Source organism: Helianthus annuus, chromosome 11 (assembly GCF_002127325.2).
Source record: "Helianthus annuus cultivar XRQ/B chromosome 11, HanXRQr2.0-SUNRISE, whole genome shotgun sequence".
NCBI classification, from domain to species: Eukaryota; Viridiplantae; Streptophyta; class Magnoliopsida; order Asterales; family Asteraceae; genus Helianthus; species Helianthus annuus.
Window position 1 is genome coordinate 39,210,775 of NC_035443.2, and position 72,089 is coordinate 39,282,863.

The 72,089-nt window shown below is 38.3% G+C and overlaps 1 protein-coding gene across 1 annotated transcript; it reads right to left on the minus strand.

Annotated features, from left to right (window-relative positions):
• Nucleotides 1-23,399: 23,399 nt before the first annotated feature.
• LOC110888091 (aspartic proteinase-like protein 2) lies at nt 23,400-58,621 on the minus strand. The gene is given in 15 exon segments (XM_035979858.1): nt 23,400-23,503; nt 23,600-23,667; nt 47,564-47,659; nt 48,191-48,264; nt 48,445-48,483; nt 48,486-48,577; nt 48,580-48,623; nt 48,770-48,997; nt 49,099-49,343; nt 49,424-49,550; nt 50,231-50,281; nt 56,958-56,962; nt 57,054-57,128; nt 58,166-58,399; nt 58,487-58,621. Coding segments are annotated over 15 exon segments (1,617 nt in total).
• Between the last annotated feature and the right edge of the window lie 13,468 nt (nt 58,622-72,089).

Sequence of the window (72,089 nt, forward strand, 5' to 3'; positions counted from 1 at the left end):
AAACCGGTTGGGGTCATAAAGGCTGTATCCTCTTGGTCAGATGGTTCCATCTGGATTTGTTGGAATCCGGATGATGCATCCATAAAAGTTAACAGTTCATGCCCCGCTGTTGCATCCACCATGGAGTCAATGTGGGGTAATGGGAAAGGATCCTTGGGACATGCCTTATTCAAATCAGTGAAATCGACACATACCCTCCACTTTCCGTTTTTCTTTTGGACAACAACCACATTGGCTAGCCATTTAGGATACTTTACCTCTCTGATCATACCTGCTCGAAGTAGTCTCTCTACTTCTTCTTGGATAATGGCATTCCTTTCTGGTGCAAACTTCCTCCTTTTTTGATGGATTGGCTTGATAGACCTGTCAATGCCAAGTTTGTGAGTAATAATATCCTTAGATATACCTGTCATATCTTCATGTTTCCAAGCAAAGGTGGGTTTTCTTCTTTTGAGGAAGGATATCATGTCTTCTTTCATTTTGCCAAGGATCCCTGATCCGATATAGATTTTTGATTCAGGATCACTAGGATCCAAGAGGATTTCATCTACATCTTGTTCCCTTGCCTCCAAGACGTTCCTCGGAGGATACTGTAATTGCTATTGCTCCCTTGGTTTCGAGGTTGGCTTCATGGATGAGGTATAGCAATCCTTAGCTTCTTGCTGGTCACTGTCGATCTTGATTATCCCCCATGGGCTAGGGAGCTTCACACATTGATGGTAGGTAGATGGAACTGCTTTCATGTCATGTATCCAAGGCCTGCCAAGGATAACGTTGCAACAAGATAAACAGTCAATAACACAAAATTTTTGATAATTATGTAATCCTTCCACGTAGATTGGGAGTTTGATGTCCCCCAGAGTTTTCTTCGTTTCTCCACTGAATCCTACAAGCACGGAGGATCTTGGTGTGATGTCTGATTCTGGGATTCCCATCTTCTTCAAGACATCAAGCTGGATTATGTTCACTGAGCTCCCCCCATCGATAAGGATCCTGCGGACAAAATGGTTAGAAATAAAGAGAGTAATAACTAAACTATCATGATGAGGATCCTGGATGTTGATGCGATCATCCTCATCAAAGGTTATCGTTTTCCCTTCTGAAACACTTGATGTTCTAATAGGCCTTTCTCCATTATCCATTTTTGATTCTTTTGCATGTCTTTTGGCCGCTGAGAAGGATGTTCCACAAATGTCTGATCCTCCGGATATGAAGTTAATCACTTGTGCGTTTGCCGGAGGTGCTGGAGCCTTTTCAGGGATCCTTTCAGGATCCTGGGTTCTTTGCTTTTTTCTTCCCAACAATTCTTTTAGATGCCCCTTGCTTAGCAGGTATCCAATTTCTTTTCTTAAGGCTATGCAATCTTCAGTCAGATGGCCGAAATCCTCATGGTATGCACACCATTTGGACTTGTCTTTAGTCCCGGATGGTTTATCATTCTTCCTGGGCCACCTAGCCTTTTCACCTAGATTCTGCATTGCAAGGATTAGTTCATGATTATCAACGGAAAAACAATATTCCGAGATTGGAGGATATTCTTCATCATCCTCTTCTTGGTCGACAGCATGCACGTTCTTGTTCTCGTTTCTATGGTAGGATTTGAACTTGTTGTTTTTGAAGGAGGATCCTTGCTTATCTTGTTTTGAGGATCCTACTTGTCTCTCCTGGATCCTTTTGTCATCCTCTAGCCGGATAAACCTGAGTGCTCGAGTTCTTACTTCATCTAAATTCCTGCAAGGTGTCATAACAAGATCATCATAGAATAATGAATCCTTAAGAAGTCCCATTTTGAAGGCTTCAACAGCCGTAGCCATATCCAAGTTGGGAATATCCAAGGATTCTTTACTAAATTTAGTTATATAATCCCTTAATGATTCATTATTATTTTGAGTTATCCTGTACAAATCACTGGTTAATTTTTCAAATTTTCTACTACAAGAGAATTGGTTATTGAATAAATTAACTAAATTAGCAAATGAAGTAATAGAGTAAGGGGGAAGACTTAGCAGCCATTTAAGGGCTGATCCAGTAAGAGTAGATCCAAATCCTTTACATAGGCATGCTTCCTTCAATTTTTCTGGGATAGGATTGATCTCCATCCTTTCCCTATATTGTGCTATATGCTCCTCTGGATCCGTTGTGCCGTCATACAACTTCATGGTAGGGATATGGAACCTTTTGGGTACCTCTGCATCACAGATTGGTGGTGCAAAGCGAGATACCTTGTGGCTCCCATCTGCAATCTCTGGGATAGGCTTGACTACCCCTGGAACACTTGAGATCATGTCCTTTAGTTTCTGTAGTTCCCTGGCCATAACATGATTGGTACCTGTATCCTGCATGAATCCAAGGTTAGTAGTAGGATAATTATTTAAAGTGTTACCTCCCATTGGGTTCAAGTTAGGGAATCCATATTGCTGGGATTCTGGAACAACGGAGGGACCAGTGGAAGCAATGGTCTGCATTGGAATGAAGTCCCCTTGATGGACATCTAGACTCCCTGTTTGCAAACTTTTTAGGGATCCTGGCATCTGTAAGGATCCTGATATCTGGGATGATCCTGGAACGAAGGAGGATCCTTGAACCTGGGATGATCCTGGGTTAAAGTAGGATCCTTGAAACTGCTGTGCCCCCGGATAGGCTCCCGGATTCATGAAGGATCCCATATACTGAGGATAGGATCCTGCTGGCTGAAAATACGAGCCCGATGTCTGAGTCATTGCTGCTGACTTGAGATGTAATCCTCTCGTCTCCCCTGTGATCTGTACGTCTGGGATCCCTGATGGCTGAGAGGTGGCCATTGGAGTCTCAAAACTCAAGGATTTTGGCATCAGTGGGGAATGATCCTCTGCCGCTTTCTTTTGTCTTTTGAGATCTCCAATCTCCCTGAGGATCCTGTCATTAGTTTCATCCTGCCGCTGCATACGATCCTTCATCTGCAAAATTAAAGCAAACACATCACTAGTACTGGGAGTAGAAGAATTCATAACAGAAGAAGATGGAGGTTTAGAGAAAGAAGGGGTTGGTCTCTTCTCAGCATTTCTCTGGGATCCTGCCGGTGGAGGAGGTAGAGTGGCTTGTGCTGAGGTGACTGCAGACATCGCCGTGGAGGTGTTCTTCAATGATGAAGCCATGTAACTCTTCGAAATGATTTCGAACAAAAGATTTTCTTTATGAATGAAGCACCAATTGCCCCACGGTGGGCGCCAAACTGTTTTGGTCAAAAATCACACAAGGATAATGTAACCAAACTTTATGCAAATGGGGTATGATGCTTGGTTAGCTATGAAAGTAAAGGATCACTTCTGTGATAAAGATGCAATGACACAACGATTTATACGAGGAAAAAGCCCTTGATCAATGTATGATCTCCGGCATAAAAAACCTCGGGTGATGGCAACTACCGATCACCAACTTCAATATAATAAAAATGTAGTTACAACTTCGGATGATAATGAGCTGAGTACAAGGATCACTGAGTGTCTAAGTGTTGAGAGTTGTGTCGTATGTTGTGTGTGTTCTTCCGAATGAGGAAGATGGGTATTTATACATGCGTAGGTAACTTATTTTAGGTAGATAGACCACTAATCAGCTCATTACCCCTTTAGAAATAAAGATAATCTAGCCTAAATTGCTGCCCTTAGATCAAGCCATGTTTCCATATCCGGCACAACGTTCATCTTCAATTCAGCTCTTGCCATATTTGTAAAAGCGCGTCCCTGGATCATGATATGTAGGGCATATCCTACTAGATATTCCTGCAAAATAATATTGTAGTAATCGAAAATGACCGTTAGTATAAGGATCACCTCAATGTCTCGTGATCCTGATCCTGAGGTCCGGCTGAGGATCACTGCCTGCCAAAGAAATAAGGATCACTGGTTAGGATCACGTATAAGGATCGTTCATAGTAAAAATCCAGCCCTAACACTAACTGAAGAATGCATAGCATTAAGAAAAGAAATTGGATATCTGCTAAGCAAGGGACATTTGAAAGAATTGTTGGGAAGAAAAAAGCAAAGGACTCAGGATCCTGAAAGGATCCCTGAAAAGGCTCCAGCCCCTCCGGCGAATGCACAAGTGATCAACTTTATTTCCGGAGGATCAGATATTTGTGGTACATCCTTCTCGGCAGCCAAAAGGCATGCAAAGGAAGCAAAAATGGATAATGGAGAAAGACCTATTCGAACATCAAGTGTCTCGGAAGGAAAGACGATAACGTTTGATGAGGATGATCGCATTAACATCCAGGATCCTCATCATGATAGTTTAGTTATTACTCTCTTTATTTCTAACCATTTTGTCCGCAGGATCCTTATCGACGGAGGAAGCTCAGTAAACATTATCCAGCTTGATGTTCTAAAGAAAATGGGTATCCCAGAATCAGACATCACACCAAGATCCTCCGTGCTTGTGGGATTCAGTGGAGAAACAAAGAAAACTCTGGGGGACATTAAACTCCCAATCTACGTGGAAGGATTACATAATTATCAAAAATTTTGTGTCATTGACTGTTTATCTTGTTGTAATGTTATCCTTGGCAGGCCCTGGATACACGATATGAAAGCAGTCCCATCTACCTACCATCAATGTGTGAAACTCCCTAGCCCATGGGGGATAATCAAGATCGACAGTGACCAGCAAGAGACTAAGGATTGCTATACCTCATCCATGAAACCAACCTCGAAGCCAAGGGAGCAATAGCAATTACAGTATCCTCCAAGGAGTGTCTTGGAGGCAAGGGAACAGGATGTGGACGAAATCCTTTTGGATCCTAGTGATCCTGAATCAAAAATCTATATCGGATCAGGGATCCTTGGCGAGTTGAAAGAAGACATAATATCCTTCCTCAAAAGAAGAAAATCTACCTTTGCATGGAAACATGAAGATATGACAGGTATATCTAAGGATATTATCACTCATAAACTTGGCATTGACAGGTCGATCAAACCAATCCATCAAAAAAGGAGGAAGTTTGCACCAGAAAGGAATGCCATTATCCAGGAAGAAGTAGAAAGACTACTTCGAGCAGGTATGATCAGAGAGGTAAAATATCCAAAATGGCTAGCCAATGTGGTTGTTGTTCAAAAGAAAAACGGAAAGTGGAGGGTATGTGTCAATTTCACCGATTTAAATAAGGCATGTCCCAAGGATCCTTTCCCATTACCTCACATTGACTCCATGGTGGATGCAACGGCGGGTCATGAACTGTTAACCCTTATGGATGCATCATCTGGATTCCAACAAATTCAGATGGAACCATCTGACCAAGAGGATACGGCCTTTATGACCCCAACCGGTTTATATTGTTATATTGCTATGCCTTTCGGATTAAGAAATGCAGGTGCAACATATCAAAGGCTGGTGAATATGATGTTCAAAGATCAAATTGGACAAACTATGGAAGTATACATAGACGATATGGTGGTGAAATCCAAAAAAGCTGAGGATCACCTAAGGGACTTGGAGGAAGCATTTGATATCCTTGATAATTATAACATGAAGCTTAATCCTTCAAAATGTCACTTTGGTGTTAAAGCAGGTAAATTCTTAGGATATATGGTAACCCAGAGGGGCATCGAAGCAAGCCCGGAGCAAATTAAAGCATTAGTGAATATCAAGTCCCCTGCCAATGCTAAGGATGTGCAAAGGCTAACAGGCAGGATAGCAGCTCTAAACAGGTTCATATCAAAATCCTCAGAAAGATGTAAAGAATTTTACGATATCTTAAGGAAAAACAAGAAGTTTGAATGGACTGAAAAACACGAGAATGCTTTACAAGCCCTTAAAGAATATATGTCCTCAGCACCAGCATTAATGAAACCCGGAAAAGGAGATGTGTTATCCTTATACCTGGCGGTATCCTTAACCGCTGTAAGTGCTGTCCTTGTTAAGGATCACGAAGGTACACAACATCCTATTTACTATGTAAGTAAGAGTTTACTTGATGCAGAATCCAGGTACTCACACCTTGAGAAACTTATTCTCGCATTAATTATGGCATCAACTAAGTTAAGACATTATTTTGAAACCCACACTATTGTTGTTAGAACTAATTTTCCAATCAAGAATGTCCTCAGGAAACCAGAAATGTCCGGAAGAATGGCTAAGTGGGCAGTAAAGCTTAGTGCCCATGATATAAGATATGAACCCAGAACAGCCATTAAATCCCAAGCACTAGCTGACTTTGTGGCTGATTTCAGTAGTGATCTACAAAAGGAAGCAGAATTGGAAGTCCAGCAGCTGGATGAGACCAAGGATCCTTGGATATTACACACTGATGGATCCTCAAATGTCAAGGGCACAGGGCTCGGGATACTACTAAAATCGCCACAGGGGGACATAATACCCCACTCCATAGCCTGTGAGTTCCAAGCAACTAACAATGAGGCTGAATATGAAGCCTTAATTGCTGGCTTGCAAATTGCTAAGGATATGGGGGTGAAATATCTTAAAGTATATGTAGACTCATTATTGATCACCAATCACTTTAATGGATCCTATGCTGTTAAAGGTGAAAAACTAACCAAATATTTAGAGATAGTCAAAGAATTGGCACTCTCTTTTGTCTCTTTCAGCTTAACACAGGTACCAAGGGAGGAAAACACAGAAGCTGATGCATTGGCCAACCTAGGATCATCCTTGAAGATTCCAGAAGATATAAGTATCCCCATCATCCATATCCTGCCTCCTGCTATTGAAAATCAGGTGGCCATGGAAATAGAAGAGGATACTGCAGTGATCCCTAGTGAAGAAGCTCAAGCTTATTCAGGATCATGGATCTCACCAATCATGAGATACTTGCAACACGGGGAGATTCCTATGGGAGAAAATCCTAAAGCTTTCAGGATTAAGGTATCTCAATTCACAATCTTAAATAATATGCTATATAAACGATCTCTTGCAGGACCATATTTAAGATGTATCGAGGATCCTGAAATTGAAGAAGTGTTGAGAGACTTCCATGAAGGAGATTGTGGAAACCATACTGGGGGCAGGGCATTGTTCTCAAGGATCCTTAGAACAGGATACTACTGGCCGACTATGAAAAGGGATGCTGTAGAATATGCTAAGAAATGTGATCCTTGTCAAAGACACAGCAATATCCTTCATCAGCCAGCCGAATTTTTGCATCCAATACCATCCTCTTGGCCATTCATGAGATGGGGGATGGATATAGTTGGCAAGCTCCCTAAAGCACCTGGTGGAAAAGTATTTATGCTCGCCATGACCGACTACTTATCTAAGTGGATAGAAGCTGAAGCTTTTGCCCAAGTCAGAGAAAAGGAAGTTATATCCTTTATTAAAAGAAACATTATAACTAGATTTGGCATTCCCTCTGAAATTGTATGTGATAATGGTTCCCAATTCATTGGGAGCAGAACCACTAACTTTTGTGACAGTTGGGGAATTAAGATGATAACATCAACACCAGTCCATCCACAAGCCAATGGTCAAGCAGAATCATCCAACAAGATCATCATCAACAATCTGAAGAAGAAGCTAGGATCCAAGAAGGGGAAATGGGCAGAGGAATTGCCTTATGTGCTATGGGCTGATAGAACAACTCCCAAGAATGCCACTGGTCAAACACCCTTCTCTTTAGTATTTGGGGCAGAAGCAGTGATCCCAACAGAAATGGTGGTTCCAACTGCTAGAACAAGTACTCGTGATCCTGAAGAGAATGCTGCAATCTTAGCTCAAGACTTGGATACTATTGAGGAAATCAGGGATTTGGCTAGGATAAGGATGGCAAGCTGTTGGATCGTCGTTGACCCTGAATGAGTCGATCAGAAGAGTCGTTTTCCAATTCAAAGGCGGAATCAGTGAATTAGATGCTCAAACTAAATATAATGTTTCACTTTATTGATTCTGATAATGTTTACAACCTGGAAGCAATTCGGCAGCACTTCGTTACAAGTTCCGAGCCGTTACAAATGAAACAACCATGCACCTATTTATAGAATTCTGGAACCACTTATACGTACATGTCACAAAAGCGGTCCAGGTGAGATAGTGTGGATCGCTTTTATGGACAATGTCCATATAAGCGGCCAACATGCTATTTAACCACTTCTCGTTTCTCGAACCTCGTGCACTGGTTATTCTAACCTATCCTATCCTATTACATGATACAAGACGAAGTCAATAGACGTAATGCACCAACAGACTCCCCCTCGGATATTGACGAAGTCTTCAGTGAACATTCTCTGTTATGCCACCTCTTCAGTCTTGATCATTTTTGCCAACTTATTCAGATTGCAACCATATAAGAATCCTTCAATCTTTCTCTTTGATCATCTTTACAACTTCATCATCAGTAGGCTCCCCCTCTCGTCAAGCTTCCGTGCTTTTAGAGATCATCACCTTGCTTTTCCAGCTACAAGCTCTTCTTCACTTACATCTTATCTTCAGACTCCCCCTTAAACTCAGCTCTTCGGGATCGAAATCTGAATCTTTCCTGTAATTCTCAAACATTCATAAGTAACAATATTTTCAAATTCATTAAACATGTTCTCTAATACACTCCCCCTGTCAACAAACTTAACAGATATGGCAATATAAAGAATCCAATTCCCTCACAAATTATCATTCAAGTTCAAGTTAATGACCTTGAAGATACCACAAATGTTTTTGAAGATTTTCCAAGAAATTTCAAGTTTCAAATTAATGAACTCGTTTTGTTTTCAGAAACACAATCAGCATACTTAGATTTTGAAACTCAGCAACTCAGACATCGGTTTATCGAAAATAACGCAGAAATCAAAATCTTTTTGTGTTTTCTAAAAATATAAAGCTGTAAAGAAATATATACAAACAATATTTACAAACAATATTTTTGTTTGAGTATGCGTCAGAGGATCATATCAGTTTATGACAAGTCAGAAGTACCGTTAAGCTTTAAATCATACTTAGAATTAAACAATTCACTTAGATTGTCGATATACTGATCCTTTTAAATTTTCATACAAATTTCAACTGTTTCAGGATACGATTTAGATATTTTAAGACTTAAACTCATTCATGTGTCCCACCTCTTGAATATACTCCCGTATCCAGAATCCCAATATTCAGTCTTACAGGTAAGAATACTACAATGATGTCTGTACATAAATTAGGGTATGCGAGAACTGAGGGATCTCAGGTCAGAACTTCCGTTCAGCAGAGAGATATCAGCTTCGTCTTTGCAGTGTGTTCCCTTTAGAGAATCTTTTCAGCTACAACAACTGATTATCAATTTTATTGTCTAATCAGCTGAGGGCTTTATGCTATGTTTCAAGCATTTTGGTGAAAGTATTAGCCAGGGACTAGGTCAGAACCACCGTTCAGCAGAAGTCCCGGAATAATACCCCAGACATCATAGAGTATAAACACCTAGTATATCAGAATACGAGACCTTTCAAACGAAATTTCAGGGGTTACCTATATATCCAAGTAGTGTTCCCCACAAAATAAGCAAGTTTGAATTTAGGTTTATATCCCGAAAAAGCTTACTAAATGTATAAAAATCTATCGACATATCATCAGTGAGACTGCTTAATGCTGTTTAATCATTACATATCTTTAGCATACTGTAACTGTCTACTGATGTACTATCATTTCCTCTTTTTACACAACACTCAAATTTTTGATTTTATCATGTTTTTGTATTTTTCAAATTTTCTAATGTTTTTGTATTTTCTAACAATTTTTCTCCCCCTAAAATGCAAAACCATTAAAGAAATTTGACAAACCGATACTGATAGCTTTGTCTCGCCATCCATTTTCTGCATCTCATGCTCTGTTTCGCAGAAAATATAACGTACCCCCATGATTTACAACCCATTGATTTTGACCGTAAGAAAACCATTCTTCAACTTGTGAGTAATCATGTTTGTTCCGCCGTGAGGGTTTCGGCATAGTCCATCACAACTTATTCTAAGTAAACTAACATCAAACATCCCAAACATCAATCCAAACCAACAAACAACAAACATACACCAATCATCAAACACAACACAAATTCATATAAAATAACCAACAAACTCCCTGTCTGACCAAAACCAGGGATTTCAACCTCTTCCCGTGCAACACTCTCACAATCTTTATCTGCATCTAGTACCTGCACATTCAAACTTTATCAAATACACAAACAATTTGTCATAAAAATTTTCAATCAATAAAAATAGATGCTGATTCATGCTTCGAGATCCAGGAAGCTCCGGCAATTCCAACCACTTAATCAAACATGGTGTCCACCCAGGCTTCAGGAGCCTTAGGTGTAACCTTGATTCTGGCAACCTGAATTTTAAAATTTTCAGCCTTAAGCGGAGGAAAATTTGCATCATAAGCAACCACATCTGAATTCTCAGATGTTTTCACCGCAGAAGTTAAACCTTTCGTTTCAACTTTTGGTTTCCAAATTTGTGTTTGTTTTTCAGATTTCTTTTCAGCATTCTCAGTTTTTATCTCATCGACACGTTTCTTAACCGACCATTTTTGACCTTCTGGAGCACCTCTTTTATAAAAATTTGTTTCTTTCTGCACCTGTTGCTTTTGAACAACATCTTTAGGTTTCCAGATTTTTCGAGGTTCTGTCACAACAACTATCGGTCTCCAAATCTGTGTTGTAGTCGATCTGGATGTGTGAGAATTCCAGGTCTGTCTTGAATTGCACCTGTCCGATTTTGGTTTCCAAATTTGATTTGATGCAAACTTGTTTGTAGTGTACCTCCAAGTTTGTCTCGAATCAAATCTGGTTGACCTTGGTTTCTCATTACCAGATTTCTGTTTTTGAACATCAACAGACTTTGGAATTTGACATTTCCGTGCAACGTGTCCAACTTGATCACACTTAAAACAAACTTTCTTTGACACATCTTTTGGTTGTTGTCGTTTCTTTTTCATGGCCTCAAACTCTGCATTAGATTGTGTTCCAAGTTTGAGTTTTTCTTCTTCTTCAGTGAAGCTTTTTCCTTGAACAAAAGTCATTTTTGTTTGAAAATTAGACCTTTCAGTTCTGTTTTCATTATGTTTCTTCTTATACCCCAAACCAGACTTCATGTTTTTCTTCTTAGAACCAGGTTTGTTATACGACCCTTTGAAACCTTTACCAGCAAACTTCGACATTTCAGACTTCTCAATTTCAACCATCTTGAAAACTTTGTCAATTTTCTCTGAAATCACATTCTGAATCGGGAAAACCACATCCAAGAATAGTTTGTCCGATCCAATCATGGTATAAACCAATCCTTTTGAATCATCATTCAAACGCTTCTCAGATTTCGTGTCTTTCAGATATCCATCATAAAGATTTCCTTCATCTTCATCCTGTGATTCAGACTTTCCTTTCAAAACACTATCAACCACCTTACTCACCACCTCTGAATCATCAGCATCATCAGATTTGGTGTAAGTAACATCAATACTGTCAGGTAATTGGTCAGCTATGTTCAAACCCTTTGCCACCTTTTCCTCATCATAAAAAGTATAATTGTCTCTCAATGGTGGTGGTACCTAATGATATTCTGAACCAATACCCTTTTTACAAACATTAGTATCTTTGTTATCAGGTGTGATATTGAAAATACGTTCAAGAATGTACGAAGAGTCATGATAACTTTGAAGTTTTGTAACAATCTTTTCTTTTTCAGCCAAGACTTGTTTAAGATTCGCAATTTCATCAACATGTTTGTTTAATTCAATTTGCTTTTCTTTAAACTGGCGTTCATATAAATCTTTAGTAACTAAAGTTTCAGACAAACGTTGATCAAAACTCTTGACTTGGCTCTTCAAAGTATCATAAGCTTCTTGCACTCTCTGACTTGATTGTTTTAAAGAATCATATTGCTTTTGTAATTCTAAAAATCTAGATTCTTTTTCAATGCAATCAACACATTTTGTAGAACATTTTTCTTTCAAAACCATATTTTCTTTTTCAAGATTTTCACATTTTTGTGTTAATTTCTCAACTCTTGATTTCAAATTTTGTTCCGATTCAATTCTTTCTTTACATTGTTCTTTTAAAGCATTTTCAAGTTTATGCATTTCAGCATCTTTTGTTTTTATTACCTCAGTGATCGACGACACATCGGCTGCCTCTGTCTTCTGTATCTTCTCAATCTTCTCTTCAGCATCAATCTTTACCACAGCCTTGACTTCTTCAATCATTTTCATCAAATCTTCTTCTTTTCTCCTCTTCAACTCTACCACCTTCGGTAGGCTTGCCTCAAAAATCTCTTTCAATTCTTTCATGAATTCTATCAAATAATTTTTGTCAGAGAGCCTTTTTGTGTTGTAAACGCCTTCACTTGGAAACGCATTAGTTACCGCATCAAAATCAACTTTCGCTGGATCAACCACCGGATTACCATACGGATCCAAATAGCATTCCAACTCTTCACTCCACCTCTCAGCTCTCTGTGCTTCTTGAAACGGAGCATACAACTTGCCAATCTCCCATCTTGCTCTGTCTCTTCTCCACCATCTATCATGCTCTTCTTTTGCCATGTTCTGATATTCGTGAATTACCTGAAATTCAATTACTTGTAGCAAACAAACAAACCGAATCAGTTAAAACAATATCAAGTAATTTTGAAATACACAAACACTCGATGTCGTGTAATAATCTTGACACTTGAACGAACATAGATTGATCGAACGAGCAAAATCAGATTTGTCAGAAAAGCGGACCACGTTGACAAATAAGCGAACCAGGAATGATCACATAAGCGAACTGAACTTTTTGACTAATAAGCGATCCAGAACTTTTGACAAATGAGCGATCCAGAATATGTCAGATAAGCGGTTCACAACTGTCTATAAAAGCGGTCCAAAGATGTACTACGAGCGGTTCATAAACGCGGACCAGGTGTTGTTCGTTCGAGCGGTTCAAGTATTGTTCGTTCGAGTGGTCCAAGAATGTACACTCGAGCGGTTCCAGACAGTTTTTGGAGCGGTCCAGATGCAAAATTGTACGAATAAGCGGTCCTAATTTGTTCAGATAAGCGGTCCTAAACCAATTTTGGAGCGGTCCAAACAACTTCTTTCGAGCGGTCCTGAATGTTCGAAAAAGCGATCCTACATTCGAAGGCTGTTTTGTCCATTTTTAGTTTGAGTTTTAGTCTGAAATTTTCAAGGGTTTGTTATTGTCCAAAAATACACGTCCTGTGAAAAATTCGTCCAATTTTAACCGTGGAAACTTGTCTAAATCGAAAAAGAAGGTGTAGAAGACAGAAATGGATCAAATTTGAGCTGAACTCTTCTTCCTGAGCTCTGATACCACTTGTTGGATCGTCGTTGACCCTGAATGAGTCGATCAGAAGAGTCGTTTTCCAATTCAAAGGCGGAATCAGTGAATTAGATGCTCAAACTAAATATAATGCTTCACTTTATTGATTCTGATAATGTTTACAACCTGGAAGCAATTCGGCAGCACTTCGTTACAAGTTCCGAGCCGTTACAAATGAAACAACCATGCACCTATTTATAGAATTCTGGAACCACTTATACGTACATGTCACAAAAGCGGTCCAGGTGAGATAGTGTGGATCGCTTTTATGGACAATGTCCATATAAGCGGTCCAACATGCTATTTAACCACTTCTCGTTTCTCGAACCTCGTGCACTGGTTATTCTAACCTATCCTATCCTATTACATGATACAAGACGAAGTCAATAGACGTAATGCACCAACACAAGCTACCAACAAAGAATGGCTGGTGCTTACAATAAAAATGTCAGGATAAGGAAGTTCCAAGTTGGGGATATGGTGTTGAGAAAAGCATTCCAAAACACTATCAATCCTGCTGACGGGAAGTTAGCACCAAAGTGGGAAGGCCCTTACTTGATCGAAGCCGAAGCAGGAAAGGGGGCATACAGATTGCTAACCGTGGAAGGAAATTTGTTACCAAGAGCCTGGAATGCTGTTCACTTAAAAAAATATTTCATGTGAACAGGATCCTCCAAGCATATGATCCTTACATTGGAAGCATCCTCGAAGGATCCCGGCGATATCAGTGATCCTTACTCTGGTAAAATCCTTATCTCAGAACTTTCCCGTTTTCTTATTTTTACCTAAGGATAAGGATCATGCATCCTTCATCCTCTTCTCTCACGAGAATTTGAGTTATGATAGTCCAGGTATCCTCAGCATATCGTTAAAGATCTTCAAAGGCACCACAGATCCTTGGGTTCAACCCCAGTTATCCTTGGGCTTGTCCCCAGTTTTCGCCAGTAGCGCACGATGATCCTGGTATAGTTCACGTCTTTGGGACCAGTACCCACTTTCGGGGCTGACAACCTCATCGTACTGGCTATACCTAGGATCCTACGTATAATGGTAGACGTACCATACATCCGTTCCTAAGGTTTCTAACGTTTTCACGTTAGCTAAGGTTTTGACATTTTCATGTCACCAAGCTTGGATAGTCGCCAGTAAGGGCCATACTCCAGTTTACATACGATCCTTGGGCTTGTCCCCAGTTATCCTTCGGGCTTGTCCCCAGTTATCCTTTGGGCTTGTCCCCAGTGATCCTTTGGGATCATCCCCAGTTATCCTTTGGGCTTGTCCCCAGTTACTAACTTATCTTTTATATTGGCTTAGTCCCAAGTTATGTCCTACTTTTCAGGTTTACGAAGACTAAACTTTTAAGGATCCTTAATCCTTGTTATCCTATTTCACTTACGATTACCTTGATCAAAGGATAGGATCCTAACTTGGATTCCCAGGTATGATCCTTGACTATACTCATTATTCTGAACAACCCTTACACTTTGACAACTAAGTCTATGATCCTTGAAATAGACTACCTTGAAAAATTTCGATCACAGGATATTTGATCTAGGATCATATCCTAAATTTCTTAAACATGATTTGCTCAACTTTTGTTACTCTAACAAACATGTTTCTAAAACAATTGGAAAATAAGAGGATAAATAAAGGATAACAAAACAAGATAAGCCAGAAAGATTAGAGTTATTTTATTAACAAAACCCTTTCAAAAAAGTTGTCAAAATTGCCAACCCACGTTTCTACCAGCAAAACGTGGCCCGTCCACATGGGTTGGCAAAGGGTGTCCATTGTCTATGCGGTCATAGCAGGTGCAGGAAATTAAAAGCGGCAGGATCACAAAGGCTTCATCCCCCAAACAGAGGATCCCTCCACCATTTGCGATCCTACCTATTGTTCAAAGGATCCATGATCCTTAACCCTAAAAACTATTGTTTAAGTTACAGACCATAAATTGTTTCAAAACATCAACAACCACAAAAACCACTACCAAACTTAAAAAATTGGGCTCCGGCCTAGTCTCGAAATATCCATCATCGCCCAATCCTGCAGCTCAAACCTTCGCTGCACCATCACCACCAGCTCCACTTGCTTCCCCCTGATCCTTGCCAGCATCACCACCTTCAAGCATAGGGATCTCCTCGGCCTCATCATCATCCTCCAACTCTGCCAGCCTTGCCTTCCAGCCTTCCACGTCCCATGTGCCTTTGTCGAAGGAAGGATCCTGAGCCTCCGCAGCCATCTGCAGCTGGATCTTATACATGGTTATCGCAGCAGAGACCTTGGCATCCTGGGTAATGTCATGCTTCTCATAATCAAAATTGATCAGCATCCTGGCAGCTTTATCCTTGGTGGCCCGGAGCTCCTTCTCAAGATCAGCAATCTTGAGATCCTTCAACACGCCCATTTGTTGGAGGTCGGTGATTTGGCGATCCTGATCCTCGACGTGGCCAAGGTAGGTTTCTATTTCAGCAAGTTTCTGCAGAAAGGGAAAAAGGTAAGTTCAGGACCAGGTGATCCTCAAAGAAGCAGGATATACAGGCAGGATATTAAAGCAGGATATTCAAGTAGGATAACCAACAGGGGCAATGATCCTTACTTCATTAACATAATCAAGAAACTGATGGCGGAGCAAGGGAAATCCTTGAAGATCCTCAGAAGCCTTTCTCTTCTTTCCCTTACCCCTAATAGGAGCTTTAGGGGCTGAAGCAGAGGGACTAGCAGCAAGGGTCTTCTTCCTTGTAGACTTGACATTGGCAAGCTCGTCAATACCAAACTTGGAGGCAGACTTGACAGATTTTCCAGCACCTACACAATCAAAATAAGATAAGTACTGTAACTAATTTAAAAATCCTACATAGAACTACTTTTTAATGAGGATACTTACTTGACATTGTGGCAGATGCGGAGGATACTTCCTGTGAATCTTGAATGGCAACTTGAAAACTTCTGGTCTCAGGATCAAGCTTTTTGAAGGCTAGAACTCTCTCTCTTGCAGCAGGGGTCAACTTGAGATGAGCAACGGATATAGCTGCACAAAAGACAAAGAAGACATTAGTGATCCTCATCATAAGGAACAAGTCTGATGGTGATCCTTCCAGGATCCTCTATCCTACCATGAGTAGCCCACTCCTTGGGCAGATCCTTCCCATTAGGGATAGTATCCCTCCTAACAAAGAAGAATCGTCGCTTCCAGTTCGTATCATTTTTGGTAACCTTAAGAACAGGGTGATCCTCCCCAGCTTTCCGTTTCAACAAATATCGACAGGATCCAAACATTGTGAGATCATACATCTCAGCCAGCTCCGCCATTTCTAAATCAATCCCTTCTTGCTCAATGATCCTTTCCAGGGTATATAAAACCCTCCAGATCATCGGCATGGCTTGAATATAAGACATGCCGGTCAGGGAAAAGAAAGATTGGGTGAAAGCTGGAAAGGGATACGAATATCCTATGGTGAACAGAATTGCAGGAAAAGCTACCCCTGTGTCAGAAACAAAATCGCTTAAAGCAGTGGGAGTGAAAGACTTGAAGATAGCATCCGCCGGAAAACAGTGACGGATCCTATCAATGTGAGCATCGGTGAAGCAGCACCTCTCGGTGGGAGAGTCTTTAATGATCCCTTGACCTTTCAAAGGGCTATTCTTCTTGTGATCCTTGTGAGGAGAATTCCGGAGCAACATATTCGCGGTGGAATGAAAAGAGAAAGAAAAACAGAGAAAGAGAAGGAAAGAAGAGAGGAAGAATACCTGATCGATCTTTCGGACGAGATTATAAAGGGAGTAGCTCTTGAATTTAAATGCAAATTAATCCTAACTCTATCTCCTATTTATAATGATGATCTGCAGGATTGTCACGTCTATGACGTAAGGGTTGCAACGGCTAGTCCGAGTTTAACGGCTAGTTATCCGAGTCGTTCGTTGCAGATAAGATCAAAGCAAAATATAACTCATTTATTTACAAAATCACTCCTTATATTTTGGGGGCAATTGTTAGGGCTGGATTTTTATAATACATGGTCCTTACATGTGATCCTAACCAGTGATCCTTGTTTCTTTGGCAGATAGTGATCCTCAGCAGAGTTCCAGGATCAGGATCACGGACTATCATAGGATCCTCATGATAACAGTTGCTTTCATTGAACTTAATGTCATTTTGCAGGAATGTCTAGCAGGATCCGCTCTTAGCATCACAATCAAGGGACACGTCTTTACAACTTTGGCATATGCTTAATCAGAGATGAACGTTGTGAAGGATATGGAAACTTGGCATGATTTAAGGGCGATAATTTAGGCTAGATTTACTTTTATTTCTAAAGGGGTAATGAGCTGATTATTAGTTTGTTTACCTAAAATAGGCCACTCACACTTGTATATATAACACTCTTCCCCATTCGGAAGACACACAACACAATTCTCACACGCTTAGACACTCGAAACTATAGTGATCCTTGTACTCAGCTCATTATCATCCGAAGTTGTAACCATTTTTCTTATATTAAAGTTTGGTGATCGGTAGTTGCCATCACCCGAGGTTTTTTATGCCGGAGATCATACATTGATCAAGGGCTTTTTCCTTGTATAAATCCTTGTGTCACTTGCATATTTCTTACTAAAGTGATCCTTTACTTTTTAAACAAACCAAGCATCATTCCCCGTTTACTTAGAGTTTGGTTGCATTATCCTTGTGAGATTTTTGACCAAAACACTTAGCATTCATGAGTATGCCAACTTTACCAAGATGTCGTCCGGTAGGGTTTAACATATGTACCCCAATGCGGTATACATGTTTCTTTCATCTACAACTACGTCGACTGTAGGTTCAACGTCCCAAAAGTTATAGTCTTTCAGAAATCCCTCCATCTTGGTCGACTATACTTTGTAGTTCGATTTCATCAATACTGGTAGTCCTCCAATCACCATCGTGTCTTTTCTATCTTTCGTTTCTTTTCTCGTTTGTTATTTTCAGTTAGAATTGATTCCCGATCCCGAAACCAATCTCTAATAAATAACCAAACACAAACTTTCTTTCACGTCATGGATTCAAACCGAACCCGAACTTGCTTGTCTTCCTGTTCTTTTTGCAGCACAACAAACAACAAACAAAGCCACCATCTCGCTTTTTATTTTGTCTCCACCAACAATAACACCCGCTTATTTCTTTATGCGACTGTTGTTGAGCCTTTTTAACTTTTTTATTAACTTTCTCTAACTAATTCAAAGCAATTAATTTAAAGCAAAATCCTTTTCTTGGATGTTGTACTTTGAAAATGTGAGTGGGGCTATGCTAATTTTATATTGGTAAATCCTTACGACGTCAGAGAGGTGCGAGGATTCTTGCTTGAAATTAATGGACATACCTGCTTGTGTGCTTATATCTTCAAAGAAAATCGTTCCGATTATTTTCGTATATGCTTCATCAACTTGTGTGCTTTCAATCCTTTTGGCTCTTTGATCCTCCAACAGATAAACACCTCTATGAATTTTTTCGTAAAAACCGTGTGTTCAATGAGCCTCAGCTCTGATACCAATTGTTGGCCCAGACGGTTCAAACAATCGTATCAACAAACACGAACACGAGATATTGGGTAGACAAACCCACGACTTCTTCTATTCAATCAAACAAACATATGAACTTACAAAGAAAATGGACAACTAAAAACAATAACCTGGATCTCTATTTATAGTACTACTAAACTTGCTCCCCAAGACAATGTTTATCTCTTTTGATCTTTGGTGTTTTCATTATGTGATCTATTTTGTGTGTGTATATATATATATATATATGTGTGTGTGTGTGTGTGAGAGAGAGAGAGAGAGAGAGAAATTGTTGAATTTTATGGGTTTTGGCATATAATCATAACTAGTTTAAGATCCCACGAGTTTCGCGGGTGGCTTATGTGACATATGTGCTTGTGTAATCATTGTATAACTCTGAACAGTTCAATTATCAATAAAACAATGTGATTTGATCCCAGTATTTGTTTGTTTATGTATGACATTTTACATGTTTTGATTTGGTTCGATTTTAAACTCTGAATCGCTTTCTAGAAAGTTATACGCAAACTGATGTTTAAATGTAATCAGATTAACGCGACAAATACTTCGAAACAGTGACATAATCTTAACATACCTAAAATAACCTTTACATAACTTAGAAATAAGTTTTGAAGGGTTTGGTATGGCAAAAACAAGTTTATTCGATCACAGGGACTATTTGCGACAAACTGCGAAAGTCTGCCGATTCGTATAGTAACGTACATTCCGGAACATGATCATAAGTTAAACATACCATAAATATCCTTTACATAGCTTAGAAATAAGCTTTGAGGGGTTCGGTGTGAGAAAATAAACTTATTTGATCAACAGGGACTAAAAGCGTTAAAAAGTGCATAAGTTTGCATTTACGTGCATATCTTACGTTCTGAACATATCCGAACATCCAAAAATTTTTGTAATCATTAAAATATTTTATCTTAGTGATAGGAATGCAAAAATACCATTCGTCGCGCATTTTGGATCGTTTTTCGCATCCGTTCGAGTTTCGTCGTAATTAACCGAATAACGTGACCGTACGACCAAACGAACCAACATCCGAGATATTTGCAAGCATATTTTAAGTCCCCTATACTTTGACATCATTTTAGAGCTTTGAAAATGGGTTAACGGGGCTTAAACGTGTCGAAAGCCAAGTTTATGCATGCAGGGGCTGTTTCTGCCAAACTTTTAAAGTTTCTGGACATTAGGTCGCGGGCCGCGAAAGCTGTACATGAATCTTATGCGGGGTATGACAGCCCTTAGCTGGGCAGAAACTAGCTTTGTTCAAATCAGCTGTTGTTCTGGGTTTTTAACCTTGGTTTTTCAATACCTTAGGCTTGTTTAAGTGCTCTCCAAGTCCTCCAATCAGTATAAGTATATAACATGTGTGTGGCTTAGATTATGTCTTGATCCACTCAAAAACACATGTCATTGATCCAATGACACTAGATTTTCTATAAATAGCAAGCAATTTTCATTCAATCCTTGCTCATTCATTTCTTTCTTCTCCACCTGCTCTCTTGAAGCTATCCTACTTGGTTGAAGGCTTCAAACTTTAGTTTTCTTTGATCTTTTTCCAAGCTTGGACCTCTTGTAAGTTTCTTTCATGCTTGGTTATGTATTTCAAGCAAGAAAGTCAAACAGTGTTTGACTTTTTGCTTTGACCATGAATTGGTCAAGACAAAGTTCGTTTGAACTTTGCAACGTGAGCGTAATCACGATGGTTATAGTCCCTTGTGACTATACCTACTGATTACCACGTTGATTAGTCGAAGTGACGAGTCAAAGTTTCGGTCAAAATGCACGATTATGCGCATTTTGCGACGAAACTATTTCCGGGTATCAAAACACTTTGTTTTGATATCAAACCTGTTTTCTAACTTAGTTAAACATGTTTTAACATGTTTAACTCGTCACTTTTAGTCTAGTGCTTATATAGGGTCGTAAGTCAAGCGGTCTAAACAACCGCTTAGACTTTTGAACCCGACCCGTTTGGTCGATCATTAGGATCTGACCAAACATATTTTGTGACCATAGTTGTATAGGGAATAACCTTCCGAGGTTATACCTTATGGTCACTTAGTTTAATTAGTTGTATGATAGGTAGTTTATATGCCTTAGGAAAATGACCAAAATGCCCTTTTTGCGCATAATTTCATTTTAAGCATATGTCACTTAATTTTTGACACTTAAACTGATTATGCAATTTTATTAAGCATGTTAAGACATATAATACTTGTCATAGGGCTAGTTAGACCGCCCGAATGCGCTTTTGCGCGAACGACACGTTAAAGTAGCATAAACTACCTTAATGAGTCGTAACGGGTCATAAGCAGTTAGGATAGGTTCCAACTTAGAATGTATGCTTTGTTAAACCATATCATATGAGTTCCAATACTCATTTGGTTTACGAGACCTCATTTTATCCGATCTTCCGATTTAGGTCAGGTTTATTAACGTAGTTACCTATATTAGGTGCCGTTTGATTCGTGATCCTTTGAGCATTACTTGGTTGTTATTCCAAGACTATTAAGCAATATCAAGTGAGTACATAGTCCCCTCTTTTACCGCTTTCAAATATTTTGGGGTGATACACATGTGCCTACTTGTTACTTTAGTGCTTTTCATGCTTTTCATGACATATACTTGCTATGTTCATCTAGTATACATATAGTACATGATTTCAATTATGCTTTGCTATGTGTGTTCACTGAGCATGCTAGCACATTGATTTCATAAACACTTTTGCTGCATATGTTTACTCAGCATATGGGCACATTGATTTACATTACATTTCTGTTGCATATGTTTACTCAGCATATGGGCACATTGATTTACATGACATTTCTGCTTCGTATGTTTTCTTAGCATACTTAGTACATTGTTTTCACATAACATGCTTACATTTGGTATGTTTAACGGGACAAAAATACGTTCATTAACATTGATCACGCCGCTCGGTAGTATGTAAGGGATGGCAGAATCCGATATACATAATTGATAAACCTTTAACTTGTTAAGGGTTTGTCCGACAGTCGCAAGGCTTGAATGTATGCGATAAACATTACTGCATAAATGTTTGTATCCATAAAGCATTGATTTTGCAAAACATAACTTTTGATTTAAGCTACGGTTCATTCAAAGAGATTGTTTTGCACATGACATTTGATTTCACATGACATTTGATTATACATTGACATATACATGTAGTTTGAGTAAATACTTTTTATTCACCATACAAGACATTGTTGTTACTTGACATTTGCTATACAAGACATGATTTACACATGACATTGATACATTAAACATTGTTATACATGAACATTTGACATTTGGTTAACAAGACATATTTGGTGGTTATTGATAAGTGATTTGAATAAAGAGGCGTGTGTAATATGATAAAAGCATGATAGATACGCCTCTGGTACTTCCTATATATAAGTGCCTCTATGATATTACATATCTTAGCATTATTTAAACCACTTCGACAAAGACATGATACATTTTATACAAAGACAAGACATTGGTTTTACAAATAACATATTTTATACAAATTCATTATTACTTGGTTATTTATTTAACCATACATCATTCTTTTATTATCATCTGATTTTCATATCAAATTTCATAAGATTTTATAAAAGAAAACACTTTTTAAAGATTCATGACTACTTTTTGTTAAACATTCTTCTAACTTACAAGTCATGAATCCTGCATTAACAAAACCTATGTATCTCACAGGCATTTTTATGCTAACAATCTTATTTTCACATGTGTTTCAGGAGCTAATGCATGATGATGATCGTGACACACTTAGGCGGACTCGGGCCTTAGTGACTTAAAAGATGCAAGAATAGTTTAACTTATGTTATGTTTTCTTTGTTTTCAAGACAATGTAATCACTTTAATTTAAATAAAACCAAACTTTAAATTGCCATGGTTGTGAAACAATAATTCTATCGCTCCACTCCCCGACGTTTCCGCCACAGTTTGTTGTTTTACGCGGTCGGGGTGTGACAGCTTAACACAAACATATAATATCTACTGGCATTGAAGCCCATGTATGAACTATACCCGCTTGCAGGAACCCCCAATATTTCTGTTTCAGTATTAGCAGCCTGATAAATTCATATATATCTAATTAGTGTCAATCAAAGGATATAATACAAATACAAACTTAGATTACAAACCACTACTGAAAGGGAAAAACAAACCCATCACTTCATTATTATTTGTAAACCAAGTAAAATGGGCAGGTTTGGTCGGGGTTGTATATAAGCAAGAATAAAGATGGGAATCAGTTAATAGCGAGTTATCTGCAATGAAGTGTTGCCCCCAACCTGACCAGCGTTTACCACTTCACTTCGGCCGCCACTTTTGGCTAAAGACACGTGTCATTTGAGAGGATTAACAAATGCAACAAAACTGATTATGAAAGGACAGGGTAAAGTTACATAATTGCCCTTTCTTTTAGACTCATCTCACGTTACACGTCAATATTCAAGAGTGTCATTTTATGTGTTTGTTTATAAAATAGTTGGAATTCATTATAAAATGCGCATCTAAACGCCCCATAAAATGACGAACGAAATTAGAAAAAATCAAACGGTGAAGAGAACTTACAGTCATAATCCGCCCATCCAATCCGTTGACCACCCAAATCATAAACAATAATCTTGTCTTTAAGAATAAGGCCTACATCACCAAGTAAAACCAAAGATCAAAAAAGATGAAAAATTGTCAGAAATTCAAAGAGATTATAAATTTCAATGACTAATTAATTAATGATACCTCCTAAAATAGTAATTCCTTGATTTGGAATTGACTGAAAGCTGATGCACAACACCTCAGCCCCACCCCCACAAACACATTTTTTTGGTACAAATAAGTGAGTAAAGTGTTGTTAAACTACGACCTACTAGCAATGTATATAGAGAAGAATGAGAGAATAGAAGATGGATTTCTTATTGATGTGTAAGTATGAAATACAAAGCCTCTTTTTATAGGCTTGTACATTAACATAAGATTAAATACAAAAGATGAGTTAAGGATGTGGATAGTCACTCTTAATGATGTATTCATAACACTCCCCTTAACTATCCACATGATAAAAGAAAACAATGTATTATATGCTTGGTGGTGCTGCCTCGTTAAAAACCTTGCTAGGAAAACCTAGTGGGACAAAACCTCAGCTAAGGGAAAAAGAGTGCAACGCGCATTTTCTCCCCTGATACTTTTGGATCAGATATGTTGCCTCATTAAAAACCTTACTAAGAAAACCCAATGGGACAAAACTTAGTCAAAGGAAAAAGAGTGCAACTTGAATAAGTCTCCCCCTTATTTTAACATGTATCCTTTAAGTGACGTGTGTCCATCTTCCTTGAAAGTCGAATAAAGCCTTTGTAGCGAATGATTTGTCGCTTGATCCCTTAATGTGCAATCCTTTATGTTGAGCAATGTTGTATAATCTTCTAACGAGACTTTAGGTGCCTCTTTCCAAAAATTATCATATGTCCACGACTGTGTTTCGTTACATTCCTGCATCTACAAGACTAACCAAACTTGTTTTGATGGGTTAGTAACATATAATCAAATATCGTTTATACCTGAAATGTTTCTTTGAGCTCATTTCAATGTCTCTTCGCTTGACAAAGGTTATATCATGACAATAAGCTCAAGTGAAAGATATTATAACCATACATAGCTAGTAAAACATATTAATGCACTTATGCATTTAACGATGGTACTTCTAGAATGAGAATCTCTACTGTCACACCCCCAAAATCCACCTGCGGATAACGCCCGCTCCGAGGGCGTGACTGACCAGGATCCAGCCACCAATCATACTGAACAAGCATATAAGTAGTTATAAAAGTTTAACCATCACAATTGGTGTTTCAAAACAAACAAGTTAAGTTGCAAGCGGAAGCATAAGTTCAAAGTTATAACATAAGTTCCAAAAGTTTTCAAGTTTTAACATAACATGTAACAATCCCTGTCCCACAACGATCCTCCTCCATGCAAGCTCCAGCTCAGTACCTATGGTCCTGCAAAGCATGTAGTAACGAGTCAACAACTAGTTGAGTGAGTTCACGGGTGGGCGTTCGTTTTAGTTGTTTTCGAAAACAGTTTACTTTATCTGGCATCCTGCCGTGGGGGTTACCCCATAGTTTTAAAAACGTGACCAGTTCATTCCCAGTTACTCCGGCACTCCGGCCGTGGGGGCTACCCCATGTACATCATCTGGCTCTCCAGCCGTGGGGGCTACCCCATGTGTATACTAGACTCGTTACCGTATCGATTGCTGACTGTAGTCATGTTTATGTGCCCTGAAAACATCAATGTCTATCATCATTGACGTGCCCCAGATCCATTAGTTCACGCCCGTCCTCTGCGGCACGGTGTGAGGCTTGTCAGACCTAAATAGCGCTATCTAACTAATGACCCGCTCGCCATTGGCCCGGCGATTAGTCGATACAAAAAGGAGGGACTTCGTGATAGAGTTTTAGTCTAGTACGTTTATCCGTCCATCCGGACGAGGAATCACATTCCTGAACCACTGACGTCCTACCCGAGGTAGACGAGGAACCCACGTTCCTTAACCCCGTTCCCAACCCAGGGAATCCCATGCTTTGTAAAGGGTGTGAACTCACCTCGGTTTGCTCGGCAGTTAATCACAGAAAGTCAATCAAGTCGCAAGTATTCAATAACGTCCTATCACGGTTATCACGTATAATCAGAGTCGAACCAAGTAGTGCACAAATGTTCAGTACGTTTGGCAATCACGTATAATCAGTAACAGTTCACAGTTAACATTCAAACACAATCCACAGTCTAAGTGTAAGGCCCAAACAGTTGGGCTTGTGATAACAGGCCCAAGTAACACATCAACAGTAGCACATAAATTCGGCCCACTAACTTAGGCCCAAAAGTGAGTCGCAACCGGACTCGCAAGCATGGTCTCGAGTCATGCTGTGTGTTGATCATGGATGGTTGCGAGTCGCAACCGGTGTCGCAACCGTAGTCTCGGTTCATCATGCTAAGGTCTCGAGTCGCAACGGGACTCGTAACCTGTGGTTTCGGCTTGTCCTGTTATGGTTGCGAGTCGCAACCGCGTAGTCTCGAGTTGTAACGCTGTGGTTGCGAGTCGCAACGGGTGATTGCGAGTCGGTAAGCTGTCGTTGTCAAGTTCACGTGTTGATGCAGATATGGTCAGATTAATGGTACATTATAATCAGGCCCAAATCAGGAAACTACCAATAGCATTCCACTAACAGTTTTCCTAATCAGGTTACTAGTCAAAGATGGATCAAAATCACAAGGGTTTTCACATTCTTAACTATCATTCAAAGTGTTCTTCACATATTCAAACACATATTCAACAAGTTCATAACATATTAACCACTTATTCACCCAAAATCATGAACAACTATCAAGATACAATTTTACTAGCATGCATCCTACTTGACAAACATATTCATTAGCCGATTTTCTTAGTATAAACACCCAAACTTTTCGGATCTAATCCAAGTGCAACCAATATCATCATTCACCCTTTTTAACATACAATGAACCCATTTTCATCATCAAATATTTATGTATAGTTCAACTAATAACAAGAAACATTCATGAACCGATTTCTTTTCAAAACATTATGTATAACTCATCTTAACATATTGTCACATAATCTCATCTTACAAACATAACATGAACACACTAACATTCAACAAAGCATTAAGAACACTAACCGGTTATGGGTTTCGAGGGTGTGTGAAAAGCTTCCAACCGGGTGTGTGTGTGAGCCGATCCAAGTCCAAAGATCCAAGAATGATGGAGTGTGTTTGTGTTCTAGAGTTTAGGTGAGAGAGAGAAGTAGGAGAGTGTGTGTTGTAATGTTCAACAAAATGGTAACACTAACTAAGGTAGTGTATTTATAGTCAAAGTTCCAAGTGTGTGCACCCTATGGGTTTCGGCTAAGGGTTTTCGGCCCAATGGCCCAACCGGCCAAAGGCCCAAACCGGCCTAATGGTTATGGTTCACTCGAGACCACATGGTCTCGAGTCGGGTCCTTGTTGTTTCGTGTCGGGTTCTCGGTTCACAATAACACACATACATATATACATACAATGCACACAAAACAAAGCACATAAAAGTTCACGTTATCATTAAGTTTAATCATTCAACTAATCACATAACGTACAAGTATATCGCATCAAGACACAACGAAGGTTCTAGGTTTCGGGTTGTCACATCATCCCCAAGTTGAAAGAAATTTCGTCCCGAAATTTGACGGCACTCACTGAGGAAGCTAGTTAGGTTGCAAGGTTTTCCCGGTTATCCTGGGGTGTCACATCCACCCCCCGTTGATCTGGAATTTCGTCCCGAAATTCCGTAGCTTCAGCCTCAGTAGCGTTTGTACTGTTCTCAAACAGTTGGGGATACTTTTGTTTCATCCGATCTTCGCGCTCCCAGGTAAACTCTGGGCCGCGACGTGAGTTCCAACGAACTCGAACAAGAGGTATTCTAGTGTTCTTGAGGACCTTAACATCCCGGTCCGTGATCTCGACAGGTTCTTCGACGAATTTCAACTGTTCGTCGATCGTAAGTTCCTTCAGAGGAACTACGTGCGTCTCATCTGACAGACACTTCTTCAGATTCGACACATGGAAAACGTTGTGAACTGCACCGAGTTCTGTTGGTAATTTCAGTCGGTAGGCCACCTTGCCTATTTTCTCAAGAATCTCAAAAGGTCCAACGTACCGTGGGTTGAGTTTTCCTCGTTTACCAAAACGAACCACACCCTTCCAGGGTGAAACTTTGAGTAATACCCGCTCCCCAACCTGGAGCTCAAGTGGTTTCCTGCCCTTATCGGCGTATGCCTTCTGACGGTCACGAGCGGCCGCCATGCGTTGTCGTATTTGAGCAATCCGCTCAGTAGTGTCTACCACATGTTCTGGACCAGTGATCTGACTATCCCCCACCTCTGCCCAACAGAGGGGTGACCGGCATTTACGTCCGTACAATGCCTCAAACGGAGCAGCTTTAATGCTGGTGTGGTAGCTGTTATTATACGAGAATTCCACGAGTGGCAGATGCCTTTCCCAGCTGTTGCCAAAGTCGATTACACATGCACGAAGCATGTCTTCTAAGGTCTGAATAGTTCGCTCGGACTGCCCGTCCGTCTGTGGGTGATACGCTGTGCTCATATCTAGACGTGAGCCAAAAGACTTGTGCATTGCCTGCCACAGTTCCGAAGTAAAACGTGCATCTCGATCAGAGATAATAGAAGTGGGCACCCCGTGCCTCGAAACAACTTCCTTGAGGTATATTTCCGCCAGAGTGGAGAACTTATCCGTCTCCTTGATTGCCAAGAAATGTGCGGATTTCGTGAGTCGATCCACGATCACCCAGATAGTATCGTTTCCGCGCTGGGATCTAGGTAGGCCAGTAACGAAATCCATGGAAATTTGCTCCCATTTCCATTGTGGTATCTCTGGTTGCTGAAGTAGGCCTGAAGGTTTCTGATATTCTGTCTTGACTCGCGCACAAGTCAAACACTTGCTGACGTAAGTTGCTATGTGGGCCTTCATGCTAGGCCACCAATACGTAGTTTTAATATCGTGGTACATCTTGTCCGAACCAGGGTGTACCGAGTAGCGAGATTTGTGCGCTTCATCCATCACAAGTTCCCGTAAATCGCCATAGTGCGGGACCCAAATGCGTCCTGTTACATAATAAGCACCGTCTTCCTTCTGTTCTAAGCGTTGCCTTGACCCGCGTAGAGCTTCTGCTCTAACGTTCTCTGGTTTCAGTGCTTCTATCTGAGCAGCTCGTATTTGCGAAGGTAGATTAGAATGGATCGTGAGTTGTAAAGCTCTTACACGCTTAGGCGTAGTGTCCTTTCGACTCAGGGCGTCCGCCACTACATTGGCCTTGCCCGGGTGATACCTGATAGAGCACTCGTAATCATTCAGCAGCTCGACCCATCGTCGCTGCCGCATATTCAGTTCCTTCTGTTTGAATATGTGTTCTAAACTTCTGTGGTCGGTGTAGATGGCGCACTTGGTTCCGTAAAGGTAATGCCGCCATAACTTAAGTGCGAAAACAACCGCTCCCAGCTCTAAATCATGTGTCGTGTAGTTCTTCTCGTGAACTTTAAGTTGTCGTGAGGCGTAAGCTATGACTTTATCTCGTTGCATCAATACACAACCAAGACCTTGAATTGATGCATCACAGTAAACCACAAAATCGTCTGTGCCTTCTGGCAGTGAAAGGATAGGTGCACTGCAAAGTCTATCCTTTAGATGCTGAAAAGCTAACTCTTGTGCATTTCCCCAATGATAAACAACGCCTTTCTGCGTTAGTAAGGTGAGAGGCTGCGCGATCTTAGAAAAATCCTTAATGAATCTCCTGTAATATCCTGCCAATCCCAAAAATTGGCGAATTTCCTTTGGTGTGCGAGGCGCAGGCCAGTTCTTAATAGATTCCACTTTGGATGGATCAACGTGAATCCCATCCTTGTTCACCACATGCCCTAGGAAATGGACTTCACGAAGCCAGAAGTCGCATTTCGAGAATTTTGCGTAAAGCTGTTCCTTCCGAAGGAGTTCCAAAATAAGTCGTAGATGCTGTTCGTGCTCTTCTTTACTCTTAGAATAGATCAGGATGTCGTCGATGAAGACTATAACAAACTTGTCCAGGTACGGTTTGCACACTCGATTCATCAAATCCATAAAAACTGCCGGTGCGTTCGTCAGCCCAAACGGCATGACCAGAAACTCATAGTGCCCATATCGAGTCCTAAAAGCCGTCTTAGAGACATCCTCTTCCCGAACTCTCAGCTGGTGATATCCCGATCTCAAATCGATCTTCGAATAGTAGCTCGACCCCTGCAACTGGTCGAACAAGTCGTCAATACGCGGTAGAGGATAACGATTCTTCACAGTCACCTTGTTGAGTTCGCGATAGTCGATACACATTCTGAAGGTACCATCCTTCTTTTTCACAAATAACACTGGAGCTCCCCAAGGCGATGAGCTAGGACGAATAAAACCCTTATCCAAGAGTTCTTGTAGTTGCGTGGAGAGTTCTTCCAACTCTGATGGCGCTAAACGATAAGGTGCACGGGCTACAGGCGCGGCTCCAGGAGCTAAATCAATCTGAAACTCGACTTGGCGATGGGGCGGAAGACCAGGTAATTCCTCAGGGAATACCTCAGGATAGTCGCGTACAACGGGAAAATCTTCTAACTTCTTCTCCTTTTCTGTGGTATCAGTAACTAAAGCCAAAATCGCAGTGTGGCCCTTTCGTAAGCATTTCTGAGCCTTAAGAAGAGAGATGATGTTCTCAACAGCACTTCTCTTGTCGCCACGAATCATGAGAGGTTCACTACCTAAACCAGGAATACGAACGATCTTCTCGTTGCAAAGAATCTCTGCTCGGTGTTGGGATAACCAATCCATCCCAATGACAACGTCGAAACTACCCAAGACAATAGGAATAAGATCGATAGCGAAGGTCTGGTTAGCGAGAATAAGCTGACAACCCTTGACTACGTGTGAGGCTTCCAAACTCTTACCATTAGCTAGCTCTACGGTGTGCTTGTCGCTCAGGGGTGTAGGAATACGCTTAAGCATCTTACTAACTTCTAGTGACACATAGCTAGTATCGGCACCCGAATCAAATAAGACTGTAACATAAAAGTCGTCGAGAAGGAACTTACCCGTCACCACGTTGGGATCATTCCTTGCTTCACCTTGACCAATCACGAACACACGTCCCCTAGCACCATTGTTGTTGTTGTTCCCATTGTTACCATTCCCCTGATTGTTGTTGTTCTGGTTCAGTTGGGGACAATCCTTCTTGAAATGACCTTCAGCTCCACACTGAAAGCACCCTTTGTTGTTACCCTGCTGCTGTCGCTGGTTCTGCTGAGGTTGCTGACGATTCTGATTGATGGGATATGCGCTCCTGCAATCCTTTGCAACATGACCAGGCTTGTTGCATCGATGACAGTTGCCCCTGGTGCATGGCCCACTGTGGTGTAGGTTGCAGCGATTGCACTTGGGGTGATTCCCCTTGTATCCACCATGACTTTGACCACCAGACGACTGCTGACTGGGGCTCTTGTGATCGTCCGTCTTTCTCTGCTGAGACTGAGTTTGCACTGAAGTTGAACCCCTGCTTGAAGTTCCATCCCATTTCCGTTTATCCCCACTAGAAGTACCAGAAGTAGTTGCAGCACCTATACGCTTCGGTAACTTGTTCTGCTCCACCGCTTGGTCAGTGAGACGGTGAGCCAACTGTACAACCTGCTGGATAGTAGTCAACCTCGCTGAAGTCACATGGCTTTGGATCTCTGGCACCAAGCCCTTGAGATAGAGTTCAATTCGCTTGTAGGGAGGATCCACCATAGTAGGACACAACAAAGCAAGCTCATGCGATCTCTTAGTGTATGCCTCAATTTCTGACCCCGACATCTTAAGATTGTAGAACTCATCTTCCAGTTTGTGAATGTCGTCACGACTGCAGTATTCCTCCCTGATCATTTCCTTGAAAGTTTCCCATGGGGTGGCGTTGGCAGCAACCAACCCTAACATCTGCACCTGAGCATTCCACCACGTGAGGGCCAAACCCTCGAGAGTACCAGTAGCATACTTCACCCTGCGCGCTTCAGGGCATTCGCACATTTCGAACACAGACTCCAGTTTCTCAAACCAGTGTAGGAGACCTACTGCTCCTTCAGTGCCGCTAAAAGTCGTGGGTCGACAGTCCATAAAGGTCTTAAAAGTGCACACCGGTGCCTGACCTAAGGTAGGTGAAAGAAAAGACAGAGTTTAACACAAAGGTTGGTTCACGAGAGTAGGATCCAAATGATCCTAGAACAATTTCGGACTGCAGGATATACCTCCTGCGTGTGCAGCTGCGAGCGCTGCGGCAACTCGCTCGTTGATCAAAGCCGTCAACTGGGCTTGTGTCATGTTAACGCGTCCAGACATGTTTCTTCATAATAAAAGCAATACGTGTGAGAGAGGTTCGCGAAAGCACGATAGTAGGACAGAGTAAGCACGCACGTGTTCAAACAACAGTAGCTATACTAATCAAGCATACCATGAGCAGTGTACTACGCAACTAACAAGTAGGCAATATACATACATCATATTACCTAGAACGTCGAGCCTTGCATGAGGATCGAAGTGTCGTTGTGGACCGTCGAGCGCTATACCGGTTATAGTCTGGTTTTAACAAAAACGTTTCTCCTTTATTAAAACCAAGTTCACTATAACCAATGGCTCTGATACCAATCTGTCACACCCCCAAAATCCACCTGCGGATAACGCCCGCTCCGAGGGCGTGACTGACCAGGATCCAGCCACCAATCATACTGAACAAGCATATAAGTAGTTATAAAAGTTTAACCATCACAATTGGTGTTTCAAAACAAACAAGTTAAGTTGCAAGCGGAAGCATAAGTTCAAAGTTATAACATAAGTTCCAAAAGTTTTCAAGTTTTAACATAACATGTAACAATCCCTGTCCCACAACGATCCTCCTCCATGCAAGCTCCAGCTCAGTACCTATGGTCCTGCAAAGCATGTAGTAACGAGTCAACAACTAGTTGAGTGAGTTCACGGGTGGGCGTTCGTTTTAGTTGTTTTCGAAAACAGTTTACTTTATCTGGCATCCTGCCGTGGGGGTTACCCCATAGTTTTAAAAACGTGACCAGTTCATTCCCAGTTACTCCGGCACTCCGGCCGTGGGGGCTACCCCATGTACATCATCTGGCTCTCCAGCCGTGGGGGCTACCCCATGTGTATACTAGACTCGTTACCGTATCGATTGCTGACTGTAGTCATGTTTATGTGCCCTGAAAACATCAATGTCTATCATCATTGACGTGCCCCAGATCCATTAGTTCACGCCCGTCCTCTGCGGCACGGTGTGAGGCTTGTCAGACCTAAATAGCGCTATCTAACTAATGACCCGCTCGCCATTGGCCCGGCGATTAGTCGATACAAAAAGGAGGGACTTCGTGATAGAGTTTTAGTCTAGTACGTTTATCCGTCCATCCGGACGAGGAATCACATTCCTGAACCACTGACGTCCTACCCGAGGTAGACGAGGAACCCACGTTCCTTAACCCCGTTCCCAACCCAGGGAATCCCATGCTTTGTAAAGGGTGTGAACTCACCTCGGTTTGCTCGGCAGTTAATCACAGAAAGTCAATCAAGTCGCAAGTATTCAATAACGTCCTATCACGGTTATCACGTATAATCAGAGTCGAACCAAGTAGTGCACAAATGTTCAGTACGTTTGGCAATCACGTATAATCAGTAACAGTTCACAGTTAACATTCAAACACAATCCACAGTCTAAGTGTAAGGCCCAAACAGTTGGGCTTGTGATAACAGGCCCAAGTAACACATCAACAGTAGCACATAAATTCGGCCCACTAACTTAGGCCCAAAAGTGAGTCGCAACCGGACTCGCAAGCATGGTCTCGAGTCATGCTGTGTGTTGATCATGGATGGTTGCGAGTCGCAACCGGTGTCGCAACCGTAGTCTCGGTTCATCATGCTAAGGTCTCGAGTCGCAACGGGACTCGTAACCTGTGGTTTCGGCTTGTCCTGTTATGGTTGCGAGTCGCAACCGCGTAGTCTCGAGTTGTAACGCTGTGGTTGCGAGTCGCAACGGGTGATTGCGAGTCGGTAAGCTGTCGTTGTCAAGTTCACGTGTTGATGCAGATATGGTCAGATTAATGGTACATTATAATCAGGCCCAAATCAGGAAACTACCAATAGCATTCCACTAACAGTTTTCCTAATCAGGTTACTAGTCAAAGATGGATCAAAATCACAAGGGTTTTCACATTCTTAACTATCATTCAAAGTGTTCTTCACATATTCAAACACATATTCAACAAGTTCATAACATATTAACCACTTATTCACCCAAAATCATGAACAACTATCAAGATACAATTTTACTAGCATGCATCCTACTTGACAAACATATTCATTAGCCGATTTTCTTAGTATAAACACCCAAACTTTTCGGATCTAATCCAAGTGCAACCAATATCATCATTCACCCTTTTTAACATACAATGAACCCATTTTCATCATCAAATATTTATGTATAGTTCAACTAATAACAAGAAACATTCATGAACCGATTTCTTTTCAAAACATTATGTATAACTCATCTTAACATATTGTCACATAATCTCATCTTACAAACATAACATGAACACACTAACATTCAACAAAGCATTAAGAACACTAACCGGTTATGGGTTTCGAGGGTGTGTGAAAAGCTTCCAACCGGGTGTGTGTGTGAGCCGATCCAAGTCCAAAGATCCAAGAATGATGGAGTGTGTTTGTGTTCTAGAGTTTAGGTGAGAGAGAGAAGTAGGAGAGTGTGTGTTGTAATGTTCAACAAAATGGTAACACTAACTACGGTAGTGTATTTATAGTCAAAGTTCCAAGTGTGTGCACCCTATGGGTTTCGGCTAAGGGTTTTCGGCCCAATGGCCCAACCGGCCAAAGGCCCAAACCGGCCTAATGGTTATGGTTCACTCGAGACCACATGGTCTCGAGTCGGGTCCTTGTTGTTTCGTGTCGGGTTCTCGGTTCACAATAACACACATACATATATACATACAATGCACACAAAACAAAGCACATAAAAGTTCACGTTATCATTAAGTTTAATCATTCAACTAATCACATAACGTACAAGTATATCGCATCAAGACACAACGAAGGTTCTAGGTTTCGGGTTGTCACATCTACTTTGATAGGAGATGATAATAGGCATTTCTTATAACAAATGACTTAACAACCTTTAACATACATTAAGGTTTAACTATGCTTATACTAAAATATCCAAACATCATCTTCTAGATGTACTTGGGGGATTGGTAAAATATAATTACATATATACTCGAACTGTAGTTCGAGTAATAATTAGACCGTGCCAAGGTCATTCAAAAATTCTCCTTCTAAAAGCTCGACAATTTCTCTCGATGATGCCTGGACATCATCACTTAAACTGCGATTATAGTGAACTTTTAAAAGTAGAACGTCGATAAAACATGGCTAATTTAATGAAACTTATATCCCTCTTTATGCAAATATCTCGAGTTGTATAACACTCGATCTAACTATTTTAGTCCATACATATTCTATGAACTTGATATAGTACGTTCTTGAGGTATTAACATCATTAATACTTCTAGCATTATCAATCCATGAGGGAATTCTTTCTATCTTATCCAAATATGCATGTGCTTTCACTCTTTAGAAGTTTTGCTACATAAATTTGCCCATTTAACACATTGATATCTATATCATATGTAGAAATGCCATGAACACTTGCTTTTATCTCCAAAACTCATATTGTACCATGCGTGTACACTATTTATTGAGATATCACAATCACTGGGTACAAGTTTTCTATGTATGTTTCTTGGTGCACAAGTATTACATCGTTAAGATGTTTCAACTAACCTTTTAAGCACTCACTTGCTTTAGAAAGTCATCAGGAGTTCCAGTTATATCCAACATGTAAAATAATCATAACCTATTCAAATACGAATATGCATAAATGATCACATTGTTCTCAAGAACTTACTTTACATGACCTACATAACTGAATCCTCCGGGACTTTCATGTAAACTTTCAGTATCAAGTGATACATAACGTTCATAAGATGAATATCAATTCTCTCTTTATATTACCAGACTAATAAAGTATTGGAAAGTCAATGCATCCACCACTAGAGAAAACGTCTCCTTATAATCAATCATAGGTCTTTGCGAAAATTATTGTGCCACCAATTTTTCCTTATATCACTCAATTTGATTTTCACATAATTCGCATAAAAGACCCGTTTATGTCCAACATATTTTACAACTTCAGTTGTATGTACTGTTGGTCCAGATACTTTCCATGTCATTAGAAAATTCAGCTTTGTCTTATTTGTGTCTTTCCATTTTGGGCAATCATTTCTTAATATTCATTCACAGGTAGATCTTAAATCTTGATCCTCATCATTTAATCATTTTAAGCGCTACATTATATTTAAAAGTATAACGACGTCGATTTTTATTTAGATTCCATACATATCTTAGACATGATACAACTTATCGAGATCTCTTTATTTCAGGTACCTGAGGTTCTTCTTGAACCATCATGTCTATTATCTCTTCAGGAGATCTTATTACTATAACCTCGACTTGACCATCTTAATTAGTTGCTCCAATTTTCGAGGGATTTTATTATTGGAATCAACTAGTCTACCACGCTTTAGCGTGCAATAGACTCATTACAAAAATATGTGGTTGTCCTCTTGGGACACAAATATAACTAGAGCATAAGCAGTTGATTATGTGACTTACTTAGTCACTCTATTTAGGTCAGTGAACTTGTCTTGTAATTTGTTCTTTAATATTGGTAAATGAATTATACATTTATACTTTAAACTTGTAGTTCATAGTTTATAGTCTGAGGATCAAGATGACATGATAATTCATGTCACTTTTCACTTTCCAACTGCTTGTTATCTCCCCCTAATGTTGGGAACATTCATTCACTAAAGTGAAAACCAATGAGCCACAAACGAATTTCTCACTAATGGCTTTAAGTATTTAATCATAGACGATTATTTATACCCAACATATTCTCAAACTTTTTAGAAGTCCTATCTTTGTGCGGGGTGGTGGATGAGTTTCAATATATGTCGCACAACCAAAATCTTTGATGGGACATCTTTGGTTCCTAACCAAAAACCAACTGTATGGGGAGAACTATAATTTATTGGCTAGATGTGAATTGATGGTACTATATATAAAATTACATGTACCTAAATGAACTTTTGTTTCTCTCATGATTATTGGCTTTGTAACCAATAGTAGACGTTAAGTGATCACAGTAACACTTATTCCAATGATCATTAATAACTTAGGAATCAAATTCACTATTATCAAATAAATATACTAATCTGGATTAATATGCTTGCTATCACATTAGCTAAGCCACAATCACATATGCTTCAGGTTGTGGATTTGATAACCATTTAGACGATGCATCGATTTTAAAACATTAAATGGTATCATGTTTGTATATTTATTTCCGTTATCATTTCCAGAATATTTAGGGATTCACAACCTACTTTTGTTGATCAATACTTAACTTCACTTGAGAGCAAACATGACATGTATAATTATCAAGACGATTCTTCTATTTCTTCAATACTTTTCACATCATCATTAATGACTCAGTGTGGTCTAACCGGTCATGCCAACTAACTAAATAATTATGATCCATAAACTTTTGGATTATGATCGCATATGTATTACTTGTATGTAATACAAAATATAAGGTATGAGAGAATGCATTATAACTTCAAAGTTTAAACCATCATGTTATATGGTCATTCCTTAGTTTGCCACTTTTGGTGGTCGATCTCAATATTAAAATGGTTGTCAACATGAGGATTATTACAATTTCCTCAGTTACCATGATCATGACCTTTATAACGATCATTGTATAGTCATTGCACTATTAACATGGTTGATCTTATCACATGATCATCATAACAATTTCCTCAATTACCACCATCACGAACTTTACACCAAATATTATATCATCACATTTTATTCAAGGAATAGATTATGTTGGTGCATGCATCTGTCGACTTCGTCTTGTATCGAGTCTAGAGTAGAATAGGTTAGATCAGGGCACGAGAATCAAGAAATTGTATATAGGTGTGATTCCGCTCCAAATGACATCTTGTCATTTGGAGCGAAACCTCATTAGCCTGATTCCGCCCGAAACCCCTATGATCTGATTTCGCCCGAAAGTGTAACACTTAATTTTGCTCCAGATGTGATTTCGCTCATACATGTTGGAGCGAAATCAGCTCAACTATAAATAGCATGTCATTAGGAGCGAAATCTAGTTGTTGTCTGAGTCATTGTCTTCCGGTGAGCCACGAAGTGCTGTCGAAGTGTTGTCAGGACTGTAAACGTCATCAGAATCAATAGAATCAACATTTAAAGTGAATACTTGCTGAATTGAACCTGATTTGTCTGTTTCCGCCGTTCAAATCAGGAAAAGTTCTTCTGACAGACTCAATTGGGTCCAAAACACGATCCTACATGTGGTATCAGAGCTAAGGAGGAAGAGCTCTTGCTAATTCAGCCGAAATTTCTGTTTTTCTACACCTTCTACACTGTCTTTTACAATTTGACCGGGAAAAAGTTGTCGAATTGATCTGATTTTTGGACATGTTGCTCGGAATCAGTATCTAACAAAGCCTTGAAAGTTTCATCAACAAATTCGAATTAAAACTTGAAATATTTGTGATTTCGCTTGAAACGTGTTCGAGAAAGGATGACGTCATATATGATTTCGCTCGAAATTATAGTTTGATTTCGCTCTAAAATGTAATTCCACTCCAAAGTTATTCTGATTTCGCTCTAGGATAATTTCTGATTTCGCTCCTATTGAACTGGTTAATTCCGCTCCTGATCGATTAGTGATTTCGCTCAAATCACTTGTTGTTTTCGCTCCAATCAGTGATCATACTTATATTGCTGATTTCGCTCGAACCAAGACTGTTTGTGTGAAATTCTGAAATCTGAAGAATGGACGAAGAATTCTACAACGCATTCGCTACTCCGGTTACCCCGATCACTATTGCACAGAACACAATGCTAGAAAACGAAAGGGGAACTATGCAAAAACCACCCAAGCTCATGAACATTGAAGAATATAAGGGTTGGGAAGGTCGTTTCGAAAACTGGGTACAAGCTAATTACCTAGACGCTTGGGAGTGTGTTGAGACAAAGTATGTGAGACCGACAAATGATGATGAGGAAATTATTCCTCTTAAAGATCTGAGTGCTGAAAACAGAAAGAAATACAAAGACGAGAAGATGATGTTGAATCTGCTACAAGCTGTAAAGGAGGACATTATGATCTTGTTGCAACACAACGGAAGTTCTTATTCAATTTGGAAAGCGTTGCGATCAAAGTTTGTTGGTAGTCAGGAGATGGTCAAGAATAATAAATCACTTCTGAAGAAAGAGTTTGATTTGTTTCGTTGGTTGAAAAATGAAAGCACAAAGCAAATTATTGAAAGATATTGCAATCTTTTAGCCAACATGAGAAGATTAAGCATCGAAAAAGATAATGAAGAGTTAATTGAAAAACTTGCAGATGCGTTACCACACGAGACTTGGGGAACATATCTGATGATGCTTAGAAACAAGAAAGGATTCAACACGCTCACATTGAGTAAATTCATTGAGAAGCTGGAAGCTCAAGAGATGGAGCAACGAAAGATTATTCGAATGAAAGATTTCGATGGTGAACAGGATATTAGATTGTACTACAAAGCAGGGGTGAATGAGAAATCCAAAAATTTATCTCCAAAAGTGGAAACTGCTTACAATGCAAAAAATTCAACCGGAAGTTCATCAAAAGGATCAAGCAGCAACACAAGTTTCTCATCATTTCCATCATTTGATCCAAACATTTCAGCAACAAAGAAAGGAAGAAAACTTCAGTTCAATATTGTTTTAAATCTTGAGAATGATCAAGATTATTCAGATGAAGTTGCTAAAAATCAAATGTCTTTATTGGGAATGGTTTTAGAATCTTACAGTTGTTTTGTTGCAGGTCGTATCGGGAATCCAATGCTAACAAAGGAGGATTACGACCAGATAGATGTTGAAGAGATGGAGCTGATGGACATAAAATGGTGTTTGGCCAGCGTGTTAAGAAAAGCTGAGAAATTCAAACAGATCACGGGGAGAGATGATCTTCGTGAAGCAAATGTTTCTACTTTAGGTTTTGACAAATCTAAAGTCACTTGTTTTCGTTGCAGGGAGAAAGGTCACTTCAAGAGGGAGTGCACTAACCGCGAAGCAAGTGGAGCTCAGAATCCTTTCAACAACAACAATGATTACTACCGAAAAGCCATCTACCATCAAGTTGCTCAACAACCATCTCAACAACATCAACATCAAGCTCAAACTGCACATGGAAGAAATGTGATTGAAGATTCTGGAAAGAGAGCTTGTGTGCTTAATCAAGATGAAAAGAAGCCATTCAACTGGGATAAATATGTCTCAGCAGATGGAAAAGCTTGTTTGATCGATCAAGATGATGAAAAGCTACCCGAGGGTTTTAGCTGGGAGAATTTCACTTGGGATGATTATATTCCAGATCAAGCCACAGCCCATACAGCTCACAAAGCTTTTGTTGCAAGAATTGAAGAAGATAGTGATGATGATGGAACTGAGTATTATGCACGAAGAATGGCAGAACATCTGAAGATGATGGCTGAAAGCGATAGTGAAGATGAGAAAGCAAAGAAGAAAAAGAAAAAGGTAAAGACACCGGTGAGCAGTGATGATGAAGCTCCGGTGGTCTGACAAAAAGTGAAAGAAGTTCTAAAGTTCGAGATTAATGAAGACGCCATTGCAAAGAAGAGTCCAGTGATTTGTGAAAATTGTGAAGCTGTAAAGAAACAAAACAATTCTTTGATTCACAATATGAACAGATTAAAGGAATCATATGATATGCTCAACAAAGCGATGAACATGTACAATGATACTAGTGAAGAGCAAGCAACTGCAATGAAGACACTTCAGGGAGCGTCTATGATCAAACAAAAAGTTGTGAACAATTACATCGAGAAGTGTGCTGCTCTTGAACAGAAGCTTGAGCTTCAAAGAATCGAAACTGAAAGAGTTAAGCGTTTATTGAAAAGTTACTCATGTACTTCTTATGTCATTGACAGGATATATCCCACTGTTGAAGGTATGAAGGCATGGGAAGAAGATGAAGTAAGTGAAGAAAAAGATGCTGGAAAAGAGACTCCTAAGAAGAAGATAGAAAAGAAGAGTGACACGAAGAAGAAAAAGATGCTAGAAAAGAGACTCCTGAGAAGAAGATAGAAAAGAAGAGTGACACGAAGAAAAAGACTGACAAGAAGAATTCTGGTAAGAAATAAGGTGTCAGTTACAACAAGTGTCCACCCCCGCTGGAAAATGGATATCTGGCTAGAAAACCAAATGATGAAAGAGTCAAAAAGGCAACAAATTTACAGTGGGAGTCGGAGTCGTCAGTCAATCTACCAGATAGTATTGATGTCGTGTTTACATCGTCTGACACTGATCAACAATCTCAATTGATGAAGAAAGTAGTGGATCATGTGTTAGATAACGATGAGACAGAGGAGTCAAAGTCAGAGTCTAGTTCAGAGTCAAAGTCTGAGTCAAGCACTCTGGGTCAAACAGAAAAACAGGGCAAAATAGTTTCAAAATTGAACTGATAAAAAAGGTTTTCAAACTAACAGAAATTAATATTTCTGAAATAAAAGATTTACATCTTAATGAAAAACCTAAAAAATACACCTCAAGAGTTCAACAGAGATTACACAAGAAAAAAGGTTACAGTTCTGGTTCTGGTTTCCAAAAGAAATCAAATCATAACGGTAATTTCAAAAAGAAAGGTTTAGGTTTTTCTCCAACAGAAAAACAGAAAAATGAAAAATATATTCGTGATTTTAACTCCAAGATGAAATTTGTTCAGGAACATCATCTGAAGAAGAAGAAAAGAAAGCTTTCTGGAGGCAGTCAAACAATGAGTTCCTTGCAAAAAAGCAAGATGAAATGAAGAAGATGACTGAGCAGAAGAAAGATACGAGAACCTGTTTCCAATGCAACAAAGTTGGACATATTGCCAGGGAGTGTTCTAAGGCAATACAATCAAAACAGGGAGTATCTCGTAAACTCAAAGAGAAAGTGGTTGAGTTTGAACCACCGATTGATAGAACTAAACTGTTTAAAAATTCTATTTTTGAAATTGGTGAATGTTCGAACAAGTTTTATCAGAAGAAAGCTAAATCTGACAACCAGAAATGGGTTGTTAAGAAAGCTGTTGAAAGCTCTAGCGATGATTCTGATAGGTCAAAATCAGATGAGCCACAAGTTGTTTCAAAAAGTGAAGCTATTTTAAAAGATGAAAAATCAGTTACGATTGTGAATGATGAGGATTTTCCATCACTTCGGGCTGAAAATTATAAGAAGAAAATTGGTAAAGTTGAAATTTCTAACCAATTTTATTCTGATAAACAGGATTTTGATGCTGAGAAAGTCTTTAACCCCAAGGTAAAGCATATCTTTGGTAAGATGATTGACCGAAAAGTCAAAGGGGTTAAAGAATTTTGTGAGAAGAAGAGAGGAGGTAAGAAACCGAGTGATGGTGACTCGGTGACACCCAAGGCTGGTCAGGCTTGGGTGGATATTTTCTTTGAATATAAAAACCTGACTTGCCGGAGCTCCCAGGTTGGTAAGAGTGGAGCATGAATCGGCATCTTTCTTGAGAAATTTTATTCGGTAATGTCATCGTACAAACGGTAAAAAGGTTTGTTTGTGTTTATTTTACAAGTGGTAAGAAGATTTGATTGTGCATAATTGCATATGGTAAATCAAGGACATTAATTTGTACTTGCATTTTCCTACTAGTGGTTGAAAGACAATATGATGAACCACATCCCCGAACCTATTATTGATATACCTACAAGTGGTAAAATCAATCAAACTTATTTTCCGGAAAAACCATTTTGACTAAAACAAACTTAAGTGTTTTGAAATCTAAATGGGAAAATAGTTTGTTGATAGGGGAAGTTCTGATTGTTTTTGCCAAGTGAATGGCGAATTGATGCGATTTGATATCGGTTGTCATGTTCTTGTACAGTTTGTTTTCAAATTTCTTTATGTATTTGCATTTTAGGGGGAGTAGAAAATTTCAGAAAATCCAAAAACATTAGAAAATTTGAAAAAGCCATAAACATGATAAAATGAAAAATGAGTTTTTGTTGCATAAAAGAGGAAATGATAGTACATTAGTGGACTGTCACAACATGCTAAAGAAATGTAAAGTTAAAATGTGATAAACAATCTCACTGCGGATGTGTCAGTAGGTTTTTACACATTTAATAGATTGTGATGAGATATAAATCTGAAAATTCAAACTTGCTTATTCTGTGGGTAACAACTTCTTGGATATATAGGTAACCCCTAAAATCTTGTTTGAAAGGTCCCTTATTCTGAGATACTAGGTCTTTATGCTCAGTGATATCTGGGGTATTATCCCGGGACTTCTGCTGTATAGAAATACTGACCTAGTCCCCGGATAATACTTTCCGCAAATGCTTGAAACACAGCATCGCCCTCAGCAAGTTGATGAAACAATAGAATTGATAGTCACTGCTGTTGTAACAAAAGATCCTCTAAAGGGGACACACCAAAAGTCGAAGCCGTCATCTCTCTGCGTATACGGAAGTATCGACCTGAGCTCTCACGACCCTCGCAATTTAACCCCTTTACAGATATCATATGTGGTATATTCAAGTAGTGGGACACAAGGATAAGTTTAGGTATCTAAAACATTAATATCGTATCTCGGATCAGTTGAACTTTGTGTGAAAATTTAAGTGGATCAGTATACTGACAATCTAAGTGAATTGTTTAGAACTTAATATGAAATGAAGCTTAACGGTGTTAGTCATATGTCTTAAAAACTGATATGATCCTCTTGCATGAACTCACAAAAATATTGTTTGTAAATATTTCATTTATGCATTTATATTCTTTCAAAAAATTCAAAAAGATTTTAGTGTATTTTAGCATAAATTTTGAAAAATACGAAAAGATTTTTGACAACTGGTGTTGAAAAGCTAATTTTCAAAATTCCAAGTGCTAAACTTGATGAACTGGTCTGGGAGTGTTGAATGTGAAAGATTTAAAGTTAAAATTTTACATGTGGTTATCAAAAATTTAAATATACTTCTCCTGCAACTGGTTAATCAGAATCTAAATGATAGATCAGGTTGTGATAGGATCTACAAGTAGTGTCCGAATGCTTAAATGTTTACCATAAAACTTATGTGTTGGGTAGAGTTTTATGCAGGTTGAATTAGAGCTGGATTTATCGATCCTAAGAAAGATTCAAGAATCAACATTTGAGGGAGAGTGAATGTTGGTGCTGATGAATTTAAATATGTCAACATCTAAGAGAAAAAGTTTGTTGAAGACAAAGTTGAAGAAGCAGTGAAAGCCAGTGCTGATCATGGAACTGCATTTGCGCAATAGAGATTGAAAAGAGAAGATAGAGATTGAGGATGCTTACAGCGTCAAATATTTCAAAGAGAAACCCAGAAGACTGATCAAGACTGAAGATGCGAAGTCATGACACTGTCAAAGACTCGACACGTGCGACTCGTCAACATCTGAGGGGAGTCTGTTGGTGCATGCATCTGTCGACTTCGTCTTGTATCGAGTCTAGAGTAGAATAGGTTAGATCAGGGCACGAGAATCAAGAAATTGTATATAGGTGTGATTCCGCTCCAAATGACATCTTGTCATTTGGAGCGAAACCTCATTAGCCTGATTCCGCCCGAAACCCCTATGATCTGATTTCGCCCAAAAGTGTAACACTTGCTTTCGCTCCAGATGTGATTTCGCTCATACATGTTGGAGCGAAATCAGCTCAACTATAAATAGCATGTCATTAGGAGCGAAATCTAGTTGTTGTCTGAGTAATTGTCTTCCGGTGAGCCACGAAGTGCTGCCGAAGTGTTGTCAGGACTGTAAACGTCATCAGAATCAATAGAATCAACATTTAAAGTGAATACTTGCTGAATTGAACCTGCTTTTTCTGTTTCCACCGTTCAAATCAGGAAAAGTTCTTCCGACAGACTCAATTGGGTCCGAAACACGATCCTACAGATTATACTCATACAACATTAATGGTGGCATCATTACAATTTTCTTAGTTATGTATATGATCATAACCTTTGAATTGATCATTATATCATCACATTCACATCAGGGAATGGATTAGAACCACATAACTTTCATGCTTGTTGTTTCAAACTTTATATATATATATATATATATATTCTTTAACAATATTGGTACTTCAACAGAATATATGATATTTGACGATGGAAATTGTTTTGCTCAATGGATTATGATATATATTTTTCTCATCACATGATATAAATCGAGATATAGTTATATAACCGAGACATTTATACTCATCGGTTTAAAATTTTACAAGTTTCGATAAACTGATAATAAGCTTTGAGAAGTTAGACACTCCAGGTGTCTTTTTATATAAACCTTGACCACAATTTAATCGTTTTTATAGCTTGTCATATACCACAACCCTGGTCACTTTTATGTCCCCTTCCAAATTTATAACATTGAAACATAATATATACATTAGATTATACAATGCATGACTATATAGCATATCACCAAATTAATAGGTTATGATACAACCTTATGAAATAAGATTTTTTCATCACTTGTAAGAAATATATAATTTTTTTTATTTAATATAGCATCTAAATAAATCAAAGCATATAAAAGACACATAAAATTGCATAGTGATAAGCCTATTATTATAGGTCATGCTTTAATTTATCGACATCATGTGCGTTAGTTTTCAAATTAGTGGTGTTCCATAAAGGAAAAAGTTGATATATGATGAGAGCCACAATAAAAGCATACATCTTGAATAATAGTAAGATAACATTTATAAAGAAAGATGAGTAAATGAATATATGATTATTTACTACTAAAATATAGCTATAATTTGTCATCAAACTGATTAAAAATTATATGATAACATGTCATGTAATGTCATATAAAGCACCAAATTTCTTATTCTTATATATCAAATAAGAACACTATAAACATACGCTTATCGTATTGTATTTCTAGTTAAATTGTTACGAACAATCACATTAAAATTTATATGTCAAATACAAGTATTACACATCAGAAGTGAATATACATGAACATATTAAATACTAAACAGACTTTTTCATAGTATAATAATTTGTCAACTATTGTATACTACAAATTCATCTCCATCAAACGTTATTATGAAATACAATCAATGCATACATAACATATTATCTAAACATTATAAACTATAAAGCCAATAAGTAAGAGATATAATCTGGGTATAATTTCGTATTGCAATTTTAAAATCATCATCTCTTAAATTAAATTGTATATCACCTAATATATAAAAAATAGTATTATTGTGACTATCCATGTTCCTAACTCCATATCATTTAGTGTTATGAATATTGTGACTATCCTTGTTCATAACTCCATATCATTTAAGATTGTAACTAAATGGATATTAAAGATTATTTAATGTAATAAGAATTAATAAAATTTCTAAAGTTAATGATATTAATAAGAATGAATTAAAATAAATAAAGAATGAATTAAACTGTATGATGGGAAAAATGATATTTAATGATTTTAATTTCTAAGTATTAACCAACATGATGGGAAAAATGATATTTAATGATTTTAATTTTTTTAAGCATTAACCAACATCATATATATTAATATCGTTTAAAGTCTTCTTTAATTTCTTAAGAATACAATTGGTTTATGCATAAACGTATAACCAAATATTTAATTATATAACATCACTAAATTCATTTAAATTATAAACTATACAAAATGAAAATCTAGTACATACACCATTTATATATTACCACCAATACAAGCATATATACCTAATACAATTTCACTATTTAGTCCATAAATATTGAGTTCCATACTTTGTGATATTGAATTTAATTGTTTTTCATGAGTTCTAAAAACACATATAATATTCTCTAGATTGCAAATTAACTGCCTCAAATCAAAATAATTCAACAATTTTATTTACAACTTAACAGGGTTAATAAAGAAGCACAAATATATGATCAGGGTGGCTTAAGGAATATGCATATGAGCATCACTAGATTGTAAGAGTCCTAAACAACATATATTATAATTAAATTAACTAATTAAATGATAAGCCAACCAATTTAGAATAATAGAAAGGATCATTTGTAAAAGATAAAAAATAAAATAAATGTACATAATATCGTCGTCAACGAAAACTAAAGTTATTCGTATTAGAAAAAGATGAATTAGCCAATTGTAACGTCATAATTATGACGTAACATCTAAAACCCGATGAATACCAACATGCTAATTTATATGATAACTTCTAAAATCAATTGAAACAAAATATATAGACAGAGTTCAATTATAAGCCTATATCCTAGAATTTATAGTAATGATCAGTTTTAAGTTTATAAATTTATATTAATATTAATAAGTTCAATTATAAAAAGATTGTATCATCATCATCAAATCATCATCAAATATAGTATGAAATAATCTTACGAAACATCATACCTTTATTAGTAGATACTGCATATCCTACTTTGTCAGTAGTGGCTACGCATCTATCGTTTCCAACTTTCTATCGTATAGGAAACCCATCTTTCATCTTTTCGGATAATTATTTGGCCGCTTTCTCAACGTACGAGATTGATTTAGGTTGGAAAATAATGCACATCAAAGGCGAGGAAAAGGGACTAACGGTGGCAAAACACATAGAGCACTTTCGTGCTGATAACGTGTCGTGAAACAACGACCTACTAGCAATGTATATAGAGAAGAATGAGAGAATGGAAGATGGATTTCTTATTGATGTGTAAGTATGAAATACAAAGCCTCTATTTATAGGCTTGCACATTAACATAATATTAAATGCAAAAAAGGAGTTAAGGATGTGGAGAGTCACTCTTAATTATGTATTCATAACATAAAGATCATAGTCAATTAACATGGTTTCATATAGCATACCACAAAATTTTGCTGAATAAGGTAGTCCTGAGGTCTTAAATGCATTGAAGCATCGCCCGCAAAGTTGAAGCTTACAGGCGGGAATACATCGGAGACACTGAAAATAACATTAAAAGCTTCTTATCAAAGTACCAAAAAAGAAATATAGCATACTGCAATGCAACCCTGAATTTAAAGACTTTACATTTTAGTAGAATAGAATATGTTCATGATAATATTGTCTTTTGTCTAGACAGAGTAGTGGTGGTAAACATAAACAAAATATAGCGGCTTAACTTATTTAGTTTTAACTCTTTTTTTTTCTTTCTAAAATTACTCATTTCAATTCAAGCTAATTTTAGTCGGAACCAGTTTTTACTCAGCCAAATTAATACTTTTCCAAAAGGCTTTTTTGACCCGAACCCGCTTTGACCCATTACCTGACCTGCCCATTTTACCAGGCTTAAGAAATAGTGACATATGATAGTAATAAATTTGTATATGTTCTTGCTAGGATATCGTTATAAGATACTTCATAACATAACACATTAAAAATTGATAATATTAGTGATCTTATACAATTATAAGCTGATTTATTGGTTAAACGATCATATTATATAGCTAATATTAACAAGTATGAAAGAAAAACCTGGAGGTAATTATATAACCCTTATTTTTCTTTGAAATAAGCGGCTGTACAGACTGTGAAACCGCCTGTGTGATCTGCAGAAATAAGAGTGATACCAACATTATGGTTGACCATTAGTCAAAACCCAAAAACCGATAATGACGACAAAAAGAAGGGATTTTGTAAATGAAAACCAACAATATACAGGTCCTTTGCAACCTCTATAACAGATAAATAAGGCAATCTCACAAAATTTTGACACCTATTATACTCACAGCATCCACAAACGGGTTAAGAGCATCTTCAGCAATGTAGCAATGCATGACAGAGTTGTTCCTGAATCAACAATGGTTCCACTTCCACCTTGGTTGTCTGATATCGCAAAAGTCGATGGGTCAATGGACAACGTTGACCATTGATAGAAATACTCTGCAGATTTATATTATAGCGTGGCCTGAAAACATGCAATTTATACTATTAGAACTATTTGGAATAAATCATAACCTAAATCAACTCATCCATAAGTAAAAAAGTCAAAACTACATCCTCTAACTTAATTACAACAATAAAAAATGCCATTATAACCGAAGGAATACTTACTGTAATTGGATAAGTGGGGTATAAACCATATTCGCCTCCACTATTTGACCAATAACCAAAATACCACCACCATCCTCACTTCCAATAAGACAATGAGAGAATGCATCAGGACCAGCTCCTTGTGAAGAAAGTTGTGAAATTATCGACAACCCGTTTTGACCAAGCCCCAAGATCCCATTAATAGCTCGGTCAGATTTAGTCAAATCTCCCATTTGAGTTGTACTACAACTGTTGCATACATCAGTAAAATAGTAAACTAACAACATTTGTATTCTTCAATTAATATACAACTTTAAAAAATGACATAGACTTGCTAATAACTAACTCACCCAAACACAACATCAGCCGAAGAACTTAATTCCCTTGAACCTTCAGCAATTGTTTCGAAATGCATTAAATCAGATACATAATAACCTGAAGTCCCATTACCATCTCCATACTTGAACTTATAAGTGCATTGGTTGTTTAAACAGCTCGAATCAGACGATTCAACCGCTCGAGAACACCGTTGGTCCGCAAAACTAATTGCATGACTTTTTGATGAGCTTGATGGATCATAGAACTCCATAGGAATCTGTTTCACCAAAATAAATCATTTAACAGCCATCATTTCACAACATTCTATGTAAGCATAACAGATAATAATAATCATACTTGCAAACTGCTTGATGTAGGGCAACCATTACAGGGTGTGCAACCAACCCATAACACATCACTTCCTGTGTTAATCAGATAATAGTCCTTTGAAGGAGAACCCAACTGGACTTTTGTATAATAAAGCCTAAAACAATAGAAAAAGTAACAATTAAGAATGAAAACAATCAGATTGGGTGAAACCATAAAAAAAAAACTAAAACACAGATCATTACCATGGTTCCGCCTCATTAGGTCAACTGATTTTATTCTTTCTGATCTCTGAGCAAGCTTCCTCTAACACAAACAAAAACCAAAACATCATCATTGTCAACAACTTAGCATCTTACAACAAAGATTAAAATAAATCGAGATCACTATTCACTAACAATACCTTAATATCGAGTCTAAGAGGTTGCACCAGAGCAAAAAAAGACAACAATATACATAACTTCTAACCACTATCAACCTTCAAAAAAAAAAAAAATCACCAACGTCAACACCTACACTTGGGTTGCGGTAAAACCTGATATGGTCAGTTTAAAATGTTTACTTAGTTATACTTGCACTCTCTGCTTTGAGTTTTATTGTACCAAGCATGTCAAGCATATGATGATGTTTTGGATGTTTTATTGCTTATACAAGTTGATCCATATGATTAAACCTTCTTATATTCCAATCATTGACCACTTGATGACCTCTATAAGGTCAAACCAACTTACATTGTCAATCATTAACCAAATCTTACCACCAATAACACAACTATAACACAACAGATTTCTAACTAATCGATTATTGGTTACCTGATCAAGTTGTCGTGAAATTTACGGAGGGGCGGCTTCTTGTCCGTCATCAGCGGCAATGGCTGGCTCCTCCATACTTCAAGTAACAAAAAAAAAACGTTAATTAAGTCAACCTAATTCATAACAATCAAACCAGTGGCGGAACTAGCTCATTAAATCAGAGGTATCCCAATTTTTTTTTAACGTGCAATTATACAATATTAAAAAAGGATAGCAGCAGCATTAAATAAAGTATAATCTGGAAATCCATCTCTGGCGAACGTTCAGGCAAACTCACCGGCATAACTAATAGCGCGACATGCGTATTAACGACGACATTTTGTTCATTAGCGACCGCCGCATTACCGGCAAACATGGCGCCACTAATGATTGTTGATTTTTTTTATCAAACCAGTGTTATTGGCAGCAGCAAAACAGGAGACCAGTGCGTAAAGGATGACTAACGACGTTTGGTTTTCTTCCAGATCCTGAGCGACGATCAGAAAGAATGTCGCCATACGTATTTTGTGATTTTTTTTGGGCTAATCTGATCAGTTGGCTTATCTAAACAATTGGGTCATTGTTTCAATTGGGCTCCCTTATTTTATAAATTTGGGTTGGTTAGGGATATCCTTGTATTATATTAGGGGTATCCTTCGTATAAAACCGATCAAAAAAATACACTAAGCATACGGACTTCAGCCGTAGCCTGTGCTACGGCTCACAATATAGTGGTTCCGCCCCTGAATCAAACTATACAAAGAAAAATGTAATGAATAACCCTTTTAATAGGAGTTTAATTATGGATATTATCATGACAGAACCAGTTTCAGAATGAAAAGTGCGGAACCAAACAACTGGAGATTACTAGGCTTGTAAACGAACTGAACGTTCAGTGAACCGTTCATGAATCGTTCGGCAGGAAGTTTGTTTATGTCCGTTTATTTAATAAATGAACGAACATGAACAATACTTTTTGTTCATTTAAATAAACAAACGAACATGAACAATGTCCTGTTTGTTCATTTACGTTCATGAACGATCGTTTATGTTCGTTCATTTACGTTCGTATATATTCGTTCATTTATGTTCATTCATTCGTGTTCGTTTATATCCGTTTGTTTATTTTCATCTTTTAAATTTAGATATTACTAATTGAATTTAAAAATCTATTTAATTTTCTTTATCATCCCATAACTAGCTTTAACTTTCCGATTTCAAAACTTTCTTTTATATTGTATTAATATATTTGATTTATATTTTCCAATTTAAAAGCAGTATTTTCTATTATATGAAACGTGAATTAAAGTTTACCTATATTTAGGTTATTCTTCTCCTCTACTATTGCTATACAATTCAAAGCATTGTTCAATTATGTTCGTTATGGTTTGTTATGTTCTTTTATGTTGAATTATGTGTGTTTGTGTGTGTTTATGTTCGTGAACCGTTCATTTATACTTTTAGCGAACGAACATAAACGAACATGAACATGCTCATTTTCTAAACGAACGAACACGAACAAGAAAATCCGTTCATTTAAATGTTCGTGTCCGATCGTTTGTTTGGTTAAAGGTTAATGAACGAATATGAACATGCCTCGTTCGTGTTTGTTCAGTTCATTTACAAGCCTAGAGATTACACAAAGCAAAATCTAAAATTTTACCAGATAAAAGTAAAATCATGATAAAAACCATAATTAAAGTCACCAATTTTGAAGGAAAACCCGCATTTACAACTTAGTTAGCAAGTCAACTTTCAAACTCATAAATTAAAATTTGACATAAATTCATTACAAAGCTGCTATATACACCACCACAGTTAATGCCTGAACGTTAAACTAACTAATGCATATTGATAATTTCAATCTTATAATCATCACAAACAAACCTACGCAAAATGCCCTAATTTAACCTAGAACCCTGAAACATGGACTGCTAACAAAACTCTCAGTAAATTATAATAATAATAGTAAATTATAATAATAATGAAATAAATTACCTGAGACTTAGAATCGCTACACTCTTCGGTGCCGCCGCCGCCGTGAAAGGTTTCAACATCTTCACCGTTCCCTTCGTACCATTCTTCGTAATCCGTCACCTTCTTGTTGATTATCTAAGACATTCTGCCTGGAATCACTGTTAAACCTTAGATCGGCAGAGACAAATCCGGTGAGTTACTTGTAGATGATTCTTAACATTTAGGGTTTTTTTTTTTGTTTGAAAATGGAAATGAATTCATAATTTTGGCAAGATTGAATTGATTAGAGAGTGAGAGAGCGAGCGAAGGTAGCGTAGTGACAAAGGAGAATTGGAGAAAAGAATTAGAGGATGGTTTTAGAGTGACAGGTGGCAAATTAGGTTTATACTATGCCAAGTGGCAAATTAGGTTTAAGACTATGCCAAGTGACAATAGTTGGCTTAAGATTATGCCAAGTGGCATAAGAATGTTTTAATTTAATATACTTTATAGATTGAAATTTATATTAAAGGTGTTTTGATTATGTCCTAAATAAGGAATAAAACTTGCAGGATCATCTATTGAGCAAATTAAAAATAGATTGCAACATCCTTGCTTTGGAGGTGGAATTCGCGTAGGGGTCCGAACTCGGTCCAGGCATGGCACGAAGACTCGAATTATGGAAATTTTGGCGACTCAAATAGTAAACCATGGTGTAGACTGCTGGATTTGTAGAGGTATCGAAGGGGAAGGTTTTGAAGTCAAATGAGTTAGATCTGACATACCAAAATTTTGATTTTTCGTGGAATTCTTGGGTCCCTCCTAAGGTAAACATCAAAGTATGGAAAGCAACTATTGGTAGGATTGTTACCAAATCAGAGCTGTTGAAAAATGGCATGGCATTTTCGGATTCGTTGTGTCCCATATGTCGGGTAGGGATAGAAGATGAAAACCATGTCTTCGTGTCATGTCCCTTCGCTAAGGAGGCATGGACGTAGGTTATGGTTTGGACTCGGATCCCGTTATCGACATTTGGCAGTGGAGTAAATGACATCCTAAAGGGGGTGGCTGATGCGAGTACTACTCATAAATCAAAGAAGCTTTTGGGAACAGTTGCTTACGCTACTTTATGGCGGAAATGATATTATGTCTACATAAAAATTTCTAACAACATATCTTAATCTATGGCGGTGGTTGTTTAAGTATTCATATTTGGAAAAAAATGGAAATCGTTTATTAGAAACTAGTATTAAGCCCATGCGTTGTAGCGGTTGTTGTAAAACTGTGTCAAGTAGTACCAATGCTATAACACTGTCAGCGACCACCAACACCGGAAAAGCGCATAAAAACAAATTAAATAAAAACGAAAAAATAACGTCGAGCGAAAAGCATACGTAAAATCTTTAAATCACGAACGCTCGTTGCAGAGAAATTAAACAAAAACGTAAAACATAGAAAAAAATAACTAAGTCAATCCAGAACCCGCGCGTTGGTCGAACGTGTTAAACGGAAAAAAATATATATGCTGCGACGGGCCAGTCAAACGGGAAAAAAATCTACGAAAAAAATGTTGAACCTCACACACACGTTGCGGTGCAGTGACTCACAAAATTTAGAACGAAACGCAAAACTTGGGAAAGATGATAACTATGGTTGACTAAAATTGATAATAAAAAAGAGTTGAGATTAAATTGCAAAAGATGAAAAATTTTGGGTTAAAAGTAAAAAAAAAACAAAGGGTCTAAATTGGAAAATTGAAGTTATTTATTAATCTTAAATAAAAATAAGAATAAAAATAAATGATATCTATATATTAGTTATTAATATTAATATTAAAAGAAATTTATTAAATAATTATAAATAAATTTATGAGGTTGAAGGAGAGAATGCCATGTGGCATTATTTGGAGTCTTTTATTAAAGTTAGATTAGATAAGTCATGTCATTTTTTTTTACAATATCTATATATATATTTTTTATCATCAACACTTTAAGTAATATACGTTATTCATTAAGCATTATTTATTTTTTAAAACATATGTTGATGCATATTATGTGGACGCGACTTGGTTCGGTTCGGTTAGGTTCAGCTCAAAACCGACGTCATGACATTCCTCCGTCGTGCGCCCCAGAGTTCGACACACGAAGCACGAAGCGTCACGAGCTAATATCATCATGACATCATCATGATGATGTCATGATGATGTCACAAGTATAATTGTCATGTGCACAAAATGCAACATATAAATTACATCAATTGTGGCATAAAACTAACCTTTTTTAGTACTAATGTTGGAAAAAAGTGTGCTTTTGTCTTCCTTTTATATTTTCAGAATTAAATGAGCTCAAATAAACAAAAGAAGCAAATAAGCAGCTAAATCTAACATAAATACAAGAAAAGGAACAAATGTGGCATGCTCGGCCTCCCCGACAGCATCTCCCCAAGCAAAACAAGAGAACAGAAGGCTGAACACGCCCCGTGTTCAATGAGCACGGGGGCGTGCCCAAGTGTCAGCAGAAAAGACAAAGTTGTAGAAGCTTCTATCGCCCACCACGGGGTCGTGCTCAGCGGACACGGGGCCGTGGTCAACTCTAAGATTCGCAAGATCTAGGGAAATCTTGATAGTACAGATACGCTTCTGCACACGGGGTCGTGCCCAGCGGACACGGGGTCGTGGTCAACTAATGCAGACAAACTGCATTTAATGAAGAAAGAGAGGAGGATGGACACGGGGCCGTGCCCAATGGACACGGGGCCTTACCCGAGCTTCTGTTCAGCCTATAAATAGGAGTGCTTGGATCACTTGCAACTCATCCCTTGGCACACCACCTCTCTCACACTTCACCCACCACCCACCACCATCACAACACCATCATCCACCACCATCATCCATTGTCCATCATAGAGTGTGTGAGTCGTCTCGGGATCCAAGATAGATCGTAAGAGTTCTTGACAATCAAAGGCCGTGTTTGCCTAAGTCTCTTACATCACTTGGTAAAGACAAGTGTTTAGTGTAATACTTTTTATTTTTAATCTTTTCGCACTTTTTATTTGGTTATGTATTAATGACTTTAATAACTAGTTTCTTATGTTGAAGGTGATTCCTCCTTATCGTTTGTCCGTGGTGTCTTGGCATTATTTTACTGTCTATATAAAATAAAAGATTTTCACCATTCATATCTCCACGGTCTATATGGAGATATGTTGGCTACCTGGTCGGGGGTTAAGAGAACGGTTTGATTAGAGCCTTGCCATTGTTCAGTGTATAGATCCTGCAAAGGACCTGGGTCAAATTTAGTAGGACCTCCTTCAATACCCACCGGTATTGGATGGCGGGGGTCCAAACTCTTTGATCTCCTCATAAGTTAAACTACTATTAAAACTTTAACCCGACTACTTAGGACTGTATCCCTGCTGACTCAGACTACTTAGCCGAGGGTAACGTCACCTTCAAAAGAGGGGCCTACTACAATAACTAAGATAATCTCTTAAACAATGCAAAAGTGCGGAAATAATCAAAGGTTACACTATACACGAGTCGGATCCAAGTGATTCATCTTGTCTATCTGTTTTACTTTTATTTTATTTTTCAGCATTTTAGTTAGTTTTATTTTTCTAGTTTAAAACCTTTTTCTAACTTTTTGATTTGATTAGACGTTGAGGATAAACCGGTACTAAAAGCTCTTGTGTCCTTGGACGACCTCGGTATCTTACCAACACTATACTACGTCCACGATGGGTGCACTTGCCCATATGTGTGTTTAGTGTTAGTAAGCGTGTTTTATAAATTTAAAACTTGGCTAAAAAGTGTAAAAGGGATTAAAATATACACCTAAAACCTATAACACACGACACGCATCAAATTGAAATTCATTTTCTATGAAGTCAACAGACGAGTTCGTCGCCTGATGATTCCAACGAACCTTCAAAGGGTTCGTCCATGTCTCCATACGACGAAGTGTGTCCTCCTTTGTGATGAACCCTATGCATGGCGAACCCTCTATGCCCTGTGACGAAGGGTATCATCGACGAACCCTTAAGGGGTTCGTCCTTCTCCTTGCGACGAACACTTAGGTGGACGAAGGGTCACCCTTCGTGGGATTGTTAACAGTTCGTGGCCAAGTCAACCCTTCGTGGATGTTGCTGTTTTACTTCGCCTATATAAACAGGTTGCTGAACCCAACAGAAAGATAGACACGAGAGACACAGATAGCGTATAAACACAGTGAGTTTGAGAGCGTATCTTATGTAAGCGTTGTAAACAAACTTTCGGGTGTTAATACAGTTGATATTTCAAACGTTGAATCATTGTTTGTTGTTGTGTCTCGATCTCGGTTTGCTTACCCGGTTGGATTCCGCACAACCGGGTTTGTTCGTATCATAAGGATTAGGTTATTAGATCCTCCGCTAGTGGACCTACAACATATATACAATTATGTTTAATAAAATTTAAATGTCCGAAACCGTGAGTATATATTCACAAGTGATAACCTAGTATGTGTATGTAAATAGATCTTTAGTGTTTTCTATCTAATCTATTCAAGAAATAATTAAGTTGTTATTGTGTTCATCCGATCACAAACTTCATGAAATTCCATATACACTTCAGGCAAGCATAACAAATACCTTTTGCATTTTATTAATTGAGTTGATTGCTCGGATAGTCCCTGTGGTTTGCCATTTTTTCACATTTATTCCCCATCTTTTCAAAATAGCATGTTTGGTCCTTATCGTTTGCTCACTTGTTACTCGGGTAGTCCCTACATTGAATGGTCATTAAATTGTTTAGTTAAGTTGATGTGAAATAACCAAATTACTCTTTCTTATAAAAAAATAACAAAAACATTAATAAAATTTAAATAAATCTTTTGAAATAGAAGTAGGCCCCACCCATATATTGAAAAAAAACTTACCCCCACCCCATCACGTTCTTCTCCAGCTACTTCACCATGTTGGCGACCAAACTCCTTCACCTTGCCGGCAACCTCCTACTTATACATCAACGTCAACTCTGAAACCAACATTCGAGTGCCGTTAACTCATCACCACAACACTACTGTCACCACCATTTAAACACCACAATATTGTTGGCCCAGACGGTTCAAACAATCGTATCAACAAACACGAACACGAGATATTGGGGGAAAAAACCGCGACTCTTTCTATTCAATCAAACTAACTTACAAAGAAAAGGGACTAATAAAAACAATAACCTAGACCCCTATTTATAATTTATAATACTACTAAACTTGATCTCCAAGATATTAAACCTTTTCTAAATCAATTATAATATAATTACCTAAAATAAACCAAACTTTAGTAAAAACTAATTATATGAATCTTTCACTTTGGTCCTTCAACTTTCAACTTATACAAGATTTAGGATTAACTTTCAACATTCCCCCTTAATCCAAAAACTCCGCCCAAACTTTCTTAACTTTGTACCGCCAAGATCTTGAATCCCAAATAACACTCTCAACTCTTCAGTTTCTATCATTGATCTGTTTTTATTCTTTCTTTTCAATTGTTTGTAACAAACCTGTAACTGGTTCTTCACACTCATCATTCAAACCATCCACCTTACTCTCAGATGCAAATTCATTCATCACTTTCTTTTCTTGAAATTTTCTATCTTCAAATATTTTGTTGCATCACTTGTTCAATTGACAAGTTCTTTTTCCTCACTTTTCTTTTGTTTCTTTGCTTATCCAAACATTCTTGGTCATCTGACTTTGACCCAAAACTCGCAGTTGGGTTAGCCTTTCTTTCTTTATCAGACCATGTTGGGCTTTTCTTTCTGACTATTCGTCTAAACTTTTCATTCGGTTCTCTGATGTTTCTTCAACAGATGCCCGACTTTTGACTTTCACATACGATTCTATTTGTCAGCTGCATCCTTCCTTTCATTTATTACTAGATTCTTTCTTTCATCATCATGATCAGTAGCACGTTTCCTGCTTTGGTGCTGCTTACTGATCTCAACAGTTTCTTCATCCTCAAGGTTGTTTGAGTCAGGAAAACGTACCTGAAGGTTCACCGTCTTCTCTTCTTCTTCTTCCAAAGAAATTCTTTCTTTTTCTTTACCCAGTCGTTCCTTCTCTTCACTTACCAAAACAGCTTGCAAAACTTCTTCGTTCTCTATAGCTTCTTGAGCTTCTTTCTTACGTGCTTGTTCTTCTTGAACAATCGCGTCCAATCTTTCTTTCTCAGCGATCTCATCCAGTCTTTCTTTCTCAGCAACTTTTTGAGCTGCTTTTTCCTGTTATTCCTTTCTTACATAATCAAATTCAAGAAATCGAATCTTCAAAGCATGCCATACTTCCTTAGCATTCATAAGTATGCCTACCTGTACCAAGATGTCGTCCGGTAGGGTTTGACATATGTACCCCAATGCAGTGTATATCTTCCTTTCATCTACAACTACGTCGACTGTAGGTTCAATAACGTCCCAAAAGTTATATTCTTTCAGAAATCCCTCCATCTTGGTCGACCATACTTTGTAGTTCGATTTCGTCAATACTAGAAGCCCCCAATCACCATTGTGTCTTTCTTATCTTTACTTTCCTTTATGGTGCTCTTTTCAGTTGGAATTAGTCCCCGATCCCGAAACCAATCTCCAAACACCACAAACTTTTCTCCTCTTTCTTTCTTTAAGAAACGTTCTTGGTTACTTTCTACTTGCTTTCTTCAATTCATCAATACCGATATTAATCATCTACTCGACCTAGAAACCTGGCTATCTTCAAGACCTTCGAACGGAATAAAGCAAACGACGAATCCTTTTTCATGCAACGAACATTGTTCAACGAGTCTAAGCTCTGATACCAATTGTTGGCCCAGACGGTTCAAACAATCGTATCAAGAAACACGAACACGAGATATTGAGGGGACAAACCCGTGACTCTTTCTATTCAATCAAACTAACTTACGAACTTACAAAGAAAAGGGGCTAATAAAAACAATAACCTAGATCTCTATTTATAATACTACTGAACTTGATCTCCAAGATATTAAACCTTTCCTAAACCAATTACAATATAATTATCTAAAATAAACCAAACTTTAATAAAAACTAATTATATCAATCTTTCACTTTGGTCCTTCAACTTTCAAGTTATACAAGACTTAGAATTAACTTTCAATAAACACTACCCGTCACCACAACACCTCCGACAGTCGTCAACCTGTCACCACAACACCACCGCAAACCAACCCCCACTTTCCCCTCGGGTCACTACATTTATAGATTTGTAAATGTCTAAAGCAGTGAGAGATTAAATGTACCTGGTTTGGATAAATTGGGATTGAATATACCTGGTTTCGGGATACGACCAACGGATATTATGACGGTGTGACAGAGCAATTGGAACAGTCGGTATGTTTGTGTGCCTTCCGATACCAACACCACATGCACCACCTTCCGTTACCTTCACCTCTGCAATCAAAAACCTCAATCCACTCATCCTTTTTCACCTCCGATACACCTCACCACCCACCTCCGACGCACAAACCACTTCCGACAACCACAAACCTCCACCTTTTTAACACCTTCCACTACCACCACACACCTTCGTCTCTTTTTGCTGAAACGCCCACTCCAATACACCTCCGCCCACCTCCGTCACACCTAATTGCCACCACCATAATTAGTTGCGGCCCACCCCAACCACCAAATCGCTTACTCCTACGTTTTTTCCGGAGATGAAAGGAAGGGAGGGTGGGGTTCGTGAATGGTGAAGAAAGGTAGGGAGGGTGAGGTTGGGTTGGTCGCCGGTCATATGTCAGAGAAGAAGGGTTGGGTGGTCTTATAATAAATGTAATTAGATTGTTTATATAATACAGGTGGCACCCACAGTTTAATTGAATATCAATTTTTTTTTGTTTTAATTCCTATGTTTAATGGTAAGGGTAATTTTGTAATTTTAAATCAACTTAACAAATGAACGCCCATCTAGTGTAGCGACTACCTGAGTAACAAGTGAGCAAACCGAAGGGACCAAATATGCTATTTTGAAAAGACGGGGACAAAATGTGAAAAAATGGCAAACCACAAGGACCATCCATCCAGACAATTAATATTAGACTATATTATTATGAGCCCACGGACTCAGTAGGTTGCTAGGATTACTCGTAATCTTTATATAGTGTAACCTAATCATCCATTCGATAATTAATAATATAGTCTAATAATTAACTCTTATTATATTTTTTCAAGTATCCAGATTGAACATCAAACAATACTTAAACGGAAGCTATTCATAAACAACCAAAGACTTTACCACCTAAAATGAAACCCGGTGTGTTAGATTTGTTCCAGTGCATCTGGTTTTTTATTGACAAATAAGATGGTTAATTTTGGCAAAATGAAAGGAGTTCCTTGTCATTCTGAAATATTTTCATGTCTTGTCTTTCTAAAGACACCCATGCTTCAATACCATCTCCATTGGGAGTATCCATGAGAATGAAACCACTTTGTTTTGAAAACATATAAGTTGTACTCGCAACTGCAGGATTTCCCCATCCAAAATTGACATTGTTAAAACCGAGCCCGCATAAGCTTGAACAACAAAAGAATCTGTGGGCAACATTTTCTAGATCTTCATTCCCTAGTCTTGACATCATGGAATCAAGGTTTTGACGAGCGAGTTCTTGGCTTTGGATGGTTTCAACTTTCATCTTCTGTTTTCTTATGGCGGAAACTAGAGCACTTAATGAAGTTTCACTTTCATGCCTGGTCATGACTATGAAACCTGCTATGAAATTTCCCACGGTAGTTTGGGGCAACTTTGGAACAAATTTCTTACGAATATTGCAGGGAATAAGTAAAAAGTGTGGCTTAGAAGAAGATGATGATGATCTTGCGGTAGTTGCTGCTGCCACTGCGGTTTTGTAAAGTAGAGAAGTCAATACTTCGACCCGTGTAGGATTAGTTATAGATCCACCGTTGGTTGATGGAAGGACCACCTTATTCTTGAGATCACTTAATTTAGTGTTTGGGAACACGAATTTTCTAGTGACCGGGTTGACACACCTTAGATTCAAATCCAAAAATGGATGTGGAAGAAAATTAGTCGTAGCTGGGGGGGACTGAAGAAACTGAGGGTTAAATGGCAGTACCTGCTCGTGATCAGTGGAACCATAACGTGCCACAGAAGCCCAATGACTAACGAATGAGCCAAGAGTAGAGCCATCTCTGATACGTGCCAAAGTCTAGTCAACCTACACATACACCACTTTACCCACAATCTTAACACGTTGCCATGCATGAACTTTAATGCAACCTTTTATTTGTTTTGTGTTAGTTATTTTATAAACCTCTAGAGTAGTGGTAGTCATGTTCTTATTAACTTCCATTTCAGTTATTCCATTATGTAGCCTATAAAAGGCATTGCAAGTTTATTAATGAAAGATAGAAGAAAATTGATATAAAAATGTCTTGTTCTTTACTTTATTTCTTGGGAGTGTTTGCCTACTAAAAAAGGCTAAATCCATTGGGAGATTGACCATCTCGAATCGGTCCCTATCAATTGGTGCTTTCATTCTCGATCATCATGCCTCCTCATACAAGCTTCGAAGAAGGCGTCACGACCTTAGTCGACATAGTCGAACGACTAGTGACCCAACAAGAAGCTATTGCCGCCCAACAAGCCTCGCATACCATGTCAATGCTTGACACCATGTGGAGTTTTCTCGCGGTACAACAACAACAACTCTTGTTTTTTTGTGCCCGACTCGGCCTAGAACCTCCACCTCCACTCCCCGCTCGACCACCGCCGCCACCACTGCCTAAACTCATACCCACACGGACCACATTCTCTACACCAAAAACAATACCGGTACCAAAATTGCCACCAAAACCTTCGCCGTCACCGGAACCGTATGTACAACCACCTGCCCTTACACTTTCACAAAAACCATCCCCACCATTACTCGGCTCTAACAACCTCGCCCATGCAATCGACAAAGCAACATCATTGGAGGTTATTAAAGAATCAAATTTTGGTTTAGATGTTGAAGACCTAGCAGAAGTTTTGGCTGTGAACGTCAACAATAGGTGGAATTTCACAAAGGAATCTTCATTGGTGTGTTATAGGAGTCTTGAAGAAAAGAAAACTGTTGTGCCCTTGATAAAGGAAGATAAAGATCTCGTAAACGGTGCCACCCGGAGACACGAATGGCGGCCACCATGGTGCGCCTTCGATACCGCACCAAATGCCAATGGGAGATTTGAGTGGCGACCACCGTGGCAAATTCGTTTCGTTCTTGAGGACAAGAACGTTTTGAAGCGGTGGGCAATGATACGTGCCAAAGTCTAGTCAACCTACACATACACCACTTTACCCACAATCTTAACACGTTGCCATGCATGAACTTTAATGCAACCTTTTATTTGTTTTGTGTTAGTTATTTTATAAACCTCTAGAGTAGTGGTAGTCATGTTCTTATTAACTTCCATTTCAGTTATTCCATTATGTAGCCTATAAAAGGCATTGCAAGTTTATTAATGAAAGATAGAAGAAAATTGATATAAAAATGTCTTGTTCTTTACTTTATTTCTTGGGAGTGTTTGCCTACTAAAAAAGGCTAAATCCATTGGGAGATTGACCATCTCGAATCGGTCCCTATCAATCTCCAATTCTGTGTGACATAGACACTCCCAAAGCCATTCCACCACAGGCAAAGTGATTGAGTTTAACCCCAACAAGAGTTGCTCTATGAGGAGGACTCATTTGCCAAAACATACCGTCAACAAAAAGTTGGCCCACAGTGTCATCATTTATATGTTGGGACATGTTCATATGGCTGTCGTTTCTGGCTTCAACAAACACAACTCCCTCATCATTACAATCGATGTAAGGTGCGGTTGGTGTGTGTAACTTGCCCGCAAACGGGTAGCATCGTGTTAGGCTCTGTGACAATGATTTCTTTATCTTGTGGGCTTTGTCGTTTGGGGTTAAACTGCAAATTTCATTGTTTGGGTAGTAGAAAATTAGTGGCATGTAGACGTGTGTGGAGCATAGATCAACCTGGGAAAGATTATAAGTGTGATGAAGAGATGGGGTTGGAGATAAGGGCTTGATCATTTCTCGAGAAATAATTGTGTGAAGTTTCCTTCTTTGGAATAGTAGGATCTTCCCAATCATCGTCATTAAGTTTCAAAGGAAAGATTTTATTGTTTTAGTGTTATAACTCCCAATAATTTGTAAATAGCTATATATATATGGATTTCTGGAGTGCCATCCTCATACGATATTCAATAATCAATGCGAATTATATTGATTTATCTCCAAGTCCTTCCCGATAAACCCGGATTTGGCATTTTCTGTATCTTTTATCCCCCCAAGAATATGAAAGGTGCCATGAGATTGTAAACACACGGAGTTGTTTGGCGTGGGGTTCTCAACCACGCTAGCACACCCCCCGGCACCGGCCTGCAGCACTTGGTTTGTTGGGTTAATACAGCCGTTGCTATATTTAAAAGAAAAAAAATTAAGATCTTTTATTAATAATAAATATCATCAATCTCTATAAAATGCAATGTTTTAAAAACTGGTAAATACCGGCCGGTTATACCGGTATTACCATTTTCAGGTTTAATTCCGGTACGAAACACCCCGGTAAATAAGTCAAACGGCATAAGGTTTGTACCGGCGGTAAAATCCGGTATACCGGTTTGAAACGTAATACCGGTACCGGTCCAGGGTTATTTTAGTTTGGGTTGCTACTCATTTTATTATATATGTTACTTATCTTACGTCATTTTTATATATTATGATTATTCGTAACTAAAAGTTCTTATTTAATATTGTATGAAACAAAAATAGTTGATTTATTCAACACTTAAATGGCTTAAACATATCGTACACTTTCATTTAAAAAGAACTTGTTGGAAAACTGAATAATTTTCGATTATCTTTTGGATTATTTTTTATTATGGATTTAGTTTTGGATCATCTTTTTATATGTAATCATGCATTTTTTGGATTAACTTTTGAGTTGATGTTGTAATTTATGAAATTATAGAGTTAGCTAGTCAACTCGGTTGAACCGCTCGGTACAACCTGGTTCAACCGGTTGAACCATTTTTTAGTCTAATCCGGTTTGATTTAAAAACCGGTTTTTAAAACATTGATAAAATGAAACCATGTTCAACCATTTTAACAATTCTCTTTTACCCCACTCTAAAATTTAACAATTCTCTTTTACCCCACTCCAAAATTAATATAATTTTCCCTACTTTTATGAAAAAAAAATCCAGCCTAACAACTATTCCGCTCGGTACAACCTGGTTCAACCGGTTGAACCATTTTTTAGTCTAATCCGGTTTGATTTAAAAACCGGTTTTTAAAACATTGATAAAATGAAACCATGTTCAACCATTTTAACAATTCTCTTTTACCCCACTCTAAAATTTAACAATTCTCTTTTACCCCACTCCAAAATTAATATAATTTTCCCTACTTTTATGAAAAAAAAATCCAGCCTAACAACTATTCCTTTGACCCAAACAACTCATATGGCCGGGGCGAAACACCGAATACTAGTTCGCCTCAAAACCGTCCTTTACAAGTTCAAGATAACTTACCCAACATAACGGCAAAACGAGGGAATGAAAAGAGATATTATGGAAAAATATTGTAGTTAGTTTGTTTTTTAATTATGTTTATTAGTTACGATTTTATTATTTTCTTTATTTCTTTTAAGTTTATGTAATGTTATTAAATAAAAAAGTGGCAGCCACGTGTCCTTCCATACCCCCTCTTACCTCACGCTTTTTGGGGCTTGAAAGGGAAAAACCCCCTCTGCTGACGTGACAACCACATGTCTTCATGCAACTTTTCAAGACCCTCCATGCATTTCGAATACTCTAACAAAGTATTGGGTATTCAATGATATTTGAGAGTACGGGCATGTGTGATTTCTGTTGCATCTGTAAAAAGAGTACATATATTTTTGGGTCGTATTATTGGCACACTTAGGATTCTTAAATCAACACCACCAATACAGGTGGTATAGACATATACCACTCATATTATACAAAAATCAATTCCCAAAGTCAGTCAAAGGCTGACATTGTATTCATATGCTGCACTTATACAGCTCTGACACTGTCGGTCACGTGCAAACCCTAAACGGTTCGTATAGACATATACAACCCGTAACAAGTACGAGGTTAGCTTTTGTCACTCAACAATGACAAAATAACATAAAATGATGTTACGTTAGTCATATACGAGTCATATTGGCCTACACAACCTGTATTGATATGTGAAATTGAATTCTGCTTTGCCTTTCGACAAAGTATTCATTCCACCATGTCTTATTTCGACCTTAATTACTATTTTGGCGAGTCATCCGATAACAACCCTAGCACATTTATTCCAGGAAGCAATATGGTATAATTCGAAGGAAGCGGAAGAATTTCAACATCAAAAAGTAAACGAGTGGGAGAAATGGTTCTCGAGACTTTACGTCTGGGAGGGTATTCCTCCTCTTTTCGAGAGAGTCGTTTGGATCAAAGTTTTGGGTGTCCCTGCCTCCTTATGGGACCGTCACGTTATCAACAAAATTGGAGAAAGGTGCGGCCGTCTTCTGGTCAAGTCGGAGGCAAATGCTACTAACGGTAACATGGCGGAAGATCGTCTAGCCATTTTAGTTCATTCGGGTAAAAGGATTGCAGTGAAATTTAATCTGATCTGGAAGGAGCAGAACATAAATGTATGATAAATGTATGGGTGAAGGAAATATCAGGGCGGGCAATGGATTCCAACTTTTTTGAATGAAGAGGGTACAGTGGTGGGTACTCCAGTGAGGTCGTCGGAATACGGTGAGTCTCTTTTCTTCGATGGTCTCGCTTCGAAAAACTTCATGGGAGACTCTTCGTCTCCATGTATGGAAAGTCCAAAGGTGTGCACGAGCCCCCTTGCAAAGGAGACAACGCAGCCGCATGTGGTGCATGGGGACCAGGATCAGCCGACTCTTGTTATTAATGAGGAGAGAGACAATGTGGGGCCTTCAGGACATCATACAGTTTTAAATGATGATAGAGTTTTCGTGGGGCTAGACAAAGAAAAAAGCTTATTAGATAGTAAAACTAGGAGTTCACAGGAGCCCATTAGGCCTAGTTACATAACAAGCCGGCCCAAACGCGTAAGTAAAAACCATAAGGAGGCCCAAGGAGTGGAGATCCCAGATCTCAATAAAGTTGTGGAGAATATGTCTGACTCTGATCCTTTCAATATTGACGAAATATTTAGGATGGAAGAACAGGCTCGTAATGGCGCTGAACCTGTTTCGAATAATAGGGCTAATAGAGAGGAGTCGGGTGACAACCAGGAAGATGAACAAGGTCGGGATTTTGTTTCAGAAGTTTCTCGTACTCTTGAACTTGGAGCATGTTTGGGTATAGGAGTGGAGGGTTTCGAAAATCACGTGAAGAAACTAGTCAGGGGGAGGTGGAGAAAGGTGGTTGTCAATGAATTTTATTTCAATTAATATCAATGGGGTTTCTGATTCCCGTAAAGGGTTTTGGGTGCGTGGGTTAACGGGTAAAGTGAAAGCCGACTTCATTGGGCTGCAGGAGACCCATTAGGGGAACTTGTCTGAGTCGGAGTTGAGGCAGTTTTGGGATACCTCGAAGATGGAAGTTGTCTATGTGGACTCGGTTGGGAGGTCGGGCGGTTTGGTGTCGTTATGGAACCCGAATATTTTTAGTGTGGAGCAGATTACAAAAAATCAAAGGTTCCTGATCCTGTCTGGGCATCTTTCGGGAGTCAATGATACGGTCAATGTCGTTAATCTCCATGTCCAGATGATCCGACTAGTAGAAGAGGATTGTGGAGCGAGTTAGACGCTTTTCTCTCTTCGGGGGGTATATGGGTCTTGCTGCGAGATTTCAACGATGTGAGATTAATTAACGAACGAGTCAACTCAAGATTCGACAAAGGGTCAACAGACGCTTTTAGTGGTTTTATATCTAATGCTGGTCTCCTGGAATACTCTATGATCGGAGGTAAGGTCACACCTCAGTTATCTTTCAAAGTTTGACAATTTTGGTCCCTGGTCTTTCAAACCTTTATATTCTTTCATTTTTAATACCTTTAGTCCCTCTAAGCTTTTATAAGATTCATATTTGGCATTTTGATCCTTTGAGATATGTTGTAAGTATTCTCGGAAGTATAACATTATCAAGTTTTGATTTCGTTAAATGGTCACTCAGAGGTATAATTAAACATCTTGATGTTTTTAATCCTTCGATTCACAAACTTATGATTTAAATGACAAATGATTTCGTATGTCCAACATGCGGCTCATTATTAAATATAAATATCGTAAAAGGTCATTCAGAGGCTTAGTTTAAGCATGTTGACACTTGTAGTCCCTCCACATACATCTTTTCACCTTTTGGCAACAATAGTCCTTCATAGTCAACATTTGGCATCATTAGCGTTTAGTACACGTGTCAACACATCATTGGACACGATTTTATGAGCTATTACAATTGTTGATAGATCTATTGGGTTGACAATCCCATCGTGACCGGTAGCTCCGCGTCAAAAAGCGACGAATTTATATCCTTATTTATGTCTAGCTTGATTAAAGCTCCATGTACTCTATATAGCTCGTAATGTCTTGCTAACTTACGAATCTGAACGATGGAACTGGTATTTAATATGATGTTTATGAAAAATAATCTGCATCGGAGGTTTTCAGAAAAACGCTCGCGATAGTGGATCCTCGAGCCTTTACAAGGAAAATAAAAATTTCTTTCTTAACTTTATATAGATGTTTTATAGTGAAAATCTTTAATAAGAAAGTTTTTCCTTAAACAAATTATTACGAATTTGAATATGTAAACTAACCTTCCTTTGTGTTGACACTTGATTTTTACGTGTTCTTCAGGTACATGAGTCTTGCTTCGTGAATTTTGGCTTGTGTTGTGTTGTGGTTGTTTGATGCAATGGTTAAATAAATAATGTTTGGACAACTTTTATAACTACTTTTAGGACCGTGTGTATTAAGATCCATAAGGATGTAGTTTATGCTTGAAACATTAAACTTTATGTTTTAATTGAGCTAAATGTCCAAAATATATGTTGCATCGACCATTAAGATAATTATGGGTACCAACCTCCATCACCGCCATGTTTGTATTTCCACTGCGACATTTTTGGGGTGTGACAAAAAGATGTATTAGTTGTTCATTGAATAAAAGGCGAATTTGTGCCTTGTAGTTGGTGCCTTGTAGTTTGTGTAATAAAAATCAAATTTTCATTGCCTTAGCCAGTTTTAAATATCATATTCTATACCATTCGCTTAGCCCCATTACAACCCATTAAGACCTTTTGACTTGTGCTTCATTTTTGTGTAAATTGGTGGAAAATGATTGAGTTGCAAGCATATGCATATATGTATTCTAATCGGTTTGAGTGCTCACTGTAAAATACTAGTGTATTATTGCTAGTTATACGTAAATCGAATGGAGAGACCATTGTGAGGGATGTGCATGACGTGCTAGTTTTAAGGGTGGGTTAGTCTTGGGTAACCATCTTATGTGCTAAAAGTGAAAAATCTGTTTAACCGTTGAACTACTAGTGCATGCTATGACATTAGACGTTAGCTTGAACTTTTGAGAATGGGAAGTGTGTTTGTTTGTTCGACCCACGTCAAAGTGAAGGACAGATTTACTTGAGGGCAAACAAAAGAAATGTGTGGGAGATGTGATACGAGGTTGAAAACCCGTTGTTTAATCATATTACGTTTGTGTTCTTACATGAATTTTAGTTTCGAATGGCCTACCTTGGTATGATTTATGTTTTGCATGTCTAACGAAGTTTAAGGAGCTATTTGGGAGCTTTACGGAGCATCCAGATGCGATCGAGACCATCCGGGCATGCGAAACGAAGAAAACCGGCTCCGGACCAGATAGCCACATCGTCAACAACCTTGAGATGCATCACCGACGACCCCCATCAGCGGGAAAATACCTGTAGGCAGAAACAGAGTGAGTCGGCATACCATCCCGCGTCGCCAATGCGCTGACTAAAGTCAGGGACACGAATTCACTTGTTGACTAGTTTTTGAACGAGTTTTGAAGGTAACATGTGAGTTACGAGTTTTGAAAAGGTACTATCTTGTTCTTGGAGCCTAATTCATCAACACCACCGTCTATAACCCTTCTCATAACACCAATCATCACAGCCATCATCCTACCACGAATCAAAAACCCTAATCCACTACCATCCATCATTCATCACCATCAATCAAATCATCATTCCACAATCACCATCCAACCCTAACCCTAATCTTCTTCATTTCAAGACTCAAGATTCAATCAAGATGAATTCGTTCGTGTGTTCCACATCCGGTGTGCTTGTTTCATCGACCATGAGCGGCTAATCTCTCGGGTTTCACCCCGGTGTAGATTTTTGTAAGATTTCTAGGGTTTCAAACATTGTGCTTAATTTGATTTGTGACTAGTTAATTGTGATATTTGAAACATTTGATAATTGACTTGCATTTGTATTGACTTTGTGAATTGTCGAGTGAATCATTAAATTTGACTTTGCGAAATGTTTATGTGCAATTATGCCTTGTCATAGGTTAGAATTTACATATTCTTGGTAACGAAGTACATTGCGGTCTGTTCTTATAATGTTGATAGCTCTTGGCACTTAAGCTACGTGACACTAAATTCGTTAATCGTCAAATGCAACTAAACCAAGTTAAAACGTTTAGAAACCCTAAGTCTTGCATTTATCACACTGGGCATGAACCTTGTTCTCCATTATAGTTTTAAAATCAAGAAATCAATTTTGCAATATTTTCAATAATTCATTTTAGTAGTTAATAACAATTGGTTAGTTCAATCCGACACTTCTTTCAAACAACCAAACAACGAAATAATCATAACTTGCAAGCTTCATAAAGTGTTTCAAAATTAATAATCAATTGAATCCTTCCACAGACTAAAGACTCTTTGTGGTTCGACCCCTGACTACCGCTAGCTAGTAGTTTGAGGTAATTTGAGTTTATAAATATTATCTTTGACCGGGGCGCGACACTCCGATCAGTTCTTTATGATTAGCGTATTTGATTAATGGTGATGTTCTACTATAGCTAAATTTCTTGGAAGCCACCGCGTCTTGTTGTTTTTCATTGGTAGTAATGTTATTGGAAACTGAAGTTTGAGCAGGAAATATGAGAAAAATTGATGAATTTGCATCCCTTTGATGTGTCGTTAATGGAGTTTAATGGTATTGGTGGTGTTGTTAAAGCCAAGATTCCCGAAGTGAGTGCCATCATCTGCTGCTTTGGGGTTTTACAAGATTGTACAGAAATTAAGAATTAGTTGATTGACACTGGGTTTGAGATAACTTGATTGTCTTATTACTTTTATTTTTCCACTAATTCTTTGATTCTCAGTCATATGGTTTTTTTGGAGATCGATTTCATATGTGGTTGGGTGGTGGTGGTGGGTAGTAGTTAGAGGTGGTGGCCGGAGTAGGTAGTGATGGTGGTGGCAACTGGTTATGGTGGTGGGGTGGTGATGGTTGTGAGGAGGGTGGTAGGAGGTGGAGAGTGAAAGATTACCAAAATACTCTTTGACCTAACGGTTAAACTAGCTGGTACTTGACAAAAGGATGCAAACTGAAGTGAATTGGAAACCACAGGGACGCAACATAAGTTGATTTTTGCCCCATACCACATAGATGTAAATTACACTTTACTCTTTAATTAATTTAAAGCATTTTGTATTGGAGCCAAGTTGCTTAGGAGTTCACTAAATATATTTAAGGAGACAACAAATGTTTGATGCAAAAACAATAATTGTAAAATAATATATATGATGTGAAAAAACAAACTTTTGGACGAAAGTCGCAAAACTGGCCAAACCTCACCTCAGGGACGAAAATGGCATTTTACTCTTTAATCTAAATTACTGATTTCGACCTTCTTACCTTCATAACCACCTCTTTGAGGGGTTTGTATTGAAATCCCGAATCAAAACTTCAGTTTTGTCAACTGAATTCTTAAAATTCAAAATCAAGTCTGATCTTATAAATATAAGAAAATGTGCATTAGTGATATACATTTTTAACTTGTGACTTGTGAGTTCTATATCTGTGTTTGGGAAGATATGATTATGTGAATATGGGTCCCATTAAGTGACTCACAAATGTTCAGTCAGTCAGATGTACAATATTTAAACGAAAGAAATTTATCAGCAATAAATAATAAAAAAATATATTAGATTCTTATAATATGCTGCTTACATGGATGACAAGAACAAGGCACTTGACAAATGGAATTTTATCAATGTTCTGCACATAACCAATAAAGAATCATTAGTTCAACGAATAATATCTAAATTAATTTTTATCAGTGAAATGAGACAAGTTCAGACCTTATAAATGTCAAACCAATATGTATGCTTAACAAGGTACATGACTGACGCCGGTTAAGTGAGATTGATTTCTTCGGCCAGTGAAGCATGGAAATCTCAGTTTACCCTGATATCTCCGGCCCGGCGAACCATGTAATTAGGGTTTCCCTGATAGTCTACACAGCAAAACGAACTCAAAATCAAAACTTCAGTTCAGTACATGATTAGTGAATAAACAATACGAACAACCTTAAAACCAACTCAAACCGCTAGCTCTTGTGTTGAGAAAACGGCTGATGAATAACAAAAATAAAAATAATAATAAAAATAAAAAGAGACCATAAAAGTTGTTTTGATCAAACGTGTCAAAGAGTAGGAGGGGATGTGGTGAAAACCTCATGAGTCCATGGACCTTTAATAAGTTCTGAATTAAGAACCTTTTTCGAGCGATGCAGACATTGGACTTCAGATCTATCAGAAAAATACACAGCTGCAAAGACCAATTTTTATAATTGATTTAAAAAAAACATTCCCGACCAACACGCGCATATATGCATACGTT